The sequence below is a fragment of the Gigantopelta aegis genome, chromosome 10 (genome assembly GCF_016097555.1).
Source record: "Gigantopelta aegis isolate Gae_Host chromosome 10, Gae_host_genome, whole genome shotgun sequence".
Classification (NCBI taxonomy): domain Eukaryota; kingdom Metazoa; phylum Mollusca; class Gastropoda; order Neomphalida; family Peltospiridae; genus Gigantopelta; species Gigantopelta aegis.
Genome location: NC_054708.1, coordinates 40,365,972 through 40,426,919, shown reverse-complemented (window position 1 = coordinate 40,426,919; position 60,948 = coordinate 40,365,972). Strand labels below are relative to the sequence as shown.

General features: G+C 36.5%; 2 protein-coding genes across 5 annotated transcripts in view; one reads left to right on the top strand and one right to left on the bottom strand.

The window, feature by feature from the left end:
* Positions 1-479: 479 nt before the first annotated feature.
* LOC121384241 (conoCAP-like) lies at positions 480-36,021 on the bottom strand. The gene is made up of 4 exons (XM_041514528.1): positions 35,829-36,021; positions 17,754-17,907; positions 13,070-13,562; positions 480-3,461 (listed from the first exon to the last, which is right to left on the bottom strand). Exons 2-3 carry the CDS (start codon positions 17,841-17,843, stop codon positions 13,089-13,091), a joined length of 564 nt encoding a protein of 187 aa, XP_041370462.1. The 5' UTR covers positions 17,844-17,907; positions 35,829-36,021; the 3' UTR covers positions 480-3,461; positions 13,070-13,088.
* Positions 36,022-58,720: 22,699 nt separating this feature from the next.
* LOC121383176 (COBW domain-containing protein 1-like) overlaps positions 58,721-60,948 on the top strand; it is a 31,879-nt gene continuing 29,651 nt past the window's right edge. For 2 of the 4 annotated variants that reach the window (XM_041513022.1, XM_041513019.1), the window contains exon 1: positions 58,721-58,772. The gene's annotated coding sequence lies outside the window, so the exon portion shown is untranslated. Of the gene's footprint in view, positions 58,773-58,802; positions 58,986-60,948 lie in introns of those variants that run through there. The other 2 variants (XM_041513020.1, XM_041513021.1) reach the window with 2 other exon arrangements.

Here is a 60,948-nt window from a genome sequence, read left to right as displayed (position 1 = left end):
ATATTCCAAAAACAAATTACGAAATTAAGGGGGGAAAATCATCTCCATTTAAAATGACAGACCCTAATTTCTAAACTTTTATGACATTTTAGTCACTATTCGAACCGTCTGTGTAAACGAAATGAGACATTACGTAGATTGCATTGTTTAAATTATTCATTTCCGTACATCCGAAGTGTTTCTGGTCACTCTGTTGTTTGTAATACCGTAAAATGCATTTGTCATATTCTTACAAACACACATACGTCCGAGAAGTAACGGTTAGAGAGACGAGCTCTAGTCGATTTTTACGGTTCTCTGTAGTAGTTTTAAGGTTATTTCCAAGATCGCACAACCTTGTTTCATTCTGTTGTAACGTTATCCCAATGTCTTACAAGTTTGCAGATTAACCTAACTGTCCAGTTTCCAAAGGTCGAAACTAGGGTCTGCGACTTTAAGCGTTATACAGTGATCCATGACAAACTTAAAACAACACAAACTATTTGAGAGATTGCCTTTATTCCATCGCTTAGTAGTGCAAGATAACAACAACAGATGTGGGTGTGGATACGAGTTACAAGACGCACCTTGTAGATATCGCTGTTAGACAGTGGGGTATATGTTCACGTCAATGCATTAAATTTCACGAAACATACTAGTACGTAAAAACAATCCCAGGAGTTCTAGATTACGGTAGCCCCACTCCCATGGCTAATGATATTCAGTGCTGGGCTAGTAAATAACTACTATCACCATGCCCAACGGCTAGTGAATAAAAGTTGTCAAATGCTGCATTTAAGTCTATTTTGTAAAATTAAATTGGATATCCTCCCCCACTCCCAAATCTTTGTGTTTTAAGCTCTATCTTTCTCTTTAGATGACATAATTATCTGATTATTACTATTAGTAACATTTTATCAACTTAAAGTAAAGTAGGGCTAGTGAGTTTTTAATTGTGGCTAGTACATTTTGAAAATCACTGATCCCATGGCTAGTGTATTTTGTACAAATTCTAGTCCACTGTGCATTTTACAAATTAAACTAATACTGTATATAACTTTCAAAATATCACATAACGCAAACAATTACAAAATGGTTTTGTAAAGGTATTTAAATAGATACAAGTTTTTCAGTTGTTTTATAGGGCAAAAGAAAAAACGTTAATGAAACAGAATTATGGAAATGTGGAATAAAAATGGGAATAAATTAATATATTATTTACAAAGATTCAAATGTGAAGAATTTAATTAATTCAACCATCGTTACATTCTGTTCAGCATAATGAAACTTGAATCAACTATAAACGCTCAATAAGCACCAGTGTCGTATATATAAAATGTTCCAAAAGTAAGCCTACATATAAAGGGATCGGGTGTACAGCCAGTTCACTAACGGAAGGCAATGGTGGATCCGGAGAGACGTCTAAGGGATTCGAATGCTCCCTTTTGTTATTAACAAAATATATATCCACCATATTTGTATATTGCAAATGGTATATCAGTTATAAATATGGTAGCTGTTTTGGAGTGTGTCCTGCCCAACCCTCTTCAAAACAATCGTGCTATTGAAATGTATGATTCAATACAATATCACTTTTTTGTTCTTATACAATAAATTACTGAAGCTTATGCGTTTTCAGTGTCACCATTTTACTTGTCAACAAATATTATTATCGCTCTCTAGCGAAATTATATTTCATAATATTTTGTAAATTCCTGCTTCGATGACGGAAATTGAATTTTACCGAGTGAACTTTTTCAAACAAAGAATAATAGTTTTTTTTTGCTCTTTGTTTTTAATTTCTTTTCTTTTTTTTATAAGATGAAAATGTTTAAGACATCAGCTGATTTTTTCCCCTTCGTGTTCTGAAAGATGTGAAATAATGAAATGATGCTATACTTCACCAAACATGCTTAATCATGATTTCGTCTCATTTTCTATTTCTTTGACAGAGGTTTGAAAAATAAATCTATGTGGAGCGACAGTTAAATAAAATCACAACGGCTAACTTTAACAAACGACGACAACATTTAGAATCATTACAACAAATATAACATTAATAATGACATTAATATAATAATAATAATTAATAATAATAATAATAATAATAATAAACTATTTTTTTAAATAAAATTTTAAAAAACCCTCCAGCTAATTATATATATTTTTCATTTATACATTAAACATATAATGGAAAAAAAGATACTATTTGTCCACATTCTTTATGAGCTTTTAAGTTTTAAAAAAAGACAAAATGTATTTTATAGCGTAGCGTAATGTTTTTAACATGCTCCTATACCACTAAGGCTTCGAGCATGACCACCCCGGGCTCGGTCTCTGGATGCCAGTGGCCCAGTCCGGGGCATGTATTTTATATCATTTATAGACATACACATTGCGTATATTGATCACTTCTGGTATATTGTGTATAGCAATGTGGTTGTTAGGCATGCAAGGAAAGAAGTTTATATAAATAACTGATAGACAGATTAATACGTGTACTAAACAAATTAAAGAAAATCGTGTTAAGGCTAATATAGACTGAATGCGGGGCGTGCGTGCGGTCCGACTGTTGCGCTTGATGCGTCTTCGGCTTGTGTTTTGGGCATATAGTCATATAGGAGTATTTCAATGCGTCTTCGGCTTGTGTTTTGGGCATATAGTCATATAGGAGTATTTCAATGCGTCTTCGGCTTGTGTTTTGGGCATATAGTCATATAGGAGTATTTCAATGCGGCTGGCCGCGTGCATTTTGCAGACACGCGCATCCAGTCTAGATGCTTTCATTGAAAATAATGTACTTTGTTTTAGCCAGACCGCACGCACGCGCCGCATCCCGTCAATATGAGCCTGTACAGTAGGTTAACAAATGTTTTGCATTTATCTAATCAGGATATTAAACTGTTGCCTAAAGCCCTGGAATCAAAATACAAACACGTGTGTTATGGTTTCTTTAGTAATATCGATGGCACATTTTGAGCGTCTTTTTGAGAGTAATCAACGTTTAAAACATCAGACAAAAAGAACAGCGAGTCATGCACCATCATCATTTTAATCATCGCTTCGTCAATAACCAGTGAAGTATTGGTTGACGATTATTGAATACTGCTAGTGACAAAAAAAGTTGGTGATATCACTAAGCTAATGATCTGCCCCAGAGGTATAAATGAGACACAAAATAAAAGTTTTTTTATGTCCATAATCACAATCCAAAACAGTTAAAAGTGATAATCTACTAGAAACTAACTTACAGGGTAGTACTTACAACCTAACAACATGTTGGTAGTGTATGCAGTGTTGCACTTACAATTTAGATTTAATTATGAATACGCATGTGTGGATGCGTTGAGCGTGTTTAAGAGTTCCACCGTCTGGTGTTGTATTCTGTTGTCGGTTGTTTTGTGTGGAGTCAGTCAGACATCTATAAACCGCTCCTTCGGTATACCTTTAGGATTCCTCGGTAACATCATCCGACCCAGCATCTAAAATATAAAAACACTAAATTAATTATAACTTTATATGATCTGAATGTGAATAATATTTTTAATTTCAAAATTAAATTGTGGTGTTATCGAACTACTGCATAATTATATTCCCTATTTCACAATGGGGTCACAATTGATGCCTGGAAAGCACCAGCTGCACAATCCAAACTTAAAATATTAAAGTTTGCTAAAATATATTCATAAATTAACTATAATGCCATAAATCTTAGTTAACGGTTACGTTGTCTCTTTATTAGGCATAACACGAATTATGAAGTGATTAGATGGCAGTCATCTAGAATTTTTAAATTATTTAATTCCATTAAAGGTAGAGTAAACTCAAACAAGAGATTTATGTGTTGGAAAGATGCATACCCGGACCACCAACACATACTGACACTTTAACAAATGAAAAACGCGTAATTTTAGAGTTAATAAAAAATCATGATTATTCCTGCTAACTGGGGGCAGCCATTTAGTTTCGTTTTTGTGACGTCCGGTGGTATAGCTTGGGGCGAAGTGACGTCAGCTCCGTCCATCTGCTCTATGCACAGTGTAAACAAACGCTCTAATTTACGACAAGGCGCTTCGCTTTCATCAACCTGACTTGTAAAACAACATAAATGACTTGATAGTATAATAAACTATTTAACTAACTATATTTCAATTTGCATCAATAGAACGAAATGGAGTTATAGTATTTTTTTTTCTTTTAAAATCCAAGTAAAGAATGCATATTATTAGGCCTATTGGTATGCTACGTTCGAGCAAAAACGACCACTCACGATACCCAAGTGATAATTTTATTTTCTTTGGGACTACGTAATTGGTCAGTTTTGTGATTTTAGATGGGAAAGTCTACTTAATCAAGGGTTTTACAGAATTACTTACTTTAATAAAGCAGGACGGTTGATCGATTACGATTAGAGGGGTGTACGGTTAACACATAATACCCTGTGATCTTAATAAAAGAGGCACGTATTTTTAGTGTGTCTAGACACAGTGTCTGGGGACCGTCTAAATATACACCTGCCAATCAGGAAAAGAAAAGACCAATTAACTAAGAAAACACTCCAATTATTATTTCAGTACGTGGGTTAATTTATGCACAAACCATAATACAGTTATTTCAGCGCTTTGACAATGATGGTTTATTTTGTATTAAACATAAATATATAATTGTTCCTGGCTTACTGGGATGACTATTATTACAGAATATTGCGGGGCATCCGCAAAAATCAGGTATGTTTTGTTTCTTCAGTTCGAAGACTAATTCCTGACATGACACGTTAGGTATTACGTAACCACCAGCTCGGCTGAGGGCGTATAATAGCCGTCACATTTAACCGTTTTTTAATTAACTATACGATAATACTTGTTGATATTAAGCAATAATGTACATTATATATCGTTGAATATGCATACCAGGTCAAATGCCTGGATTGTCCCTTCCTTTAAAACGACTCGGTCATCAAGTCGTAGGCTACAACAGAAATGATGTACGAACTTCAATCTGTCCCGGATCAGTCTTCTGGCTATCCAGAGTAGGGATGACTATTGCGGTCAGTTTTACTATTGCGATAGTTAAACTACTATTTTGATAGTAGTGCAATAGTGATAGTACTATTGCAATAGTATTGTGAATTCTTAAATCGCTTAAATCTATTTACTTCTATCTTCTAATATATATATACATGTATTGATGCATATATTGATGTGTGTGTGTGTGTGTGTGTGTGTGTGTGTGTGTATGTGTGTGTGTGTGTGTGTGTGTGTGTGTGTGTACTTAGTTATTTGTAATAATGTCACAAATCATATTTAATAAATTTATAATATAAAGACCCCACATTGTTGTTGTTATGCTTTATTTTCTATGGTGTCCAATGTTTTTGCAGAAAGATCAACTTATTATTGGACTATTTATTTATGGTTTCGAAGGTCTCTGCAGAAAAATAATTTGTTTATGGTTTCCAATGTTTGTGTAGAAAAATTAACTTGACCACGTATTTTGACTTAATTGCGATCAGTGTGTAGTGACAATATCGCCGGCTGATGAAAACACTATCTGATGGCACCGACGTAGCAGGCACGCAAAGGTACTTCTTTGCAATGATGGAAGGAAGAAAATGTTTTATTTAACGACGCACTCAACACATTTTATTTACGGTTATATGGCGTCAGTTGCAATGATGGATAACGATGAATATCTTTGATTATTTTTACTCCACAATATCAAAGGATTTCACTATGCATACTATCGAAACTATCGATAGTGGACCAAACAATTGCGATAGTTATCGATAGTTGAATTAACTATCGATGCATTGCTATCGAGACATTGACTATTGCAATATATCGATAGTTCGATGTATTGTTACACCACTAATCCAGAGACAGGACCCGGGACAGACATGCTCGAAACCATAGTGGTACAGGAACATGTTAAAATATATCGATAGTTCGATGTATTGTTACACCACTAATCCAGAGACAGGACCCGGGACAGAGATGCTCGAAACCTTAGTGGTACAGGGACATGTTAAAATATATCGATAGTTCGATGTATTGTTACACCACTAATCCAGAGACAGGACCCGGGACAGAGATGCTCGAAACCTTAGTGGTACAGGAACATGTTAAAATATATCGATAGTTCGATGTATTGTTACACCACTAATCCAGAGACAGGACCCGGGACAGACATGCTCGAAACCATAGTGGTACAGGGACATGTTAAAATATATCGGACTCGGACTCGGACGAATTGCAATGTCATTAGGAATATATGGAGGTTTGCCGCAGTTTTAACCTGGGATAAAATTTCAAAATATATCTTGCAACTCGGCACTTTTGCACTACCCCCTCCCCCCCCCCTCTCTCTCTCGCTCTGTGTGTGTGTGTGTGTGTGTGTGTGTGTGTGTGTGTGTGTGTGTGTGCAAAGGGGTGTTTGAATACTTAATTAATTCTTCCTATCGTTTTTATGCATAATATTGAACAATACACTTTAATAATAAACTTAATTTAAAATCACCTTGGAGATGACCTTTTGTGACTGTTAGCATGGTATAATTTGAAATATCTAACAGAAATGGCCTATTATTCTGTTAACAGAACTATTAGAGGAAGTTTGTACAATTTGGCAAAAGATTGAATTGTTTTTTAATCGTCATCTAGTGTTTAGCGCTGTTGATGGAAGGTCGATAAGATGGCGGAACGTTTAGGACACGTCTCGCCCGACTGACGACGGCAACAACTGTACGAGAGTGAACCTAACGGGTCGATGCTGTGAAAGAAAAGACGCGCAAGGCAAGCCCAAATTGAATGTAAAAACATCTGAATAATTAAAACTTATTTACTGGTGTCAAACGGTTGTTCATTCAAATATACACTGTGACGTGTCATACATTTCACGAAAAAAGCGTGGAAATACACGCGGGAAATCAATGATAATAAAATGATAGGGTTTAACTAGGTGCTTCCTGGAGATAACTAAGATAATGGGACAATGTAAAATGAAGTGTTTAATATTATTCAGCACCGCTTGTGAAGAAGTTTGACGAAAACAGGTGGGCTTTAACTCGACGAAAACACGTGGGTCTATAACGGTGCGCCAACCGTTTCCTATACACAACGCTTACATCAGCAATTGGTGAATGAATTCATCTTCCGAGAAATTAAAACGGTCGTTAATTAATGTAAGAAAAGGCAGCTAGTGCAAGAATATACTTAACTGAATATGTCTAGTTTATTTATTGCCAAGGTATTTGTTTACAGGTATGTATCATATAACATAATAATATAACTTTAGAGATATACTTTTTTTTAAAAGTTTTTGTTCGTTAGTAGATCTTTTCTAATATCGATTTTTCCGGCATCCGTCTGTCCGTCCATCAACTTTTCCTTTGAAGTATATCTTCTCCTACAGTTTTGATTGACTTGTTCTGACACTTGGTACAATTATCCTCTGTGGCACCCTTCACAAACTAATAGAAAGTTATATTGGACATTTTTAATTTGAAAGTTTATTTTCTCCTAGAGTTCCATCGGATAGTTCTAAAACTTGGCATTGTAATTCTTTGGGGGCAAACTTCACAAACTAATAGAAAGATATTTTTGATTATTTGAATTTTTATTAAATTTAAAAAACTGGAGTTTTAAATTTAATAGATTCAAATATAATTTCTACCTCCGTTATTAAATTCGTCAGTGGAGCGTTTCTAATACCGATTTGTGTGGCGGTTGTCTTTCTGGCATCTTGTCCATCAATTGTTGCTTTGAAGTCTATCTTTTTATTGAGTTTGGATTGTTTTTAAATTCGTTACACTGATCCCTTTGGGCACTCTCCAAAAACTAATAAATAGATATTTAAAACATTTTTACTTTGTGAATTTTTATTAAAAAAAATTAAAAATTTAAATTGAAAAATTAAATAGCGGAGCTCTGTAGGCCGATAATCCTCTTGTTTTAGTTAAGGGCGGATACTGAACATTAGAATCCGATTTAAGCAACCAGGTTTAAATATTAAATCCATTAAAATAGTCTAAATACATTGAAAATCAGAATCAAACTGAACTCCATTGGAAACGCACCGGTCAGAGTTGTAGTTGTAACAGGATTATGAAAAGAAACAATAATACATTTAACTGAGTTTGTATAACTGGTAGGTAACAAATGAGGGGCGGGACGTAGTCCAGTTGTAAGCGCTCGCCTGATGCGCTGTCGGTCTAGGATCGATCCCAGTCGGTGTCTCATTATTTCTCGTTCCAGCCAGTGCACAAAGGCTGTGGTATGTGCTATCATGTCTGTGGGACGGTGCACATAAAATATTATTTGCTATTCGCCCAAAACCTAATGCTTAGTTAACAGACGATATACATGGGGCATATACACTATCTTGTCTCCCCTTAAAGTACTTGTAATCCATTGGATGTATAGAATATCTAAATATTGCATGTATGTATGTCTGGTTCGACTAGTACATACCTAGATTTTATAAGAGTGCCACAATTTCCACTTTGTAACAATACAGTATCTATTTTTACAGGTACATTAAGAAGTAGTTAATTGGTAAAATGACGTCTGCCAAGGATTTCTATTTTTCTTATTTGGCGATTTGCCAATCTGATCAATTAGTGCCATGTCTTAAAATATTTTACGAGCAATCAAAAGCACAATGCATTTTAATTGTTGCCTCGGGTTTATTGTAGGCAGCCTCGGTGACGTAGCGGTTAAGCCATCGGGCATACGGCTGGTAGGTACTGGGTTCGCAGCCTGATACCGGCTCCCACCCAGAGCGAGTTTTAACGACTCAATGGGTAGGTGTAAGACCACTACACCCTCTTCTATCTTACTAACCACTAACAACTAACTACTAACACACTGTCCTGGACAGACAGAGCCCAGATAGCTGAGTGTGTACCCAAGACAGCGTGCTTGAACCTTACTTGAATATATTTACGGTTATATGGCGTCAGACATATGATTAAGGACCACACAGATTTTGAGAGGAAACCCGCTGTCGCCACTGCATGGGCTACTCTTTCCGATTAGCAGCAAGGGATCTTTTATTTGTGCTTCCCACAGGCAGGATAGCACAAATCATGGCCTTTGTTGAACCAGATATGGATCACTGGTCGGTGCAAGTGGTTTACACCTACCCATTGAGCCTTGCGGAGCACTCACTCAGGGTTTGGAGTCGGTATCTGGATTAAAAATCCCATGCCTCGACTGGGATCCGAACCCAGTACCTACCAGCCTGTAGACCGATGGCATAAGCAGAGAAGGAGAAGAAGTCTTAATAGGTATACCATGACAACTAAATATCACTACATGGATACGTGTTTTGAATGTGTCTTATAAATAAGACTCCTTTACCCATGAACGAGCGTGTCTTCGACAGAACTCTCGGGCGAAGTTAGATGTTGTGCCCACGACAGACGTGTTTGAACAATTATCTGATGGAAGCTTAAATGTTTAAATTGATTGGGGTTTTGTTTTCATTCCAACCAGTGCACCACAACTGGTTAAAGGCCGTGTTTAACAACACCACTAGAGCAGATTGATTAATTAATCATCGGCTATTGGGCAATCTGATTAAAATTAGCTCTACTGGTCTACCAGTAGATCTAACAGTATTGCGTGGACTCCTATGTCCAGGTGACATTTCATCTATAAATAACAATTTAAATATCGACCAATTACACTTCGCCTTTTATAGCGTTATTCGGGAGCATACAAATTCTAAAAATATCGGGCGAGACTATTTATGCAATAGGCGAACTTGTTGGTCTATTTCAACATTAAAAAACAGGGGGGAAAGTGCAGTAATAAACTCTGGATTGTATACTAGTATAAACAGATTTTATGGCTATACCATCACGCTGGGGGGGGGGGGGGGGGGTTCGTCTAGAAACGAATTTTATATAAAATTTTATATTGAAATTAGTTTTCGGCGTACTTCATAATTCACCCAAATCATTTCGTATACTCTCGGCATAATCCTGAATGTGTTCAAATTCTTTTCAAATTACTGGCATGATTTTGCAAGTAAGGTTTTGACTGGTCGAATGAAAGGTCAACTGGACATGAGCTCCAACGGGGTGCTGTTAGATCCACAGGTAATAGTAATTAACCAGTGGAGCTAATTTTAATTAGATTGGCTATTGGATGTCAAACATTTGTTAAGTCTGTTACGTATTCATCAGAGGAAACCTAATGCAGCAAGGGATCTTTTATACACACCATCCCACATACCACGGCCTTTAACCAGTTGTGGTACACTGGTTGGAACAAAAACAAAACCCCAATCAGTTGAATGAATCCATCGAGATGGTTAGATCCTGCGACGCAAGCACGTCTAACGAGTACTCAACCGACTGAGCAAATGGAAGCAAGCCAAAATTAGCCACACCCATACGCACACCCACACCCATACGCACACCCACACGCACACCCCATAGACGAGAGCCTCGGGGAGAACAGGTTCTGTTCACACGCCTTGAAGTTCCCTGGCAAAACACAAACTCTACTGGAAGATCAGAGTGACATTATTATAACCAAGAATTTTGTTTCATATTCTGTCTTATACATGTTGGTGTAATAAATAACAACCTTCAACCACATTGTGTCTTCTGTTGTTCAGTAATTTAAATACGCCAAATATAGGAAGAAACATTTTACACGATATGTATGTATGTTTCTTTTTCTTTTATTTTATTGTAACGTACATAGTGTTCCATTAAAATTTTGCTCCTTCATTTTTCTACTGCCACTCCCCGAGTTATTCCAAGCTCGATACTGATGTAGAATTTTAAATAAATAAAACATTTCACAACATTGTAATGTATTTTATTGACAATGGTCACAGAACGGTCATAAACTACTAATATTTATTCTACACAGCTTTGCATGAAATAAAAACTATTGTTAATTCCGCAATTAATGATTTGTTGGGGTTTCATTGTAAAGTAGTATGCATTAAAGTTTGTAGTAGTCAGCCAGCTCCTCCTCTCCATCTCAATGTTCAATTGCTGTCACTGAAGAAAGTCAATATTGAAAAGACCTCCCCTTGCGTGGCTTCACGCTCACGTCTCTCAACCACATCAAAGGCCGTGGTATGTACTGTCCTGCCTACAGGAAAGTGCATATGAAATCCCTTTCGGCTTATTCAGTACGAGCTCTCCTTTTACCACAAACGTTTAATGTAAGGCCTATTGTTGTTTTGACCAAAATCAAAATCAAATTAAAAAGAACAAAAAATGAAGAAAACCCCCCATCCCAACAAACCAACCAACGGTCAATTTCTAATAGGTTTTATACAGTTTCATGTCGTTGTGTACGACTTTGTTGAGGTTTCCACATCATACATCCAGGACCGTAGCTAACGGGGGGTTGGGGGGGGGGGGGGGGGGGGTAGGACAAGAAAACAAATTCTCTTCTTAACCGTTTAAGGAGTTTTAGACTATTAAGTACCCCCCCCCCCCCCCCAACAAAAAAAATCCTAGCTACGGCCCTGACATCTGATATATATAATCACAGCTTTATACAATCATTGTAGTATTTATGTAACAAAGTATTCAATCACTTAGATTAAAGAAAATAATAGAATACCACACACACACACACACAAATCAAAACAAAAAAACAGACACACACAGACACACGCACACTCACACACACACACACACACACACACACACACACACACACACACACACACACATCTCACACATACACACACAAACCTCACACACACCATCACACACACACACACATCACATCTCACACACACACGCACATCACATCACACACACATCTCACACACACCTGCGCGCACATCACATCTCACACACATCTCACACACACACCTCACACACATACATCACATCACACACACACACACCTTACACACACACACACATCACATCACACACATCACACACACACACACACACATCGCTCACACACACACACCTCACACGCACATCACACACATATCTCACACACACTCACACACACACACACATCACATCACACACACACATCTCACACATACACCTCACACACACACCTCTCACACACACACACATCACATCACACACATCTCACACATACATCACATCACACACACATATCACACACACACACACACACACCGCATCACACACACACATCTCACGCACACACCTCACACACACATACACGCACGGACATCACATCACACACCTCACATCACACACATACCTCACACACACCTCACACACACACATCACATACACACGTCTCACACACACACACACCTCACACGCACATCACATCACACACACACCTCACACACATCGCATCACACACACATACATCTCATACACACACACACACCTTACACACACACACCTCACACACACATGTACGCACGGACATCGCGTCACATCACACACACACACACATCGCATCACACACACACACACATATCTCACACACACACACACATATCACATCACACACACACATCTCACACATACACCTCACACACACACATCTCTCACACACACATCACATCACACACATCTCACACACACACACATCACACATACATCACATCACACACACATATCTCACACACACACACACACACACACCGCATCACACACACACACACACACACATCTCACTCACACACCTCACACACACATACACGCACGGACATCACATCACACACCTCACATCACACACATACCTCACACACACCTCACACACACACATCACATACACACGTATCACACACACACACCTCACACGCACATCACATCACACACACACCTCACACACCTCGCATCACGCACACATACATCTCATACACACACACACACACACACACACATCTCACACACACACACACACACACACACACACACCTCACACACATGTACGCACGGACATCGCATCACACAAACACGCACCTCACATAACACACACACATCACATCACACACACACACACATCTCACACACACATCACATCACACACACACATCACACACACACACACACACACACACACACACACACACACATACACACCTCACACAATTTCATAAAGCGACTCACCTTTATGGCTAAAAGCACTCTACAGATTGTCGGCTATACCCTCCATCTTCTGCAGCCAGTTGGAGTAGAGTGCTCGCTTTTTGCCCTGGCAGCCATTATAGCCGTTGCAGAAGAGCCTCTTTCTGAGCGCAGTCTGCAGCTTCGGTTCATTCACCGGTTTCACAAGCACCGAGTCCACGGCTCCTGCCTCGAGTCCAGAACGCTTTACGTTTCCACAGCCGAAGTAATGATTGCAAAACGGCCGCTTCAGAATGGGTGGATGTTGTTGCTGATGTTGCTGTTGTCGCCGACGTGCTCTGAATCGGCCACCACATCCGGTGAATCCATTACAGAACACACGCTTGTTGATTACGTCACCACTTTTGGTGTCCTCCTGCATTCTGTCCAACATCTTGAGAAATATGGGAGACACCTGAAGAGGATTGGACAATTGTCTGATATCACTTTTGTCCTGAACAAGCCTGTCTAGTTCATTGTTCATAGCCGTTTTACTCTGAAAAATAAATATATGACAAAATTACATTATTTATTTTCTGTAGCTAAATTGAAAATAATATTTTGTTCTTACTGAGAACTACAGGAACGTGATCAGGAATCAGTGTCACACATTGATGACAACGGGAATACGCAGTTGTGTAGAATAATATCTTGCCATGTCAAATTCAGTTCGACTACACCAACTTCTCTGTCATGCATCACTAGCCCACTGTCCTGAACACAAAATTCAGATAGCAGACGGCTGTGGCCAGGACAGGGTGCATGAACAGTAATTGAATAAAAGTCTTTTAAAAGGCCACGTTTTCACAATTTGAATACAATCTACCAGTATGTACAATCAAAAATGTGGTTAGTAATGCACTAAACTATAATTCAAAACTGTTCGTGTTAGGTTTTCAAAAAAGGTCTAATAAAAATTACCCCCGCCATACACACAGACTAGATAAAGTTTCGATACAGTAGTGATATGATTACAAAATTAATCGATATAGACAAAATAGAACACTACACTATAGCGACATAAATAACGACATTTAGTGACCTCCAATTAAGCCATTTATCACGAGAACAGCGTTTGGCGCTTAAATTCACTATTTTAAAACGAAATGCGGGAACACGTGCGAATATAGTCAAAAGATACCAATTTAATCTGACGTTACCAGTGGTGAAGTACCATTTAAATGGCTACTACGCAACATTTTGAAATTTTTCGATAGACTGAGTGACACAATAAACAAAACAACTGTCCTTCTTTTAATTTAGATATTACACCCCTGTGAGTGACACAATAAACAAAACAACTGTCCTTCTTTTAATTTAGATATTACACCCCTGTGAGAGACACAATAAACAAAACAACTGTCCTCCTTTTAATTTAGATATTACACCCCTGTGAGTGACACAATAACCAAAACAACTGTCCTCTTTTTAATTTAGATATTACACCCCTGTGAGTGACACAATAAACAAAACAACTGTCCTCCTTTTAAATTAGATATTACATCCCTGTGAGTGACACAATAACCAAAACAACTGTCCTCTTTTTAATTTAGATATTACACCCCTGTGAGTGACACAATAAACAAAACAACTGTCCTCCTTTTAAATTAGATATTACATCCCTGTGAGTGACACAATAACCAAAACAACTGTCCTCTTTTTAATTTAGATAGTATACCCCTGTGAGTGACACAATAACAAAACAACTGCCCTTCTTTTAATTTAGATATTACACCCCTGCGAGTGACACAATAAACAAAACAACTGTCCTCCTTTTAATTTAGATATTAGACCCCTGTGAGTGACACAATAAACAAAACAACTGCCCTTCTTTTAATTTAGATATTACACCCCTGTGAGTGACACAATAAACAAAACAACTGTCCTTCTTTTAATTTAGATAGTATACCCCTGTGAGTGACATTTAATTTAGAAAAGGGTACTTTGCCCTTAAAATAATTTAAACAATATTTCTGTAGAATACTTATAGTTCTTTCCTTGAAATATTATTCTATGTGCATGCGTGTGCGCATTCAAACAGAGAAGAAAGATGTAAGATTGTTTGGTGGCTGTACTGGCGCTATACAAGTGGCTGTCCTCCTGCAGATTTAAATGGAGCCAAGGCCAGGTCTCCGCTATAAACAATGCGCCTGACAGTGTACCATGGCTGCATACACTGACGACTATCATAACGTATTTTTGCACTCAGCCTTGTGCAGAGATACGGTATTCACTATGGTAACAGAAATTCACAAGCTTAAAGCATCACGTATGCTAGCACACTTTAAAATTTTATCTTGTTTTATTATATTACTAGAAAGTAAATTAAGGCATATTATTAATTTTGTCAGCAAAAAAATAGACTTCTCTTTTAAGATCAAGTACCTTTAAGGTGATATGAAATGTCCACGGGGCTATCAGTTTCTTATTTGTAGCATCTTAAAAATCACACCATTTTTCGAATTCCTTTAGACATTTGTTTTACAATATACGTTACATTCAAATGAGATTTTAATGAAATGGATGTCACATACATAATAATACATTTGGCGTACAGTGGAAACCAGCAGTTGATTATCCGTTGAAAGCAAAAATCGTGTTTATTAAAACTGTAGTTGTGTTTATATTTTACATTAGATACTATTACATTTTACGTTAGGAGGATGAAATAAAACATATACCCATAAAAGGTCAACACGTAAGACGCTATTTGATTAACCATTGTTTAGAGCATTGGTTGGAAGGAAAATAAATACCAAAGTCTTCCACTGAACTAATTGCACTCAAATTATCTGTTACAAACAGATCGGAATGCGTAGTGGAACATGTAAATACCATCCGCAATTTCAATTATATTAGTTCTTCCTAATATTAACCGCAATAACCAGAGTGGGTGGGGTCTTTTTTAAATCAAAACCATGCTTGGCAAACAAAACATTTGTTATCCTTTCTCGACAGCTATTAGGAATATTAGCATCGAGATCAGCGCAAATAAATTCTGATTGGTTTTAAATTAAGAAATTTATCGAATTCATATCAGATTTTCGATTGTCGCATTTCCTCCGAGTCTTCAACCGATCAGCGATCACATATAGACACAGCGGAAGGATTTCTTGACACACGTCACACGGTATCTGAGGATAGCTTTACAGTTTGCATTGCATCGACCGATCACTTTTCTACGATGATCTCAGTAATGATTTTTGGTCTCTTGTTTGACAAGATATTGCCTAAAAAACGCTTTAGAAAAAAAACCCCGAAACTCTCCCAATTAGAGTAATTTGTGAGTGAGCACGTTATAATACACTGTGGCCGTGAACATGTTTGGAGAGAACAGGTAATTTAGTAATACCGGAAGTAACGCCGTATCACTTCCGCCAGTTGGTCGGTCGAAAGTAACACCAATCAAGACCATACCTAGCTTAATCAGGGAACCGTAATTTAAGGACATCGGCTAACAATATGAGCAATTCGAAACTATAAAGGGACTTTCTATCGTACTTTTCGGGAGGGGGAGGGGTAATTGTCCCCGCAAAGTACAATGGCTTTGGTATTGTGAAATAGTTGTTTATTTTTGGTGACGAATCTTTAAGAAACGAAATAACTAAACATGACTGATTTATTACCTAGATGTTTGAAAATCAACAGTCACGTGCTACAAGAATTTGATGCGCTGCTGTGGCGCCACGGCTCTCTAGAGCTTCACTGCGAGTAGGTGATACTGACAACATCATTGCAGAATCAAAAAAAAAATATTACTGATAATAAATTTTAAGAAAGAGATGAATTTTACTTGTAGAATGCAGGAAATCTAGTTTTCAAAATTTTACGGGGGAGTTTACCCCCGAATTAACTAGAAACTGCTTTGCCTTGCTTCAGCCGTGTCTGCATTGAATGATGTATAAAACTTATAAAATGTGTTTAATAATTCTATCATTAAGTAAATACATATTTCCTAAAGGAAGGTATTTTATATAATATTTTCAAAATCAGTGTAACAGTTAAAAGGACAAACTAACTGACAATATTTTAAATGGTGTATAGAAAAATCAAACACCTCCCCCCCCCCCCCCCCCACACACACACACATACACATCGATAAAGATAATCGTAATATTCAAATGTATCGTACCTAAGTACATCATTTGGCTCATATATTATTCATTATGACCTCTGATATATATATATATATATATATATATATATATATATATATATATATATATATATATATATATACACTGCTATTTAAAACAAAAATAAAACATCTGTAACCTACTTTTGGGTTCTGATAATATTTTGTAAAATACTCAATACCCACAGACGGAAAATAACTTTCACTTTATGTACATAAAATAAACTGATTTAGCAGATTTTAAAATAATGGCTTCGAACCTTTCTTTGACGGCATATTTTTTTTGTACTGTTTTGTATCAAACAAGGGTGATAAATCATCAACAGACGTAACAGAGATCCAAAATAATTAGAACGTTGTAAAGCCAAATTGTTAAAATGAATGTCGTCTCAATGTTTCTACAGTAGCAAAGATAACGTGGGGGGAAAAAGGAGAAAAAGAAAAGAAAGTGCCATAAAGTAGTCGACCACTTTTACAAATGACGTAATAATCGAGTTTCATTCAATTATCCCAACGATGTAGTCAAAGTCAACGCATGCGTAAATGAATTACCTGGATGACGTAGTCATCATCAATGTCGTCTGCTGATGTGATGGCGGACAGAGGCACGAGCAGAAGACAAAGCAGATGACCTGTTGACATTTTGTCCAACAATGACACTGTTCTGGGTGCCGTCTTGGTCGGGGCTCTGGGCGAGCTGATGAGTCTGAAACGAGAAGTTGAGGACGAGAGTGGAGTTAATGCACGCCGGCTCTCGAGGACTGGGAACAATTCAATCATATCGTCCAAAATGAAATTAAACATCTTTACCCATCAGCGAGGTAATTGGCGCGTAATGCTGCAACCGAAAGAGACTTGAAAAGATTCCCATCGACACCCCGTGTCAAAGTCAATGTGTGAGACGTGTCTAAAGTGACACGACGGCCTTTTAAGACCCACTATCTGTAACCAACTTTTCTTAGAAGGATTTCCTTCAACAAAAGTTACCAACGCCATTTGTACGCTACCAAAATACGCCTCGCGTTCAAAGCTTCTGTCTTAATCCCCAGGGGAGGCTATTAGATTAGAAACCCGTCTAAGTATAACTTTTTCTCGCAATGTTTTTTTTCGGGGTTTTGCTCTTAAACATAGGCTTGAAGAATTTACTGCCGATTGCCTTCAAGTTTATTAAATTACAATTATAATGACAGCGCGTGATTGGGTTTTCTGAGTTTCCAATATTTATATTACTATCCATCTGGATAACTGAACAAAAAGCGAATCGATGTAGAACCTGCTATTACGTCAGAGATTATGTCAGAGTAAATGTAGTTTGGTAAACATTGCACTAAACAAGTGAATATACATACATACATACATACACAGAGAGAGAGAGAGAGAGAGAGAGAGAGAGAGAGAGAGAGAGAGAGAGAGAGAGAGAGAGGGTTCGTCACAAGTGTTTTTTTAATGTGGAAAATATCAATCGAGCCGATTAACTAGACGAGGTTGATATTTTACATATTATAAAAAACACGAGTAGTGAATTCTATTACTCCTATAACACTTCTATAATAACATTTTAATTACATTTCTAGTAAATCACAGTATTAAAGTCGCCGCCTTCGATAATATGACGTCATCACGATTAGCACAAATTACTTTGACGTCAGGCATTTTAACTAAATCTTTAAAAACGTTACGCTCAGGTATACAGATCTTGGTGGCCTGTATAAGCAAATGATCTATCCACAACAACATATTACCTAGAGACCTTGTAAATTTACATACCATTATTAACCAGGTTAATACACTAAATTATCACATGGGTTTATGACATGAATATCATGGGTAAGTTAAAGTATATATACGTGTGTATGTATGTATGTATGTATGTATGTATGTATTTATATATATACATATATATATATATATACATACATACATATATATATATATATATATATATATATATATATATATATATATATATATATATATATATATATATGTGAGATTTTGATCGCCGTTGTATTTTAAAATTAGTTTGATGAACAAATAGCTTGCAAATACCTTCACATAATATTATTATGAAATTACTACGTGAAACCAATATTCGAAACATGTCACTTGGCAAAGCATAATAAAGTAATGTACAACACTATGCATTTCAGTTAAAATTTCTAATGTATGTAAATAACTGCTGAAAATATGCACATACTTTAGTACTTTTGAACTATTCTAAAATTTATGTATTGTTTCCTAAATTAAATCATTTAAAAAATATAAAAGTTTGGTGTTATGTATTTTCATAGCCTAACAGAATCTAGATTTTACCATAGACAAAACCTATGTAAAATGTAATCAAAATATGTCCGACTAACAACCGTATGAAAGATTATTAACATATATTTAAATACATGCTGTTCGATAAACAAATATATCCACCACACGATCTAAGGCACATCGACCATACATCTAATAATATATTTAGGAAAATATTAATTTATGTTTTAAAAATAATTAAATGTACAGCCCTGCCTAGTAATGCAATTACACATAAATATATCTGTATGAATGCATTTCCATCATTTAATGCAATATAGCTCATGCAACGATACTTGGATATGTAAATAAATAAAATAATAAATAAATAATAAATAAATAATTATATACGCAAGTAAATAAATACATAAATACATATATAAATATAAATCAATATGTGTGATTTGAACGACTTACATTGGTTTTTAAAAATAACACCACAGAAAAACTAACAGTGCAAACCCCCCCCCCACCACCACCACCACCCACTACCACTACCACCTCCTCCCCCCCCCCCCCCCCCCAAAAAAAAAAAAAAAAAAAAAAAAAGAAACCAATTTGTGAGTGATAGCTGCTAAGACTATTTGCAGCTTCGTTGGTGCCTCAAACAACATTTGTAATATATTTGGGTATTTCATAAAGATGTTTGGATGTTTCAAATTATGCACATAGAATTCTCTAGATTTTAGACATTAACATTGATATTGGTTGCAATGAGTTTGCTGTGGTACGTGTTAATACCTTACCTCAGTTGTCGCTCTACCAGTGCAAACCAATCGTATCGCGCTGTGCAATTCAAGTCGGCAATTGTCAGGTTTAGTTGGTAGTTTATTATTTGCCAAAAAATATACATTTTATAGGCATACAAACATATTTACAATAAAATAATACATTGTACACATTGCGGGGAATGGTGAGGTCTACAGGATAGACCTATTAAAAGTTATCACAGTCGATAGTAAAATACAGTAATGAAATAAATACATAAATAAAAACATACTCATAAATCAAGGTTGTCTGTTCTATGTGTGGTAGCAGTTATCAAGTATTTACACAGTTTAATTAACTCTCTTGAGTTATCGGTGGACAGTAGTTGTGTTAATTTCAGAGTTGATGGTTTATTATAATAATAAGTTTTAATATATTTATCTCTTATAGTATAGTAGAACGGACAAACTAGAACAAAGTGATATTCGTCTTCTAGTACATTCATGTTGCAGAGATTACATATCCTATTGCTTCTATCGATATGATGGTATCTGCCCGTTTCTATGGAGAGAATATGTGCAGAAAGTCTAAATTTACTCAAAATACGTTTATATTTCATGGCGATAGGTTTCTGAAGGTAAGGTTGTAGACAAAAATTATTAACAATGAATTTGTATAGGAGACACTTTGGAGAATTATTAAATACAGCAAACATAGCCTGAATAAATTGATCTGTCATTCTCTGCTTGAATAATGATACAAATGTTCTGCTATTTTCTACATTTTGATTGTACCATATATGGCCAAAACCATTAGGTAAACAGCGTTAAAAATTAATTAATGATGCCATGGTTAAGCCACAATTCGTTTATTCACACACACACACACACACACACACACACACACACACACACACACACACACACATATATAAGTTATTACCAGAGTGATTTTCGGTATCGTCAATATCATATATTATGAATTAAAATTGTATTATGCGAGCCTCTTATTTTTATTCCTAGAGGGTAATAATATCTTTATCATATAATCTCAATCTTAAAGGGACACACCCTAGTTACGGCTAGCTGTGAACCATTATGGCGTTGTTTTTCGCTATTAAACCCCATTTTTCACAAATAAAATTGCACTTTACTTACATTTTATTATTTAGAATACACATTTTCATTCACCTGAAGTGCTTTTTGGTAATCCTGATGTTTGTAAAACCACGAAATGCATTTTTTGCATTTTTTCACAAGACCTGCTGTCGAGAAAAAACCGTTAAGCAAGCGAGGTCCAATCTATTTTTAGAGGGAATCTTCCTGTGTAAACGTCACAGATGTTGGTATACCACGTGACCGTTATCATTTTGGTTCGGTTTGTTTTCTCGTGCACGGTTCGCGCAATCAACATCCGATTTGTTGTTGTTCATTAGTGAGATTTTTCTTCACAGTTCGTGAACATTTTCAGTAACAATAAAGTTCAGACAAGTAAGTGTCTCAATACAAAACGTTACAAACCCTTAAAACCAATAATTTTACTAAGCCTTACGATATCTAGAGAGGGGATACAACCAGGACAGAACAGTTGGAACATGTCCAGGAGAGGTGAAAAGAACGCACCCCAAGTCTGTGCGCACTCTGTGAAATTTGTCGTGACGTAGACATTGTTGTGCTTCGAGCGGCATCTACCGGTGACATCAGAATACTAACTTTCACAATTATTTCAAGCAATTGGGACATGGGGATTCCCATGGTATTTATCGATATAAAACCTGCTTTTTCACTCCATTTGATAAAAACGTGATCTAAGTGTGTTACAGGTTTGTAGATTAACCAAATTATAATTTATTTTCGCTGGATGGAACTAGGGTGTGCGGCTTTAATACAACGTGTTTTTGTAAACTGTACACGCAACTTCAGTTCCAGTCCACCATTACTAGATATTCAAATAACATAAGAATATGTGGCGCGGTGTCTTTTCGAATGGAAATGACGTCAAACTCAAAATAAACCAGTGCATAACGCTTTTTGTTTTCTGAAGGCTGGACAGCTTTCAGTGTAAAATTGCTATCGAAACGTTTTTATTTGATGACTGTGAATGCATACGTCAATCATGGAGTGTCACCCTAGTACGTTTGCTTAAATATCAATAAACCTAGTGTCGTGACTTCGATTAATTTACATCTAATTTGCATAGTTATCAAATTCTTAAAAGTTTATGATCTGAAAAATATTACATACTTTGATTGCACTGAATGTAAGATATTATATGATAAATATATATATATATATATATATATATATATATATATATATATATATATATATATATATATATATATTAAGCATGCGGATAAATAACATATTGGAAACAACTGTAAGTTAAAGTGATTTTGTTTCAATCGGAACAAAATGGAATAAAATCAGTTTGAAGCTAAAAGCACAAACTGGTGTTTATTGCATATGGAAATCGTTTTGCACGTACTTTGCCTACACTCGTCTCCGAAAAAAGAAACTGATTTATTTTGTTTTTCTTTCCTTTTCTTGTTTTTAATATGCCGCAATAAGTAATGTTACGGAAATGCTATTTTACTGCGGAAAATTTTGTTTTTGTTTTTTCATTTCAAACACATTTTATTCCATTATATATACACTTACTGTTTTACATAACATGTAAATAATTTATAGCAACGATGTTAATGTCATATATAAAAGGAAATAGTAATAAAATATATTTTGTACTGGAACGAGTGGCCATGCGATGATAATCGTCATTGTCCTAATATGACAATGGTCAAACCCATATACCATTCTAAGTCGCAGAGGTATACGGTAATAAATACGTTTCTTTTTTTATATTGAAGATATAAAATATTTACATCTGTGTTTTTAAGCCTGCAGCATTCTGAACTGCCCGAGGTATGACTCACAATAGTTTTCACAGTCGAGATATGAATGTGGTCACACCTCACTAAGATGACGGCTGATAATTATTATACAAAGTTTTCTATAATTAATGTATTTTCACATCTGCGTTCCAAATGCATATTAGCGTTGAGGAAAAATAGCCCTAACTTTGGGATAATGTATAGCATCGTCATTGTTTTGTTAATAGCTTGTGAGTCCTGTTGTCGTAGCTTTGTTAAGAAATGATTTAAGCAATATTTATTCCGTTCAAGGTTTCAGCGAGTGAATTCACAAATATACTTCAAAACGTGTTATTTAAAAAAAAACGATTTTTCCTACCAATAAAAGCAATAAATTGCACAACATGACACACACGAATTAATAAAAATGAACGACAAAACCGTCATCCGTGATCAAAATCGTATCTCTACACAATGCAGAGTCGAATAGACATTTGGCAGAATAGTGGTTGATTCTATATAGTGCCTCGTCGTCTATACTACAGCCACTTCCGAGGAGATCCTTCCCCGTACATTACTTCATTTTGACCGCCACAAAAAAAACTGCCTCTCATAAACTAGTTTACTAAATGAAAACTAGCACAGGACAGAGGTCATTAGAATTAATTTAGCTGTAATACTCATGAATAACTGTCAAAACAGTGATGATATCAGGTGTTCGTGAAAGATGAGCATATCCTGACCCACAAGTGGCACTCGTCATGATTCATGAATACTACCACCACTTTATCAAAAACGATGAAAAAATAAATGTGTTACATTTTCAGCAAAGAGATAAAAAGATATGCACAAGTTCAAAATATGAAATAGCATCAGCCATAATTTTGGTCAGTGATCTATCGTATTTGGTGGATATAGTCTCCAAATGTCTATTATAAAACCTATTGAATGTCCTCAGGAGTCCCTGGATATCATAATCCTGATGGAGCAACTTCTGTGCAAGAATGGTATGGCGTTGTTAGAAATCTTTATACAATGAGCCTGCTCTAAGGTATCTTAGAAGTTACGGTATGTAAACACAGAAATCTGGATCAGAAGGTATATTGCTCGACATAAAGGGAAAATTGACTATTAGATAGTTGAAGTCATCCCCTTTTGGCATACAGCTTAGTTTGAAGACCAGTGTAGCTTTGAATCTCTATGCATAGATCGAGGTAAGAAACTGATTTAATTTCTTTTATTTCTATCTCTTTGGGTAAATCAATGTAAAGTAATCCTGCTATTGTTGAATGATGTAAGATCATCAATATAGCGGAAAGTAAAGTTAAAAGTTTTAGCCAGATTACTTTGTTTTCATTTAACAAGATCAGTTAGAAATTCTTATTTATATGCACAGAGAAACAAATCGGCGTGTGGTGGAGCACAGTTGGTGCCCTTTGGGATTCCTATTTCCTACCTATATGCCCTAACCCCAAATTTGACATATATGTTGTCAATGAGGGAGTCCAGCATATTACATACATCTGTCACAGTATACTTTAGTCTTGATTCACTCTCGGTCTTTAAGAATTGTCCAGATCCGTGGAAGACTGTTGTGTATTTATATCTTTCTTCAACGTACTTTGTAATAAATGCTCCGTGATTAAAGAATGGAATTTTTCTTTGTTGTGAAGAAAAAATCAAATACAGTATTTGGAGTTTGATCTGGATTGAGAGTGAAGGAAAGAAGGAAATGTTTTATTTAACGACACACTCAACACCTTTTATTTACGGTTATATGGCGTCAGACATATGGTTGAGGACCACACAGATATTGAGAGAGGAAACCCGCTGTCGCCACTTCGTGGGCTACTCTTTACGATAAGCAGCAAGGGATCTTTTATATGCACCATCCCACAGACAGGATAGTACATACCACGGCCTTTGTTACACCAGTTGTGGAGCACTGGCTGGAACGAGAAATAGCCCAATGGGTCCACCAACGGGGATCGATCCTAGACCGACCGCGCATCAAGCAAACGCTTTACCACTAGGCTACGTCCCGCCACCGGATTGAAAGTGAATGCTTTCAAGTAAATCTTTGGAATTCTTTAGAATCCACATATGATTAATACTACTTGTCTATATACCTTTTTGGCAATACCTAGAAAGGCCATCATTGATAGTGATCAGGATAATAGTTAGTGTTTGAGATAAGGATTTGGTTGTGCATTTGCTGTTCCCCGCGATGTATCTCTCCTTATATAGAATCTTAAGTTTTGGAATCCAACACAGAAGATGAATAATCAGAATGGACATGACAGATTCATGGTTGAAGCATTTTTCTTTCTCAGATATACATAGTAGCCTTATATGTAGCAATATTAGAATTTTTGATCCAAATTTCGTTTAGGAGACAATTAATATAATAGTGCTTACATATGATGGCCATGTTATTTGATGATTTGTCAGTGGGCACTATCTCAAACTGTTCGTTTTATGCACCCAGACTTTCTAGCACAGATGGCTGTGACAAAAAGGGCTTCTTGACATATTTTTGTAATCATTCTTAGTTTGTGTAAATAGATATAAATTAAAATGCCTATACCAATGCCTGTAAATAAATATTACGATATATCCCAAGCACTAGATATTGATATTAAAAAATTATAATAATATTCAGAAGGTGACTACAGACGCATATTTGCTTTTTAAACCACAAAACCATGAATATTGTTAAATCGTATCTCTGCACGGAGCAGTTAAAGACAAGTTTTGACGATCTTGTGACTGGTCCCATGAATCACTGTCAGGTGTGTCACTTCACTGGATCACATATCCTTCCTGCTTCGAAGATTCCATACATTTGGAAGAGAGGGTGTAACAATTTATGTTAATTTATATTACAACTGTCCCAATCCAATTAAAATTAGCTCCACTGATTAATTACTATTACCTGTGGATCTAACAGCACACCGTTGGAGTTCATGTCCAGTTAACCTTTCATTCGACCAATCAAAACCTTAATTGCAAAATCATGCCAGTGATTTGAAAAGAATTTGAAAACATTCGGGATTATGCCGAGGGTATACGAAATGATTCGAGTGAATTACGAAGTATGCCGGAAACTAATTTCAAAATAAAATTTTATATAAAATTCGTTTCAAGACGGAAAAAACCGTGATGGTATAGCCATAAAATCTCTTGCATAAATAGTCTTGCGCGATACTTTCAAATGGAAGGGTGGTACTTGTCTCCCCGCCCCTACCTCGGTTCCTATGGGGCTGCATCAGTGCCCTTACTTACATAATAATTTCAGAAATAATTTCAGACATATCAAAATTAAAATAAAAAAATCTGAGTCAGGGAAATCTGAGTACGTCATCACTGACCAACGTCTCGGGCAGTTGTCGTTTAATCATGAAGACCATCCCATCATGTGGATTAAAGCTGTGTTTGGTCAGTCAAGTTTCATGTCCATCCACGACATTAATTTGGCAAACACTCCAGATTAATCAGGACCATCCCCTGGACGACTTCGCTCGTTAAAACTGATCGATTATTAACCGTATACTGTTCGGTGGCGCTACTCTCCGAGTTGTTCTTCGAGATTTTCAATTTGTTTTTCTACATCTGTTGATATTGGCAGTAAATTAACACAACGAGTTAATCTAGACTTGTGCCCACTTCATTGTGAAGTGGTATTTAGAAAACACAGACTGGGGCGTTGAGAGTCCCCGCGGACCGCTTGATAAACCTCACGGCGTACGTCTTTAAGCTACCGTCTCTAGAATATGTTAAATATTTAAGCGTTTAGAACAGATCACCTAGTTCTGTTTTACACTTGCGACATGTTAGATTTCACGTTCAGTTCACTACTCTCGCTTATCGTACACCATTGTCCGACAATTAGCTGGACTCACTAGCTTGCATAAATGTACTCGGTTTGACAAATCTAAATAAACTAAAATTTTATACCGCTGACATTGTCAAAATCTCGTCTGCTTCGCAGGTTCATTGTATAACAGTTTTGGTGACGTCACGTGGCACACGTCACTCTTGAAAAACAATAGCCCGATTTACAGGAGTAGCCGAAGAATGTCAACATTAAAACTACGACATGCATATAATACAGAACATAGCATTTGTTGGTTGATTTTGACGATAAAGTGAACAAGGTAAAAAAAAAATTCATCAAATCGATCGTACATTACAATGCGCGTGTACAGAAACCCTTTTCCGTTAATAGCCCGGTTATATGTTACTCGAAAATCTATATATAACAAAAACATTAATGATAAATAATTAATATAGCTGTTGTTTTATTGAAGGTATCATGTTCACAACTTGTAATGCTACTTTAGCTATACATTTTTTAATTTTTGGTTCCGTACAAATCATATAGCCATAGTAGCCCGAGTACTCCGATTGTAAGAGAGCTAGACGGACATTTGGACATTAATGAGAGCGTGTTTATGTCCAAATGTCCGTCTAGCTCTCTTACAGTCAGAGTGCTCGGGCTAATAGCCATAGATTTTGGTTTCGTTTTGTCCAATTTGGTTCCGTTTTGGTTTGGGGCCGTTTTGACAAAGTTCCGTTTTCGCTATAACGCGTTTCCGGAATGTCGCACCTGTGCAGTTCGGAACTTCGAAGTCGCCAAAGCGGTACATGTATTGTTGTTTATTAAACTATTTCTTCATCATTCTGAACCGTTTGTTTGAATGGTTTGAAATTCTGGCATGGTTGATGCGGAGATGCGGATTCAATGCCAAAAATTATAATAAATAAATTTACAGCCAGTCAGAAAAAGACTGATCGCCCGTCAGACTGGTAGATGCATTTTTAAACTCATCGGTCAGAATATTTACTTGCATTTGACAAGCGGGCGAGTACTTTCTGCACGTCTGAATGTATTAAAGGCGTGTAACTATATTTTAAGACTGGCTAAACGATTTTACCTTGGGAGCCGCATGGTATGCAGGTATGAACACTCTTTATAAAACGTAATTCAATCGTATATTGTTCAGCGTTATCAATAGAGAAAGATTTCTACATTCCATTATGAAAATAATCTATATCTTTTGATGCCTATGTTTATCAACATACATGGACAATGCATACGTACATCATGATAAAAGCAAAGTAACTTATTAATATTTAAAATGATATTAGTCTATCTGTATACCAATAGAAAATAGATATATTTCGACAACTGTTTTGTTTGTTCATTATGTATTGATCAATGTCGTAGAGTTTAAAAGACTTAATTTTTCTTTACCATGAAAAATATTTCCTTTTGTGCTTTACCAAAACAAACATGTTCCTAAGTTATATATATAATTTTTTGTTTTTACCATTCCCTACACATAAAAGAATTTAAAAGGAAATTCCTGAGTGCTGCATTTTAAGATGTTTCCGACTAATAAAATATTTCTACGATTAAACTTACATATATTAAATATAAGTGTCTGTATATTCAATGTGTTTCTGGTCATCTTAATATTTGTAAGAAGCCCAAACTGGATTTTGTCTTCAAATAATTTCGTACGTACGAAAAAACATATTTTAGGAAATAAAATGAAATTTAACCTAGTACAACTATTAGAACGATCAGAAACACGTTTAATATACAACCACTAATATTTTATGCGAAAAAAATATATTAAAAAGTCTCTGTTAATTGATAACATCTTACAAATTGCATCAAACTCAGGAATAAAACAAGAAACTCTTAAATCGAATACTGTATACAGGCCTCGGTGATGGAGTGAACTTTAGGATGGACGGCTGTGGGTTCGCCTCCCTGATCCCACCCAGAGTGAATCCAAGAGCGATTCTAAAGCAAGAGAGTCGAGGCGTGTGCCCAGGACAGCGTTCTTAAACTTTAATTATATATAGACACAAAAATAACTATAAATGAAAGAATGAATGAAACAATGGATGGTAACAAACATCCGTTTTCATTATTTTGATTGATTAACAATTGTAAAATAAAAACAAACAAAACAGAACTAGACGAACAAAGAAACCGTTCCTAAATACATAATTAATAACACCAAACACAAATATTAAATTGTTTTATTTTATACATGGAATATTATTAATATTTGTTGTTGTTTTTTAATTCAAGAATCTTGTAAATAACCGCTAAGGCTATTTTTTGGTTTCTGTTTTATAAATTCTCTTACGCTGGAAACTCGGAGTTAGCGGAAAACACACCGGTGTAATTGCACAAACTAATAATACAAGGAAGGTGCTGTAGGCGTTCATCACAGGGAAAAAATGAAAACTTTATTACATCGCCATTAACGCTGACATTTTATTAATAAACTTTTCAGTTGCTGTAACATTAGACTGTTTGGTAATGTGATAAATACACTGCAGGAACGTATCCACCAAACACCAAGTACAATCCAGTCAGTGCAAGGACGTAGTTAACAACAACTGACATAATGAGCATATTGCCTTGGACGAGGTAAGAACGTTTCGGGTCCGTCCAAAAGTCAAGACTGATGCGTCCTCGCTTCAGACATATTGTAAACTTAATTTCCAACTTAATACTTTGAACTTTTTCTGCGAATATTTAGTTTTATGTTTAAAATATTTTATATTCATTCCTATTTTGTAAGGGGGCAGGCTTGTTTTTGCCCAAATTAAAGGAAATTTCTTTGAATCTGGATAACAATATCTATTCATATTAGCATTACTGTCAAACAGCTACGCATTTTACATGTAATACACTAATATTGTAGACAAAATGATGGAAGTACACGGTGAAAAGGTCTCAAATAAGGTAATTTTTCCCGATTATCTAAATTTTGTTTGCCCGAATTTGAGGATTTATTCAGGACATGGGAGGGCGGGGGAGGAGGAGAGGCAGTTCGTACGCTTAATTTTATGAATACGATCGATACAAACTGCATGTGAAACTCGGGCCCATGCAAGGGAAACAAGCTACAGTGTGGGGCAAATATGCTGTATAAAGAGCTCACAGTACACACATTTATAGTTGCATCTTAGGACGGGATGTGGCCCAGTGGTAAAGCACTTGCTTAATGCGCAGTCGGTTGAGCATCGATCCCCGCCGGTGGACCCATTGGGCTATTTCTCGTTCCAGCCAGTGCTCCACGACTGGTATATCAAAGGCCATGTTATGTGCTATCCTGTCTGTGGGATGGTGCATATAAAAGATCCCTTTCTATTAATGGAAAATGTTTGCGGGTTTCCTCTCTAAGACTATATGTCAAATTACCAAATATTTGACACCCAGTAGCCGATGATTAATAAATCAATGTGCTCTAGTGGTGTCGTTAAACAAAACAAACTTAAACTATTTTAGTTGCATATTTAGTTCATTGTACAATAATACATGAACACTTCAGACTTTGTCAGTCTTGAAGACAAACATATGCAGAGCATTTTATTTTGTGACCTTGTGAATAAGGAATACTTTCAAAAACCAGTATCTGCTTCAGTAGTACCACAACCCACCACCACCACCACCATCACTACTACCAGCAACAGCAGCAACAACAGCAGTAGAAGAAGCCGTATTAGTAATACTTACAGCACTAGTACGAGGAATAGGAGTAGCAGTAGGAGTAATAGTAGTAGTGGTGGTGGCAATAATAGTAGTAGTGGTGGCAATAATAGTGGTGGTGGTGGCAATAGTAGTAGTAGTGGTGGTGGCAATAATAGTAGTAGTGGTGGCAATAATAGTAGTGGCTGCAATAATAGTAGTAGTGGTGGTAGCTATAATAGTAGTAGTGGTGGTGGCAATAATAGTAGTGGTGGTTGTGGTAATAATAGTAGTGGTGGCAATAATAGTAGTAGTGGTGGTGTCGGTGGCGGTAGTAGTAATAGGTGTGGTAGTGGTAGTAGTAATAGTTGGACCGGCCTCAGTGGCGTCGTGGTTAGGCCATCGGTCTACAGGCTGGTAGGTACTGGGCTCGGATGTAAACCACTTGCACCGACCAGTGATCCATAACTGGTTCAACAAAGGCCATGGTTTGTGCTATCCTGCCTGTAGGAAGCGCAAATAAAAGATCCCTTGCTGCCTGTCGTAAAAGAGTAGCCTATGTGGCGACAGCGGTTTTCCTCTAAAAACAGTGTTAAAATGATCATATGTTTGACGTCCAATAGCCGATTATAAGATAAAAAAAATCAATGTGCTCTAGTGGCGTCGTTAAATAAAACAAACTTTACTTTTAGTAATAGTTGTGGTAGTGGTAGTAGTAGCAATAGTAATAGTGGTAGTAGTAGCAGTTGGTAGTAGTAGTAGTAGTAGTAGTAGTAGTAGTAGTGGTGGTGGTGGTAGTGGTGGTGGCGGTAGTTGTAGAAGTAATAGCAGTGCCGGATAAAACTTAGTGGCTGATCGATCGTCTAACTTAGGACCGATCGCCATCAATGGCCTCGGGTTTTGCTAGTCTCAACCAGTGCCCCGCATGACTGGCCCTGGTATGTAAGGTCTGACTATATAACAGATCCCTTACTACTTTTCAATAGGCGGCAGTAGTTTACCTCTCTGTTTCTCCATCGACCAAGTGTTCAAATTACCATATTCTAGATACCAAAATGGCTGTAGTTTAAAATGTGCTGAAGTTTCGTTAAACGTGCATTTGTTTTCCTCTTGTGTTGGTCGATTGTGAAGCTTTCACGACTGGCTGTTAGACTAGGTGCAGATATCTTGAGGCAGTAACACTCACAGGATGATTTATTTATGCCGTAGACAAGGGTGCTTGATCAACCATCTCGATCACACTCGTATCAATTCTGATCTTTTGTGACCGTTGAAAGTTTAGAGAAATAATTATTAAATATGTATAACTACAACAAAGTGCGCTGTCTGTGCTCTTGTGTTGGGCTGTATACTGCTAGTAATAGCAATGAAATCGAAAAACGTGATGCTATTGTGTAGAGTATCGCGATAAAAATGTAACAAAACAAAATAAAATAAACCAGAAGATGTGTTTTGTTTCGTTGTTTGGTGTTAAACAACGTTTACAATCTTTTACATTCGCTTTTATGTATATATGTTTTTAATCGACCAAACAATAAACTGAACAACACACATTAGATGTTCTTGTAAAAACAACCATGCTGATTATATACAAAATGTTGTGCTGAAAGTAACACTTTTCCTTTGGGGGACCTTATGATCGCAATATCGATAAAAGAGTGTCTTTGTTGTTGTCATCGATATGGGAAAACATTTGTAATTTTAGTTGCTATTAATTATTGAAAGTAAAAGTAAAGTTTAGTTTGTTTAACGACACCACTACAGATTAATGAGTCATCGACTATTGAATGTCAAACACTTGGTAATCGTGAAACATAGTGTTCAGAGGAAACCCGCGATATATTTTCATTAACAGCAAACGGTCTTTTATATACATTTCCCCACAGATATATACCACGGCCTATTCTATACCAGTCGTGGGACACTGGTTGGAACGAGAAAAACCTAATAAGAGAATGGGTCCAACGAGGGGATTTTTTAAAACTATGTTTTTAACTACATCCACCATTGCGGGTCTAGAGAAAATGTTATGTATATACTCTTTTCAGATATTAATTTTAAAAATCGAAAAATTGACATAATTAATAGCCTTTAACACTAGTGTAGGTTTTGTTTATTTGTTTGTTGTTGTTTTGTTGTAGGGGGTATTTGCCAAGCAAACGAGGCATATATCGTTGAGAGAACCATAAAAAACTAATGGATTTAACTTTTTAGTTTAGTTCAAGGTTCAGACGACTGTTGGACATAGGTGTTGCGGGGTGGAGGTGGGGTGTGGTTGGGGGGGGGGGGGGGTGTGTGTGTTAGAGTACACATCTGTACATTATTTGGCCATTCAATAGTTTGTTGGGGTGTGGGGAGTGGGGAATGACTGATCTTCAGAGTGAAGACAGCCACTACCTCCTTTCTCCCCCATCCAGCTTTCTATACCTTTCTTAGAAATTATCTGTTTTAAATAACAAAAAGTAAGCGAAAAATAATAATAATAAATTATTCTTAAAAATAATAATAACAATTGTATTACCACCATCGCGGCTACAGTCCAATATATTAAACATTTTAAAAGAAAAACATTAAACATCCAAGTTTGGTTGCAGCTTACAGGCGCCGATACGTATGGGGTTTTCCGACGCAACCACTGCCTCATGAATGATACATTAAAGACCATTGATTGTACTGTCCCATTTATGTGGATAGTGTATATAAAGATAGTTTGCTACTTTTTAGTACAAGTACCTTGTATGGCGTCAGCGAGTTTCCCTCCCACCCTTTCTTTCTAAACCTGGTTTCAAAATTACACTATTATGTAAGACACCAACATAGATTTAAATGTGAGTTATCGTTGAATAAACCTTTTTTCATTTTCTTTCTACAACTTAATAAAGCGAGTGTGCCTTCTGGTTAGTTCTGGAATAGCCATGGAATAACTATGTTCCGCACAACTATTAAACTTTCACCATGTTGAGCTGACACTACCATTATTCAATGCAGATTTAAGAAAATAACAGACTCACATAAACCGCTTTGACTATCGTAAAAGAACGTACCTAATATTTTTTTCCTTCTGTTTCGTTATTGAGTTGAGAGTTCACATGCAAGCTATGACTCCCGAGCACTGGTTTGTGGGTTACCTGTCTTAAATTAGGTACCATCAATACACGTCGAAAGGTGGGGATGGGGAGGGAGCTATATATTAACTCGTATTTCAGCTGGGAGGGCAATGCATTATCTTCAGAGTTCGAGGGCAATGTCCTCCGTGCCCCTTCACTTACGATACCTATAGTACCACCACCCACCACCCACCCAAAAAAAAAAGGAGAAATAAATAAAGAAACAAAGAAATAATTATTTAAGAGAAAAGAAAAGGAAGCACGTTTTAAAGAAAGAAAAACATAATTTAAGGAAAGGTCATCAGAATACGAGACAAGAACATATCGTAGCCACACCTTTCAACGCGTTCTGAAAGGTTAGTTTTGTTTAACGACACCACTAGAGCACATTGATTGATTAATCATCAGCTATTGGATGTCAAACATTTGGTAAATTTTGACATATAGTCTTACAGAAGAAACCTGCTACATTTTCCATTAGTAGCAAGAGATCTTTTATATGCATCATCCCACAGACAGGATAGCACATGCCACGGCCTTTTATAAACCAGTCGTGGTGCACTGGCTGAAACGAGAAATAGCCCAATGGGTCCACCGACGGGGATCAATCCAACACTGACCGCGCATCAGGTGAGCGCTTTACCCCTGGGTTACGTCCCGCCCCTAAAAGGTTAGACGGCACATCAGTCCACCAATGTCTGAACGTGTATAATCATGGAAAGCTCACTATTGACATTTCTAATTATCAGTTTGCTTTAAACTACCAATTAACGGTACAGCATAGACAGAATACCTCAGGTGTTACAAAGATTTCATTGCAGTTTATTATATCGACTTGCACAGCACCATCTACGTGATATTTTAACTCGAGACATAATGATAACGCACGGAGCTAAACGACAAAATTGATAAATAAATAAATACTCTGTAACGTAAGCTAGGCAATGTGTAGAGAAATAGACTTCGATTACCTGAGTTATTTTACGTTGTCATCGAATCTTTGATAACGTATCTTAAATGAAAATTTTGTGTAGACACTGTTTGAGTTTTGATCCAAGTTATTTTTCATGCGTAATAAAAAATTAAAAAATCCCGTCCCCCCAAAAACAACAACCCCCCAAATCCCTCCCCCCCCCCCCCAAAAAAAAAACAACAACAAAAAAAAAACAACCCAAAGAACAGAAAAAAAAAAAAAACCGCCAAACAAAAACAAGAACAAAAAAAACAACAAAAAAAAACAAAAACATATTTCTGTTGAAAGATTCTTCTGGCTATTAAAAATACTAATTCTAATACTTTTAGTTTGATTTCGGTTTATAATTCTATTTTTGCATTTATATTTCTTTCGTCTTTTAAAGGGACATTCCTGAGTTTGCTGCATTGTAAGATGTTTCCAACTAATAAAATATTTCTACGATTAAACATACATATTAAATATATTTTCTTGTTTAGAATATCAGTGTCTGTATATTCAATGTGTTTCTGGTCGTCTTAATATTTCTAAGAAGACCAAACTGAATTTTGTCTTTAAATAATTTCGTACGTACGAAAAAACAATATTTTAGGAAATAAAAGGAAATTTAACCTAGTACAAATATCAGAACGATCAAAAACACATTTAATATACAGTCTCTAATATTTTATGCAAAAAAATATATTTGATATGTAATTACAATCGTTAAAAAGTCTCTGTTAATCGATAACATCTTAAAAATTGCAGCAAACTCAGGAATGTCCCTTTAAAATTTTTGTATCATTTTTAATATTAATCTGTCAATATTATTATTAGTATTTATTGAATTGCTTATTAAACATTTTTAAAAACAACAACAAAATATATGACGTTGGAAACAAAAATACTATTTGATTTAAAAAAAGAATACAAGTTAAAAGACCAAATTCTTACTTTTTTTTAAACATTCTAGATGTGTGCTTCAGTTACGCAAATATAATTTTAAACAACTATAATATTTATTATATACATTTTATAATTATCTCTTGTGTAGATATACTTAATTAATTATTACTAGTTGCATTGATATATTTTTAAAATCAATTAGTATATTGTTAAAAAAGACAGGAAAACCCCCCACGAATTGAAACAAACTTTAAAAGCATAGCTAATCTTACTAAAGGTTACTTACCTTATCTTAATTTAAATATCCCCTTTCCTGGTTTAGTTTTCTGTAACAGCCAACCTTTTATCAGCGTGCTGGGATAATCTCTTCGTTCTCGTTTTGAACAAGCTGTGTTGACGAAGGACACCCCTTTGACTGAACCAACACCAGGTAGAGCGCTTATTACAGACGATCAACCCACGGGCGGATATGACGTGTTCGCCAAGACCCGGTCTCCAAGACCACACAACCTGAATGTATTATTAAATTACCTGGGCAGCTCCGCAAAGTGAACGTATAAACGTGCCCCTATTAGTTAGTACTCTAATGATGTGGATGTTGCCATAGTGACTGGCATATCTTTAGTTTTCGCCCACTTCATTGGAGACAAGTTAAGGGATAAATAGTAATTTAATTTCCATGCTGTTCGTAATGTCGAGGAGAGCACCCCTCCAAGAGTTTTAACGATCGTTGACACATCACCGCGCAAAATATACTCGCGAGTCTCAACACACATTTTAGGTCCGCGGAACACTACCATTTGTTTCAGCGTTAAATGGATCACAGTTTTGGGGTGATTTTTTTTTTTTTTTTTTTTTTTACAAGAATGTCATTAGTTCATCTTTAAGCTAGTCTGATGCCGTAAAAAGATATTTGTTCTATTTATACCTAATGGCATGTCATGACAGCACCTTCACTGGATGGACCATTTTAACATGTTGTATTAATACATTAATAGTGGAGGAATCTGTATAGATGAAGTACTTTAATGGACAAATCTAAAATGGAATGAATCATAGTAAAGCCATATCGTTTGACTTAATAATCTGTCATATGCGTCGGAAGCGGGGGAAAGATATGAGACCAGACTCGCCAATTTCCAACTGAACTGGTAAAACAAAAAGAATGCGTGGGCAGCACCACCAACCACCCTAATTGAAAAATGTTAATACACCCCCCCCCCCCTCTCCCTTCCCCTTCAGTTGGTTGCATTTCTGACACCCTTATTTATAAACTTGAAGCTACATTAAAAACAAAACCAGGAGTTAATAGAGTTATAATCTGGAAATAAAAGTAAATGTTAATGTATTTATACAGTAAAAACCGTAAATTATTAGGGTTTATTTTATCGGGGCGGAGGGAATATGTTGACATGTACATGCGTGTTACGCTGAGGTGCTGCAGACGTTGTGACCTGACATTTTGTTTTCTTGGGGTTCTGCTCAAGCAACACTGGTTTCGGAAGAGCCTCTATCCCAATGTTTCAGGATGTTCAACTTGCTACCGCAATGACTTAGAACATCATTTTGTTATGATACTCAGTATCAGCTGGCAACTGACTTTATAAAAGTAATCTTTAATACGAATTCTGGTCTCTCTGGCGTTACATGAAATCGACTACTGGTTGTCTTGTTTAGTCTACCTGCGTAACATTTTGGTAATGGCTATTTTGTTTTAAATGCAATCAAGGTTCTAGCCCTCTGTGATTAGCACGTAGTTTGGATGATTGTACTGTCTGTCTAGGACAGAGGTTAGCAGACTGGTGTTAAAAAAAACTGCCATTCCCAACAGTTTGGATGACACAGATTAGCGAGGATGTATCACCTTGATAGCGGCAATCCTTCTACATACAGATTAGTGAGGATGTCTCGCTCTGGGGAGCGGCAATCCTTCTATATACAGATTAGTGAGGATGTATCGCCTTGATAGCGGCAATCCTTCTACATACAGATTAGTGAGGATATATCGCTCTGGGGAGCGGCAATCCGTCTATATACAGATTAGTGAGGATGTATCGCCTTGATAGCGGCAATCCTTCTATATAGAGATTAGTGATTATGCATCGCTCTGCGGAGTTGCAATCCTTCTATATACTGATTAGTGGGGATGTATCACCTTGATAGCGGCAATCCTTCTATCTACAGATTAGTGAGAATGTATCGCCTTCATAGCGGCAATCTTTCCATGTACAGATTAGTGAGGATGTCTCGCTCTGGGTGGTGACAATCCTTCTATGTACAGATTAGTGAGGATGTTTTGCTCTGGGGAGTTGCAATCTTTCTATATACAGATTAGTGAGGATGTATCGCCTTGATAGCGGCAATTCTTCTATACAGAGATTAGTGAAGATGTATCGCCTTGATAGCGGCAATCCTTCTATCTACAGATTAGCGAGGATGTGTCGCCTTGATAGCGGCAATCCTTCTATACAGAGTTTAGTGAGAATGTATCGCCTTGATAGCGGTAATCCTTCTATATAGAGATTAATGATTATGCATCGCTCTGCGGAGTTGCAATCCTTCTATATACTGATTAGTGGGGATGTATCACCTTCATAGCGGCAATCCTTCTATCTACAGATTAGTGAGAATGTATCGCCTTCATAGCGGCAATCTTTCCATGTACAGATTAGTGAGGATGTCTCGCTCTGGGTGGTGACAATCCTTCTATGTACAGATTAGTGAGGATGTTTTGCTCTGGGGAGTTGCAATCTTTCTATATACAGATTAGTGAGGATGTATCGCCTTGATAGCGGCAATCCTTCTATACAGAGATTAGTGAAGATGTATCGCCTTGATAGCGGCAATCCTTCTATATACAGATTAATGAGGATGTGTCGCTCTGGGGAGTGGCAATCCTTCTATATACCAATTAGTGAGGATGTCTCGCTCTAGGGAGCGGCAATCTTCCATACACAGATTAGCGAGGATGTGTCGCCTTTATAGCGGCAATCCTTCTATACAGAGTTTAGTGAGAATGTATCGTCTTGATAGCGGCAATCCTTCTACATACAGATTAGTGAGGATGTCTCGCTCTAGGGAGCGCCAATCCTTCTACATACAGATTAGTGAGGATGTATCGCTCTGGGGAGCGGCAATCCGTCTATATACAGATTAGTGAGGATGTATCGTCTTGATAGCGGCAATCCTTCTATATAGAGATTAGTGATTATGCATCGCTCTGCGGAGTTGCAATCCTTCTATATACAGATTAGTGGGGATGTATCACTTTGATAGCGGCAATCCTTCTATCTACAGATTAGTGAGAATGTGTCGCCTTGATAGCGGCAATCCTTCTATCTACAGATTAGCGAGGATGTGTCGCCTTGATAGCGGCAATCCTTCTATCTACAGAGTTTAGTGAGAATATATCGCCTTGATAGCGGCAATCCTTCTACATACAGATTAGTGAGAATGTCTCGCTCTAGGGAGCGCCAATCCTTCTACATACAGATTAGTGAGGATGTATCGCTCTGGGGAGCGGCAATCCTTCTATATAGAGATTAATGATTATGCATCGCTCTGCGGAGTTGCAATCCTTCTATATACAGATTAGTGGGGATGTATCACCTTGATAGCGGCAATCCTTCTATCTACAGATTAATGAGAATGTATCGCCTTCATAGCGGCAATCTTTCTATGTACAGATTAATGAGGATGTATCGCTCTGGGAAGTGGCAATCCTTCTATATGCAGATTAGTAAGGTTGTATCGTCTTGATAACGCCAATCCTTCTATATACACATTAGTGAGTATGTCTCGCTCTGGGGAGCGGCAATCCTTCTATATACAGATTAGTGAGGATGTCTCGCTCTGGGGAGCGGCAATCCTTCTCTATACAGATTAGTGAGGATGTATCGCCTTGATAGCGCCAATCCTTCTATATACAGATTAGTTATGATGTGTCGCTCTGGGAAGTAGCAATCCTTCTATATACAGATTAGTCAGGATGTGTCGCTCTGGGGAGTGGTAATCCTTCTATATACAGATTAGTCAGGATGTGTCGCTCTGGGGAGTGGCAGTCCTATATACAGATTAGTCAGGATGTGTCGCTCTGGGGAGTGGCAATCCTTCTATATACAGATGAGTGAAGATATGTCGCTCTGCGGAGCTGCAATTCGTCTGCAGACAGATTAGTTAGGATGTGTCGCTTTGGGGAGTGGCAATCCTTCTATATACAGATTAGTGAGGATGTATCGCTCTGGGGAGTGGCAATCCTATATACAGTTTCCTTTTTATCATTCGAAGATAATTGTTCCTTAAACTTACAATATCATGTCGTTAAAGCCTCGGTCACACTGTCAAGGATCGTCTGGCCGGATCCATGACGGATGAAAACCTCACGGATGACCCCGGATGGTGGTCTATCTGCGGTCCCAAACGGATGCACCATTGTTTAACTACGGTTTTCGACCAATAAACCAAGGATTATTAAGGATAGGGGTTAGTTGACAACGGGGAGCGCTACGAATCGCTAATGATCGGTACAGTTTAATACGGACCACAACGGATTGTCACGAATGATGCCGGATCGTATCCGTGGCTAACCTGGCGTCCCTATCTTGACAGTGTGACCGGGGCTTGAGGCCGGGGATTACTACGATTAAGTACGGATTAAGTACGGATTATTACGGATTAGAACGGATTATTACGGTTTTCTACTGATCATTAAGGATGTACTACGGTTATTCGATCATTGATGAATTTTTGGACATGTTAAAAAATTTCACGAACATACAAGTACTACTACGATTGATTAGGGATTTAATACGGACAGCTACGGATCTCTACGTACCACAACGGATTGTCTATATAAAGATTGCTGCTTGAATTTGAGCGTGAGAGATAGGGGGAAACAGGGAGAAGGATTTTACAAAACGACAAAAAGAAAGAGGGTGGGGGTGGAGGTAGAAACTTGTGAGAGAGGAAGTAAGAGAGTGAGAGATAGAGAATAGGAAAGAGAAAGGAGAATTTGAGATAAAAAAAAATATGAGAGAGATTGAGGGAGAAAGAGGGACAGAGAGAGGGTGTTTGAATGGACGGAGGGAGGCAGATATTTGAGAGAGAGAGAGAGAGAGAGAGAGAGAGAGAGAGAGAGAGAGAGAGAGAGAGATGCAGAGAGAAAGAAAGAGGTTGAGAGGAGTAAATAAATGATTTTTTTACAATCAGCTGAATAAATATACATTCATTGAACATTTATATCAATAATTGACCAATATGAATAAATATTGTATTTCTCGTTTATCGGCACTTGTCGCAAAAGGTCTATGACATATCCATAAACATAAATTTTACACAAAAACACTGAATTTAGAAAAAGTTTAAATATTTTAAAATACTGTCCTACCAGGCAGATGATATATAATGTTCAAAATAAGTAAGGGATATTCAAATATAACACAATATAACAAAGATGTATTATTTTTATTGCAATATTAATTAATGGTAAAACACAAGCACTCATGTGACAAGTGATTGGCATTAAAGATTATAGCCAGGATAGTGATGTAGGTCCGATGGAGACACAGGTTCGCCAAGCACGCACGAATCCGACATGGCATGCTCTTGGTTAAACATCCAATAACATTTTGCGGGATCCTGTCCCATTCCTCTTGAAGAACGGCGCCTAATTCAGCCAAGTTGGTTGACTGACGTTGACGTTCTCGGAGACGTCGTCCGATGATGTCTCACATGTGCTCAATGGGTGAAAGGTCTGAACTTGAGGCTGACCACAGTAGTGTGGTGATGAGCTGCCCAATGACATTCCCATGAACAATATGCAGCTCGGTTCTGGCAGTCATGGTGATGCCACCCCACACCATAACGGACCCTCCTCCAACTCGGTCATGAGGACGAACGTTGACGTTGGCGTAGCGTTCATTGGGACGTCGCCAGACACACTGTTGTCGATCATGGAAGTCTTAGTGTGAATGTGGACTCGTCTGAAAACATTACCCGAGCCCAACGCCTGTTCGCCCAATGTCTACGATGTGTATACCATTGACGTCTGGCAGCAATGTGTCTCGTAGTCAAATGTGGGGTAAAGTAGCGTCGACATATTACTTCTATGCAGTCTGTTACTAATAGTCTCCCTGGGTTGTCATGCCACAAGCTGAACAGTTCAGGCCCTTTTAAGGGCCCCTATGGGCAACCTAGGTAGACATGTCAGCACCACATAGGTCCAATTAACGAGCTACTCTCGGCCTACTAAATTCCAAACCAATACGCAGCTCCCTACCTTTCCATTTAGATCGACCGTTCAAAATTGCGCCTACATTCCTTCATCAAAATGCGCACCCATTCTCTTTGGCTTAAACCTACGGGAAATTCCAAATTCCATAGCACCATACCATCCTCCGCCTGTTACCGGCTACGGTCGGACTGCTGGTGCTCCCTTGCACCTGCCAGTGCAGGCGGTCCCCCCTCCTACCCACCCCACCTTTCCTGTCCTGGAAAAAAATAAAGAACACTTTTAGTGCCATTAAAGGGACAGACACTAGTTTTCAAACATTAAGGCTTCAAACACTAAGGCGTATTTTGTTCACTATTAGAGCCGTTTATGATAACTGAAATCAAACATTACTTATATTTTATTGTTTAGATGATCCATTTCCGTACAACCGAAATGTTTCTGGTCATCCTGATGTTTCTAATATCACAAAATGCATTTTTCTTATTTTTAAAAACGCACGTGCGTCTAAGAAATAACAATTATGGAGTCGAGTTTTAGTCTATTTTTAACGATATTTCACCGTTTCAACGTCACAGACTCTTGTTTCACTCTCTTGTAACGTTATCCAAATGTGTTACAGGTTTGTAACTTAACCAAACTTGGTATCCATTTTTACGGGTTAAAACTAGGGTCTGCGCCTTTAAATCGCGTGATTAAGAAAAGCGTTTTGGAGTTTAAAAAAGGGGGTGGGGGGGGGGGGGGACGGGAGATGCAATGCATCTAGCATTCAAAATCTGCATAAGACTAATTATGTATTGATGCTAAATTTTCATTTTGATACGTAGCTTACTTTTTTAAAATGGCGTTTGATACATAACGTAATGTCAAAACATGCTTTACCAGCGAGAATCTACTTAACGTCTGCTACACATACTAAAAACGATGGTCGATTGACCCAGCATTTTCTTTTTTCACAGCCCATAGTCTTTTTTTCAGGACGAAATATACTTATTTATTTCTTCGGGTGTTATTTTTTACCCCAACATCCGCATCTCCCTTGACAACTCATACCATTGTCTTTAATTCGCCATTTGTTGAGTACTGCGGCTTTGGATTCAACTTTGAATAGGGATACTATTTTAAAACTTGTTAATGGTTTTGTTGTTCAGATTAATATATCGAAAACAAGATAACACATACCATAACCTTAATAGATCATTCATGAAGCACTGCGGTTGGTCGATGTATGTGACTTACACCCGCCAGTGAGCCGTTTTGACTTGGAACCAGTTCTGGGATACAAGTAAAGATAAACCTCCATGCAATGTTAATGTACAGCAACCAAAACGCCAGATGTCAGTCCGCTGATAACTGTTACATTTAACTTAGATACCATATTCGTCAATAATTAAACAAAATTGAGCGATGCGTTAAGGAAATAAGTGTGTTCAATGGGAAAACAAAAGTTGTACTTGTTGACTTCACTGTGAGACAAACATTTAATGCGCAGTTACATATATACACAGATATAGTTGCATTTGTTACAGGATTTTCAGCCAGGGAAATGTTCAGTTATTTGTATGATTCACTCAGAAATTACGTATAATCCCTACGTATGATCTACTGGACCACATGGCATGCTTTAATGTAGGATATTCACTAAACAGCTATGACTTGGTCATCATTAAATAACAATACTAAAATTTCTCTTCAGGCCTCCCAGAAAATATTCTTTATTTTATTTTATTTTTAAACCACACGAACACATCGAATGTCCGTTTCCTGCTTGCTAGTTCTTCGTATTTATCATCATCCTGACATAAACATTTTAAACATGATAGGGGTTTACTGAATTTTAATGTTTTAATCCGAAATATCGGTCTCAGATTTGGGTTCTTTGGGAAAATAGTGTTCATTATATTTTTGAAGTTGATTCTAAATGGACTTTTTCCAGAGAATCCTATGGTGCCAGCCCGTGGTAAAATACAAACCTATTCTGTTACCTTGTCAGCGCACTCGGATATTTGGAATGTAAAAATATTTCTTTAGAAATGGGTATTTCTACTTTGATTCAAGAATAGACGTCAAGTACACTTGAAAAAGTAGTAAGCCACTGTGCGTTAAAATCGACTCTGCCTTGAGCTTTGGCCACATGGATGGACTCGTTGGTTTGAATCGTCAAAACTATGCCTGAAACTTGATTTACTTTTATATAAATATGAAAAATATTCAAAAGAGAATCCCTTAAACATCTTTGAAAGGAACTTTCAGTGGCTTTCTGGGAACCCCCCCCCCCCCCCCCCCCCCTAAAATACCAATGAATGAGATCAAGGATGTAACCATCAACAAATTCTCCAGGGTGATGGGTGGTCTGTCAGATGAAATTGAAATTGTTGGCTTAGTTGAACGAAGTATACACGTAAATCATTATTTGGCTGCACTCAGACATCAAATATATAGGAAGGAAATGATTTATTTAGCGACGCACTCAACACATTTTATTTACGGTTATATGGCGTCGGACATATGGTTAAGGACCACACAGATATTGAGAGGAAACCCGCTGTCGCCACTTCATGGGCTACTCTTTTCGATTAGCAGCAAGGGATCTTTTATATGCATCATCCCACAGACAGGATAGCACATACCACGGCTTTGATATACCAGTCGTGGTGCACTGGCTGGAACGAGAAATAGCCCAATGGGTCCACCGACGGGGATCGATCCCAGACCGACCGCACAACAAGCGATTGCTTTACCACTGAGCTACGTCTCGCCCCCAGCAAACATAGAGAGAGACTCATTTTTCACAAAACGAATTCTTCACACGGTCGATTTCTTACAAATGTGACAAATGCGTTCTGGTTCTGAGGCGGTCGTTAACAGAAACGCATTTTTTTTCACACTTGTATAAAGAAAGTTGTTCAAATAATATTAATAATAATAATAATAATAATAATAATTAATTAATTATTTAAAAAAACCCAGTTTGCAAATCAATTATCCCTTGCTGCTTTATCAATATGAGTGGCCCATGAAGTGGCGGCAGCAGGTTTTCTCTCTCATGGTCTTTGTGATCATATGTATGACGCCAAGATAACCATAACTAATATAAGTTGAGTTCATTATTCAATTCTTTATTTAACTTTGAGCTGTTACAGCTCATCAGTTGCACAAATAAAATACAACATATATGTACATGTCAAGTGAAAGTGTAACAACATTATTCCAACAGCGGAGAATGTTTAATATTCAACAAAACGCTTCTTCTTCCTGGGTAGGAGGGGGTGGGGGTGGGGGGGAGAATGGCGGGATTTGGCTCAGTCGGTTGAGAGCTCGCCTGGGGTGCTGGTATACCAAAGGCCGTGGTATGTACTGCCATGTCTTTCAAAAGATCCGTTGTTGCTTTATTGGTAGGAGTAACCCATGGAGTGGCGGAAGCGGGTTTCCTCTCTCATAATCTGTATGGTCCTTAACCATGTATGTGACGAAACCTTAAATAAATGTATCGTATGCGTAGTGAAACAAAATACTTCATCACCATCATCATCATCATCTTCTTCTTCTTCTTCTTCTTCTTCTTCTTCTTCTTCTTCTTCTTCTTCTTCTTCTTCTTCTTCTTCCACCAGCTCCCACCCAGAGTGAGTTCTTACGGGTTCAATGGCTAAGTGTAACGCCACTACACCTCTACTATACTCTATAACACACCAATCACTATCAATTAAACACTGTCCATGACAGAAAGCCCAGATTGCTGTGGTTTGAGCCTTAATGGGACATAACACCAAAATAAAGATGAAATGATTCAGTGAAAATGTAACGACTGTCTTATAAACCGAGATTACACTGAGAGCCTATTCTATTATTGGGTGTTATAAATAAGATTTTAAAAAATAATTATTCATTTTAACATTATTTAAACTTTGTGGACACATAAACTGTGAGGAGGGGGTGAAAAGAGATCTTCTCCATGCCCCCTCTTATCCAATTCCTAGGCCTATGAAATACATGATGTAATTCTGTTATTTTAGCATAGTAAACAAATTATTATTAAAAGGTACCCTGTTGCGGCTCATATAAGAACGAACAAGTATTTGATACGCCAACAAAAGGTGATAACTGACAGAAAAAGAACATTTTCAAGAATAGGATTGCAATTATGCATAAATTCCATACAAACCCAATGATTATAATTGCAATTAAAGCACACAGTGGTAAGATCTACTCGGAATAGATAATGCTGCTACCCGCAAGTAGGTGTTTTTCACACGTGTGAAGAATGCGTTTTGCAGAATAATGAGGGTGCTGTTGAAAGAATTGTTGCTGGATTGCTAACATGAGTACGGTACCTACAGTTTGGTCACCAAACCAACCATTAATCAACATTGTAACTGATATGATCATGAAAATCGGAGAATTAATTGATACTACTTTCTTCAATCTCATAACTGCACATTTTATTAACCTAAAGGAAAATCTGGGCTTGCATGGATATACGAAAACTTCAGTAGAACCAGAAAACCAATCTTAATCTACAATACGAGTAAATAATACCTGCTTCTTTCTCTCTTTTTTAGTTTCTGTTTATCTTTCCTCTTTTTTTCTCCATTCATTTCATCTGTTCATTCTTTCTCCCCTGTCCCCCTCAGATCAAAACCATTATTGTATTCATATTTATGTATTGTTTTTAAACAAATTCAAATGTATGTAACTAGAAGTTGTTTCAGTAGTGTATAAAAACATTGTAAAACCATCATCATTTTAAACATCGCAATTTAAAATGATCTATTTAGTTATCTATTTAACAATAATAGGAAAAAAAGTATATTTTAATATAATTATTTAATGTATTAATGTAATTGATTAATAAATTTTAATTTAATATATTCTCTATATTGAAATTAACTTCATAATATGCGATGTATGAATGTACATATATGTATGTGTATGTGTATGAATATGTACATGTATTTTTGTAAAGCAATGATTCAAGGCTCCCCAACCGTGACACTGTCAACTGATCTTGGGGCAATAAACTCATTTAAAAAAAAAAATCATGACAAAAGAACTTGTTCGAAGGACGGGTAGACAACGATAGGGAATGGAGTTCTTTTAATCTCAGTGAAATCATACCACAGTGAGACAGTGGTGTAACTTTCTCACAACTGATGCCAACAAACAAAATGTGACAGAACTCCTTATTAACACAGCATAACTTTTCGTATGATTGTTAAATGAAGTAACAGAAGTTGCAAGTTGGTAATCTAAAGTTGACATTGCGACTGGGGTGCCATCTTCCCGGTCTATCTCTGGGTCTCTATATATCTTTCCATGCATGGAAACACGAATATTTATAAGATAGATATGTTTGTTGACTCGTAATTGCCATGGGTGTTAGTCCTTAGCTGATAAACTGGTGGCAACAATTAAAAGCCATAGTGCTCTTAACTGCTGTAATGTAGTTTCACACCAATAGGATTGATTGCTACCCCCAAATTAACTAATGCCTAAGTTATTGCGAAAATGCAGGTGACACAATAACAATTTACTAAATCGTATATACACAGCTAACTATATATAATGTTCATTTGAATATAGTTGTAAATGTTGCACTATGATAGTATGAAGAAAGACAAGTATATCACAAAGTATAACGAGTTTACATATATCTGTCCCTGCCCTAAGCGACCTCTTGTTAATTCTACGGAGAGGATGTCCCGAGGCTATAGCATCGATTACTGGATATGCTTATTTCAGGCATGCATGCACGTGTACCGTAGCTGATCTCATGTTTACATAATCATGCTACTCGTTGTACTTCTGATAAGGTGCATCAACATCCAAACGATGGATAACTACCATAATGCCAAGGCATTGGCGGCAATCTGATTAAAATTAGCTCTACTGGTCTACCGGTAGATCTAACAGCATTGCGTGGACTCCTATGTCCAGGTGACATTTCGTCTGTAAAAAATAATTTAAATATCGACCAATCACACTTCGCCTTTTATAACGTTATTTAGGAGCATACAAATTGTAAAATTATCTGGCGAGACTATTTATGCGGCAGCCGTACCGCGAACCATATCAATACGTATGGGCCGAATTAGGCGACTGCTCAACTGTGTTTGATTTATTTTTTAAAGAACTGAATCAATCTTCAATTTTATATGACAAATTATTTATTTTATAAATTAAAACATGTTTCAATGTATTGTCGAGATCGGTCTGGTGAGATACCACTACAACACATTGATTAATTAATAATTACCTACTGGATTTCAAATGTTGTAATTCTGACACGTAGTCATCAGAGGAAACCCGCTACGTTTTTTCTAATGCAGCAAGAGACCTTTTATATATGCACTTACCACAGACAGGATATATATATAGAAGACCTTAACCTACAGTTGTCGAAATGTGTAGTTGGGTGTAATTTTGGTGGTGTGTTTCTAAATAACTTCAGTTTTGCTGATGATATGTCACTTCTTTGCCCATCTATTTCTGCATTAAGAAAAATGTTAACGTTTTGCGATAAATTTGCAGAAGATTATATTATATATAATACAATGAAAACTGTTTGTATGTGTACTGAGCCAGAAACTCTGAAGTTGATCAATGTGCCTTCGATATATTAGTGTGGTGATGTACTGAAATTTGTTGACAACTTACTACTATAAATGTCTAGGTCATATTATATGCAAAAACATGAAAGACGATAAAGACATTAAACGACAGTATAGAGCCCTTTGTGTATATGTAAACATGTTGTTGCGGCGATTTGCAAAATGTTCAGAATCTGCTAAAACACAATTATTTGTGAGTTATTGTAATAATTTGTACGCGGGTGCATTATGGGTGAAATTTACACAGGCTACCATGAAGGATCTAAACATATGTTATAATAATGCATACCGATGGATGATCGGATAACGACGACCATACAGTGCCAGCAAGATATTTGTCAGTCATCGAGTAAAAAGCTTTGGCGCTTTACTTCGCTTAACAGCATATTCGCTGAAGAGCAGAATCGAAACAACTTCAAACGACCTACTTGCCCACCTGCGGTGTACAAATGTTTACGTTAAATCTGTATGTGTAAATCGCTGGCACAAGCTACTGTATATTAAGTAATCAGTGTTGTGTGTGATGTTTTTCCCGTCCCAACCAGCGCCCCATGACAAAAGCCTATCAAAGTGCATATAAAAGATCTCTTGCTGCTACTGGAAAAATTATCTCGAGCTATTGATTTATTATGTCAAGCGCTCAACATATTAACTATCAAGTCTTCATCTTTTGCAAATTCTCTATTTTGGCTGGGCGTGGATGGGGTTTCGATCAGTCGGTTGAGTGCTCGCCTGAGGTGCATGCATCGCAGGATCGAACTACCTTGGTGGATTAATTCCATTGATTGTGTTTTTTCCTCGTTCCAAACAGTGCACCACAACTGGTCAAAGGCCGTGATATTTGTTTTTCTGTCTGTGAAAGTGCATATAAAGATTCCTTGCTACTAATGGGAAAATGTAGCTTATGATCTTGAGCTCTCAACTTATTATCTCAAGCTATCAATGTATTATATCAAGCGCTCAGCATATTAACTCTCGTCAACATGTATGTCGTTTTCTTTTGCAATTCTCTTTTTGGCTATACAGTACTGATACAGAAGTCGAGAGCTATTAACAATAAGTTGAGCGCTGGAGATAACAAGTCAAGCACTAGAGATAACAAGTCAAGCACTAGAGATAATAAGTCAAGAGTTTAACATAATAATTTTAGCACTCAGATAAGCGCTCGAGATAATATAAGTCGAGCACTCGAGATAATAAGTCGAGCTCTTGAGATAATCAGTAATGCGCTCAAGATAATAAGTCGAGAGCTCGAGATAATAAGTCGAGTGTGCATTCAGCATGCGCAGAAGAAAAGGTCGATCGATGTTTACTTGTGGTTTAAAAGTACTTTGATGACGTCAAATATCGAAAATGTAGATATGAAAATGCACGTTTCCGCGCGCAGATTATCTTAATGGAAAGTGGGCGTTATGTTGTGACCTCGACTTATTATATTGATGTTGAGGGCTGAACCTATTGTCTTGAACTCTCCAATTATATTGTCGAATGCTATAGTTATCTCTTGTCAATGCGTACGTACCTTCAGTGGCATATAATCACGATAACAGGTCGAGAGCTTGACATTATAAGTTAAAATCTCGAGATACTATGCCGACATTTCAAAATAATAAGTTAAGCATTAGACAAAACAAGTCCAGATTTCGAGATATAAGTCGAAGTTCAGTATCTTTAAAAGTAAGACAAAAAGGTGTACCGGTATGTCCTAAATATTACACCATATTATTTATTTTATGGTTAATTTACAATCAGCTTCAAACGTAAAGTGAACACTATTTTCCTAAAGAGCCCAAATCTAAAACCGATATTCGGATTACGAGAGTGCAATTCAGCAATCCCTTATCATGTTCAAAACATCACCCCTGATTTAATTTTAATGCCACGATGATGATATTGCTGTCAAATGAAAGCTTCGATAATGTAGAATATGATGAACTAGCAAGCATGTGACAGACATTCGATGTGCTTTTGTAAAAAAGAAAATATAATTAAAAAATTGGGATATTTTCTAGGAGGCCGGAAGAGAAATTGGGGTATGGTCACTTAATGATGACCAAGTCATGGATTTTTAGTGGATATCCAGCATTAAAGCATGCCACGTGGTCACGTAGATGGGTTGTAATATGTCAGGATAATGATCTCAAATATGATGTCCAAAATATGATCTGATATTTACTCACAAGGTTTTCTGGATTGTTTTATTCATCCCGAAAAGAAACCCCTCATTTTGTAGCTTGGTAGTGACTTTGAATGTACATCCTTATGTCATTCCAGCCAAAACTAGGATCTTGCAGCTGGAAGAATCGATACAACATAATATTAAGCAATATTAATGTGATTCTATAAATAAATTCAATAATTACAGAGCACTTTGACAGTAAATATCCATGCTTCATACCACATTTTTGACATCACAAGTGAGCTCAGCATCCTGTAAAACAAGAAATCATATATTTCAAGCCACACTGATCTCAAACATAATGATGGGGTAACAATTTTATCAGATTTGGATTCTACAAACAAATTGACCATAGAAACACCTCTGCTCCGAAACGTCATTGTTTGCCCCACCTTAATAATAGTGATATATTTGTATTGAAGGTGTTTTCTTCTCAAAGTGGCAATATCCTGAAACAAATATCAACGAGAAAAGCTGATTAAATTATATTATGCCAGCTAAAAAACACCCTTGGTGATAAATCTGTACACCTCTTTTGCAATACATGCAATCACAGGGAAAGCAATTCCCGCAACAGTAACGTTAAAGCACAGTGTTGGTTTGGAGGTCCATGGAGAGTAGCTGTTAAGCGTTCATGATGTGATTACAGCTGGGCAGATGTTTCTTTTATAAAGTCAGTCAGTCCAACACTCCTGAACCAGTTGACATATACATTCGTCTGGAAGTTCAAATTATTTTTGGTAATGTTTAACGAAACCACTAGAGCACATTGATTTATTAATCATCAGCTAATGGATGTGACACATTTGGTAATTCTGACATACAGTTTTAGAGAAACAACCCACTACATTTTTCCATCAGTAGCAAGATATATTTTGTATGCACCATCCCACAGGCAGGACAGCACATATCACGGCCTTTGATATACCAGTCGTGATGCACTGGCTGGAACGAGAAATATATCAGTGGGTCCATCAACGGAGATCAATCCTAGACCGACCGCGCATCAGGCGAGCGCTTACACAGGTCAGCGTCTTACCAATTCTCTTTTAGTAGAACATTAAGTGAGCTCATTTACAAAGCATGTTGTTGAAATGTGCAGATCTCCTGGAGTCACTTTATTTGAGTAGATCAGACAGAGAAGGAAAGGTTATGAATGATATTCATAGCCATCGTACTGGCTGTGAACGTTGATGAACGAGTGACGTAGCTGCACATCTCAACATGCTTGTTTCAAAAGTAACTGCTTAAGTGTCAGGCATGGGTTTGTTGAGAGCATGGGATTCAGTACCACCACCACCACCACCGCCACCAGTACCAGCACCACTACTGCTATTACTACTACTACAACGATTACTATTACTACTACTATTGCAACAACGACTACTACTACTAGTACTACTGCTGCTGCTGCTACTACTACTACATTAACGACGAAGACTACTACTACCACTAATTATCAATCAAACGGTCAATTAGTCAGTCAAACAATGAATCAATCAATCAAAACAAATATTACAAAATTAAAGTAGTCTAAAAAATCTTCACTTGACAAATAACTAAGCAATAACAAAACATATTTCCAGTTCCATTTTTGGCTACTTGATTCAAAATTTAATCCAGTGTTTTAATTCAGTTACTGTTCATTGTGTTGATACGGATTTTCTCTAGCCTGTTTTGCAGGATGTTTTTTTTTAATTCCTAATCAAATCTAAGCCATGACGCAAGCCGAACGAATTGAATACCATGGCAAAATAAATTCACTATTAAGTTCCCTCTTGATCCTGTATTAAATAAATGTGTCGAATTAGACGACGGCTAAAGGAATATGTGTAGACCTACTACTTTCAGAGTGGCCATCATTTCAAAATAAATCTGCAGTTAATTAAACTGATCTAACAGGCCCGCACCAAATGTGTGTGGAGAGGGAGTACAGTGGTGCGAAAATGCACTTGTGGGAAAATTAGTCTTAAAAAGAATATTATATCCATTTTGGGTTTCTTAATAGAGATACGACCGGGGAGGGGTGGGGGGGGGGGGGGGGGTGATTGCGGCTGTCCGCATGGCTAAGACATATTAGGATTAAGACGGTGAACACTTGTACACTAGCAACACACACACACACACACACACACACACACACACACACACATATATATATATATATATATATATATATATGTATATGTGTGTGTGCGTACGTGTGCGTGCACGCGTGCGTGTGTGTGTTTATATTGTATGTATGTCGGTTTTGACTAGTACAAACATAGATATTAAAATCAAAGACCGTAGTTTTAGGTACTCGCGTTTTCAGAATTGAGTGATGCGGCATATGTAACTAAACTAGGAACCGTGGCAATTTCATGGTGATTTTTGGAACCAATGATATTTATATTCACTATTGTATACAGATAAAAAAAAAATATGGTTCCATTTTTTCTGATGAATATCAAGGTCATTTTGAGGTCACCAAAGGTCACCACTATAAATCTGTTCAAGGCACTAAGTAAAATGAAGTGTCACCGTATACTGTCTTTAAAATATTGGCATGTAGCATGTTAAAAGAAAGGAAACCATGTAAACTACACTAAAACATGAATAAATATTTGTTTCTTGTTGTTAGGGGCGAATATAGAAATGGGTACACTTGCATATTGAACTGATTCACTGTTAAAATGATTCTCTAATCAAGAGTCAAACATTGGTTGATATAAATTCAACTATAGAGAAGCATTACTAACATAGGCTGCTAATAAACTCAGTGGGTGTAATATAGTCGTATCATTGTATAGTATTGGAAAAGGTGTAGTATTGGAAGTGCTATGGTCTGATTTGCATAACCTCAAATATTTAGACTAATATGAAGCTTGCCTCTCTTCCTCCCACTGTTAAAGCCTTTGGTGAAAATGTTGCCCATACCCATCATCAGGTTGCAGCATGGAGGGATACTTTAGAACCAAATCCACCAACATTATTATTCAATTACATAAGGTTGGTCACAGGAAGTGACTTCTAAATCTCTTATATCGGCTACCATCCCTTATATCTCACTGGCTCCAAAGAAATTGCTGCAAGTAATAAGATGATCATGTGACAGTGAATCTTCAAGCAGAGCACATGTTTCTTTGTTGCAACAGTTCCAACCTGCTTATGCGAAAGTGGTCAAAATTGCTTCAATGAACGAGTCATGCTATTTGAATTGGAAGAAAAAGAGGACGAGTATGAAGAAGAATGGGTCAAATATAGAAACAAGACACCTGAAATATACTGTATTTAAATTCTCAAAATATATTGTAATAGTTTCTAACTAATACATTTAACCTTTGGTTGCACTAACAAAGAGATAGGTGAAATGTCCATATCCGTCAAATCAGTTTTGGCAATATAAAATATCATATATTATTTAATATATATTAATTATTTGTACTGTTGGCTTCAAATAATTGTTTTATTGCATTTGTTATCTTTTTTAAAATACAAAAATACATCCAATTCGTGTTTCTGTCATATCTGGTTACAGAGATAGACCACTTAATTCATTTTCACTCTCACTGGCGGCCATCTTGAATATTATATTAATTATTTCTATTATTCGCTTCAGATAATTATTATACTGAATTCTTTGTCCTTTAAAACATACAAAAAGAAAAATAATTCATGTTTTTATCATATCTGGTTACTAATATTTAGCACTTTATTGAGTTTCAGATTCTTTGGCGGCCATCTTTAATATTTTTATTTGCTCAAGGGTGACAACTTTACACTCTACTGGATATCACTACATACACCCCAAATATAAATAAACACCAATAACAAAACTATAACTGAGGATTTTGGGTTATGTCCTTCTGCTGCCGGACTATAATGGCAATAATGGAACACTACATTTTCTTGCATGCTGTATTATTGTCAAAAACACTTTTGTGCTGTGAGAATGCATGTTTGGTTAAAGCACAGAACTGTGTATTAATTATTGCCTCCCTAATGAACACAAATATTTCATCACAGCAGCCAAAGGAACATGGGCAATGAAGACACCTGCCAGGTCCTAGACTTCAAGATATCACATGGGCATCCAGTTGTCGAAACGTGCTTCCAGCGTAAAAAGCAAACCATGACTATAAAAAATATTCAGTTTCACAGATGTTGCTGCTATGGCCAGAACCAAGAAAACTGTCCATTGTGTGTATTTGGATCTTAGAATGTCCTTCACTGAGAGCATCACCTACTTAAAGCAAAATGTGTCTGTACATGACAAGAAATGTAATAAAACCTTCCTTTAAGAAAGATGCTGTTGTTCTCTAGATTTATTATAAGCTAGAGGTCATTTGAAAAAATTCTTATTCATCTTGAAACGATTTGAGAAACAAGCCATTCCTTCATAAATATATCATACTGGTCATTGCCCATCTTAATAAATGTTCATCATATGACTGAACGCTTAGACTTCAATGCCTCATGTATTTGCTGCTTTCTCTAAATATATTTCCATATGTCTCAACCTGATATTTCTCAGAAATGTCTTCTGGGTATATTTGGTCTGTTCATGGTGTCTGAGATTTTTCAACTTTTAACTGATCTTCCTATATGACTCCAGCTCTACTACCACCTTTCATAAAAGCATTATTCTGCTCATGTCCCAGGTCAATAACAACAGCAGAGAATGCTTATCATGTTTTGTTCACTGTGAAGCACCCTGTCGAATTCAGCATATACATCAACACTGTATTCATTAAGTGCCGCCAAATCTACAAATGGACTGAAGGTCATCTAGTTGTTTTGTTGTGTTGTTTCAAAAAACCAATAATGATAAAATACTATATACAAAACGAAGAGAGAGAGAGAGAGAGAGAGAGAGAGAGAGAGAGAGAGAGAGAGAGAGAGAGAGAGAGAGAGAGAGAGAGAGAGAGAGAGAGAGAGAGACTTTTATTTCCAACCGCTGAACTGGAAAGCAAAACTAGAACGGGGTTGATGATTTAGCTCTGTGATTGCATCAGTCTTTGACCGACATGAAATATAAATCATACATGCCTTCTTCTGTAAGATGGTGGGGATGTGTTACATTAGCGGCTTTTGGGAAGGGAGTCTGCCGTTCCTAAAGAAGCAACTCCAGCCTATGTATACCAGAACATCCACTAATTCACTACAAACAAAGATGCCTGTAACCACTTTGAGTGCTGCCATCTTCATTAGAAGGCATCCGAGAAGCATAATTAAGTGATATTCACTATGACTTAGTAAAAAAGGCATACAAGAGAACTTATGATCACATTCCTCACAGGTTGGTACTCCCTGGCTGATGGTTATCATGGAATACAGCCCACGAAATAATCTCACCTTCGTCCCCACCACACCATACTAAATTTAGTCCAGGTGCATGTGACTCATATGCTCTACAAGTGCCAGCAATATGTGCATTGGGCATACATACTAACCAGTATCTTATGAATCCTGCGAATATTTGCAACATAATTAAATATGTAAGTCACTTTCCCCAAAGAACCGTGTTTGGCATTAATTCTGATGCTGCCTTTGAAATGTTAAAAACTATGTAAATCTTTAATGTTAGCTACTTCTAAAACAACAACATGAAATTGTCATTAAGCAGTAAACTACAAGATGTGTAACGGACTTAAATATGTAAATATGTGTAATTAAGTGTGTAAATAACAATAAATATGTTCAATTCTGACACCTACACTGGCTTTCATAACAGCTAAAGTGGCCATTTTGAAATAAATCTCCAATGTTCCTATTTCAAAAATATTTCATAAGATGTCCTAAAATGGAAAATGGCATGTTTTTATTATCAAAGACATACATGTGTCCTTGATGGTGATAAGTCGGATGATGATGTCAATATTGAGTGAAACCTTTCAGATGTAGGAGCGGGACTTAGCCCAGTGGTAAAACGCTCGCTCGATGCGCGGTCGGTCTGGGATCGATCCCCGTGGATGGGCCTATCGGATTATTTCTCGTTCCAGCCAGTGCACCACGACTGGTATATCAAAGACCGTGATATGTACTACCCTGTCTTGGGATGGTGCATATAAAAGATCCCTTGCTTCTAATCGACAAGAGTAGCCCATGAAGTGGCGACAGCGGGTTTCCTCTCAATATCTGCGTGGTCCTTAACCATATGTCTGACGCCATATAACCGTGCAATACTCACCACAAGCTATCCATTGATATACTACATGTCACAATGATGCTTTAAGTCGATTTTGGGTACTGACCTTGAACAATGTCAAAATGGCCTTGATCTTCATTAGAAGAAATGGAATCATGCCTCTACACTAATTATGGAAAGTGAAAAAGCTTTAATAGCGGAAATAGTGTAAGTAAATTAAACAAATTTTAAGTAGAACTTCTAGAAGCACAATTAAAGGAACTGTCCTGTTTTATTTCGTTTTTTCGAAATTAATGGGAAACTAAATTCAGTTTGGATTAGGCCCTAATTTCAAAACATAGGACGACCAGAAACACCTTGAATGTACAGATAAATAAGAATCTGTATTTTATATATAATTATAGTCCTTATTTAAAGATGTTATTAGTTGGAAATATCTTACAATGGCAGCAAACTTAACTCAAGACAGTCTCTTTAAAAAATAAACTCTGTGTGTTTTATGAACGTTAAAACACGTATTAACAGCACTATATAACAGTTTTATGAACGTTAAAACACGTATTAACAGCACTATATAACAGTTTTATGAACATTGACATAATTATATAATACATTATTTTAAATCCATATGAAAGAAAATAACAAGAGACTTTCAAAGTTTCGGCATAAACACCTTTGCTATTTACTTTTTACAATCTTTCTTTCTTTCTTTCTTTCTTTATTTTTATTTTATTTATTTATTTATTTACAGACGACAAATATATAATTCATTCACAACTACAAACCCACCTGAAATTAAACTCTTTAAGGAGAGAGAAGTGAAAATTTTCATTGTTAAGCTTCAGTTTTACTTCTTGAAAATTACAAACATATTTTTAAATATATTTCATTTTCAGAACGAACCAATCAAAACAATAGGAGAAAGACTTTGAAATTTTCAGTGTTAGATATCAATTTTAATTTGTATATTTTATATTACACAGAATCTCACTACATTCCCGGAATGTTATTACGAGCGGACTTTGAAAAAGCTTTCGTTTCTATTTCATGGTAATTAAAACACAAGACTCTTAATTTGTTTGGATCTGGTGCAGATATCTAACGATGGATCTCCGTCTTTTATAGCAATATCAAATCGAGTGACAACTGTCTTATAGTTAATAGTAATATGTCCTCTTCCTTTCCTATAAATAGTGGCTACATGCAGTGATATCCCTTATCGCCGTATAGTTTCCTTCTCTGTGTAGAAATTCTTGCAGCACTTATAAATACGAAACATTTTTTAAAATCAAAGATATTTCAGTGTCTAATAAAGAATATCTTATTTCATAGTATGTGCGTAATACAGATTTTATACTTGACGGTAGCAGACAATCATTTGAAAAGACAATAAATAAGTTGAACGTATTTGCTAAATGATCAGGATTAAATAGTATTCTAGTTCCTATGGAATAATAAACCAGAAGAGATAAAACGAATAACAATATGCAAAAGCTTTGAAAATAACTTGGATATGAAAATTGAAAAATAATTATCCAAGATGGAAAGCTCTTTTATATACATGTTTTCCCGAAGTTCGTAAAATTGCTCTTTTGGTAATAATTACTTCAAAATAATTTCTGAAATAGGCCTATTAATAATGATGTTTGGAAGGATTATATAGCTTAGCTTTCAATGATTTTTCAACATCAATTAAAGAGTTCTCTTTTTTTTTAAATTGTTTTATCCGAACCAATATTCTACAACTGAAAAAGAGATATGATGTAGAAAAAATTTGACTAAGAACACTCTTAGTATATTTTTTACCAAGTGGTAACTATATCTTTCTCTGTCTGAAAATATATAACTTACATCCCTTTCCCCCAAATGCTGAATAATTTTAAATATTGTTTTATTTTAATTCTTATTTTAATTTTATACAAATTCCGTAATAAAGAACATAATGTTTTAGTTATTTCCAATCCAAAAAGGATTTTCTTTTTTCGATTTTTGAAGGCAAGCTGTACCACGAAATAAACAATTAAGGGGGATAACTCTAAATTGTTTTTACAAGGAGCAAAATGTTTCTTTAATATTATTGAAATGTAAGAAAGCTCTTTAGAACACTATTTATAAATCATTTTAAATTTATATATGGCTGTGTGTATGGCTACACGACACAACTTTTTATAACACTTAAACACTACGAATAGTGGACAACTTGTTCCTACTTTCTAACTTTATATTGATATATGGTGGGTAGGATAAAGTTGAAATCTTAAGCTAAGTTAAGGCAGTTATTGTCTATGTACATACAGGTAATGTCTTTTAGCCCTAGTTAAGTGTGTAAACAAATGGTAGGTGACACAATGGTTTTAAAGAAGTTGGAAAATCCAAAATAAGCTGATTTATTTGAGACTACAATTCAAAAGAGACTGAGTAACATGTAAATAACTAAAAGACACTTTTAGCACAAAACCGGCTTTAAAATTGCTAGCAAGTTCCACATTAGGTTAATTGTATTTGTATAAAATAAAACTGGATTGGCAATTCACAACATAATTCAATTCTTTTGCAAATTTTAATTATTTTCTCAATTAAAGGAGACCGGACACCAAAAGACATGTAGTGTGTAATGGATTAAGTTAGCGTCAAAGACCGCATTACTCTAACGCCCGGCTCGCTGCGAGGCACCGGTCAGCTGCGCGTCTTAGGTTTGGGGTAAAAACAGAAGTGGGCGGGATTATGCATAGATCTGAACGAAAGCGAGGCAATACATCATCGGTGAGAGTTACTAAGCAATAATGTTATACGTGTTGATTCTTTGGTTGTGCCTTTTAGTCGTCTTCTTTTTTCTTTTTTTGTCTCCAGGTTTATCGGAAATTTAATTTACAAGATAATTAGTGTTATTATATACTGTCGACGTAATTATATGATGGTTAACTGCGCAGTGTTTAACTGCAACAGTAACAGCAATGCATCCCAAGAAACGGCCAACATCATGGTTTCGATTTCCAAAAAAACGAAAGTTGTTTTAAAACATGGACGTATTATTGTCGTCAAACGGGCTTTACACCAACTAAATACAGCAGGTTATGGTACATTTACAATGTGAAAATTAAAACAAGTATGTACTTAAGATATACATTAAATAAAGGTATTGCAATTTGTTCACATACGAATATTTAAACTTCACATTTATTTACCTATAATTACCAAATTAATTTTCTCCGACAGCCCATAACGACTCCATACTAACGTCTCTTGATCTAGTTGGTTTGTTAACCGTATAACAAAACACCTTCAAAACGTGAATTATTATGTTAGTTAACAATGTTTATAGTCAGTTCAGTATATTATTGTCATTAAAATTAAAATGCTAACACTTTGGCAGGAACAACATATGTACTGTGGCCAGAAGGAATGATGGTTAATTAGTTTTAAAGCTAATGTCGATTATTAAAGCATAATAAAATTGTACTTTTCAATGCTTTCTGTATGTCATATTAAAAATACTCTATACCAAATAATTATTTTAATACCTACCCTGGGTTTCTGCCAAAGGGTGCGGAGGGTAAACTTACATGTATGTACTAAATAATCTCAGAAATTAATGTGTATATATATATAATGTTTTATTTTTTCGATAGATTATAGTAACATATAATTGCTGTTTAAAATTTATAAAAGTGCATGAAATAAAATGTTCAGTAAAAAAAACATTTCAAACCTATAACCACCCAATATACTCCTTTGAATATATTTAGTTTTTACAGGCCCGCAGGAACGACTTGTGGGGAGGGCACTGACGGACCGGGTATAAACTTTACATCAGATTTTGGTTACAATGGCAAAAATTAATGTAATAAAGAAAAGCTCACAAGTGGAGGGCACCCCCCCCCCCCCCCCCCCCCCCACACACACACACACACAGTTTCTACGGGCCTGTTTTATTATGTACCCTCAAATTATTTTCTGGCAGAAAACCTGGTACCTTTGGCAGAGGTTGAAACAATTGGTCATCTAATTTTCGACTGTTACCATAAAATAATATAATTAATCACTTTTGGCATCTAGCAATTTAAACCAAAATTAACAATAGTTACCACATGGAATAAGCATCATATATTATTTTGTTTTACCTGTAATATATTTTACCTGTAATATATTTTCATCAGGACTTCCTTCTTCCTCCATGAATGATTAAAGAAAATAACACTGGATATATTGTAATTTTTTTTTTTTTTATTCCAATATATAACAAATGTGTTTTATGTCAGT

What these genes read in the sequence shown, in the direction of transcription:
- LOC121384241 (XM_041514528.1), bottom strand. Translation starts at nt 17,843, where the DNA reads ATGTCAACAGGTCATCTGCTTTGTCTTCTGCTCGTGCCTCTGTCCGCC. An exon ending in ATGATGACTACGTCATCCAG is followed by an intron (nt 13,563 to 17,753) that starts GTAATTCATTTA and finishes TTTATTTTTCAG; the next exon opens with AGTAAAACGGCTATGAACAA.